Source organism: Scylla paramamosain, chromosome 10 (assembly GCF_035594125.1).
Source record: "Scylla paramamosain isolate STU-SP2022 chromosome 10, ASM3559412v1, whole genome shotgun sequence".
Taxonomy (NCBI): domain Eukaryota; kingdom Metazoa; phylum Arthropoda; class Malacostraca; order Decapoda; family Portunidae; genus Scylla; species Scylla paramamosain.
This window is the reverse complement of record NC_087160.1, coordinates 24,201,195-24,273,283: the sequence shown is the minus strand read 5'-3', so window position 1 is coordinate 24,273,283 and position 72,089 is coordinate 24,201,195. Positions and strand designations below refer to the sequence as shown.

The following is a 72,089-nucleotide window of genomic DNA, read 5'->3' as shown; positions in this document are numbered from 1 at the left end:
ACACAATAATGGCTATTCTACAGTACTTGAATAGATATGATAGCTTAAAAGAAGGCAATCCTAACCTAACCTGACCTAACAACCTATACCAACCTAACTTAATCTAAACTAACCTAACTGACCTTACAAGCAAGGGTTAATCTGGACATCAGGTCTGTTGTATATACACACATGAAACTCGCATGTCATGCAGAAGACTAAATGACCTTGCTGTAAACATAACAAAAAATTAAGGGGCACATCCTAGTATGACTGTAATAGCACTTGGGTGTGGAGAAATTCAACATTTTCTAAGTCCAGTGAGCTCTGCACCAGTCCAGTAAGCATAGAAATGATTTTCCTTTGTCCATAACTGGGATTTGTGGGTAGCAGCATATTAGGATTTCATGCTATCTATAGAGACAATCCCTCCTGTCATGTGCTGCCATTTGTGAGGCCACCAATTACGACTTTCCACGGTAGGTCCAGTTACACTCATTTGTTTTAGGGACACATCAGGCATTATGATAGAGGCTCACTGTCATTTGTTAATTTAGCACTTCTGTTTCAAATTCCAGTGCCAGTGTTCAGCAGGAAAAAATGTCACTGTGGGATATTTAGCACAGCAATGTTTAAGATGCAATATACAGATATAAAGAAGAGGTTCCATGTGTTTATTAAGGAAGCTGTTAAACTGTACTCACCTCCATCATCCTGATAATCTCTACACCACACTGGTAAGGCATAACAGTATAATTTTTGAGGTCCCTTACTAGGTTGGGTTAACATCCTAGCAAGGGGAGGTCCAGATGGGGTGCAGGCCCCCGGGCTAGGTTAGGTTGGGTTATGCTGTTAGGTTAACATGCAGAGGGGGCGGGCCATGCTAGGATAGTTTAGGAAAATTTCCTTAGATTTTTTAACAACCATATTTCGCTTATTTTTCATTTTCCCCAAAACCCTCGATTCCCCACAGGCCCCCAAGCTTGTTTGAAAGGTTAGTGGGTGTTGAGGGGGGGAAACGGGAGGCGGACTTCTTATCAAGAAATATCTAACTCTTGAGAAATGTGTCCTCTTACACCATTCCTCACTGACACCTCACTGACACCTATAAGTATTTCATTCAAAACTCATAACTGGAGGTTAAATCACCCTATCACGGTCACATTATATAAATTCAATAGCACATAAAATTGAGATAGAGGAAGAGGCCATCCTATATCGTCTCCCTTCATAACTGTTACTGTGCCACTGTGAATACTTACAAGAACATGACAAGCCCCATACAGTGCCTGGCAAACATCACGTAGGTTTCCTCACCCAGCCTGCCGAGGTTATTGGGTCCTTTGTCCCCCCGCTGTTGTGCTGCGGGAACCACGTCCTTGGCTGCTTCACTGCACCACCTGGCACCCCCATACATAAGGGGCTGCCACTTCTGCAACACCTGTCGCTGCATACCCACGCTCCGGTAAAGGTGGGAGAGGTGCAACAAAGCCATCTTGGCAGGTTACACTTCTTTCTCCAGCCTGCTTCTCGTCCCGACTCCCTCACGGTACTGTCAACACTCTTGCTGTTGCTGTTCTTTCTGACCGGCCTAGCTGACTGCCTCTTCCTCTTCTTCACTCTCGTCTGTCCTGTGTTCCACTGCCTACCTTTTTCAACCTGTGTCTGTTACATAAAGTGCATATCAATGGGTTCCATTTCCATTTGGATGTATATTTTTTGTCAATATATTCCTTTAGCAATATCTTTACCCATTTCCTAGTCCGTTAAGTCAATGTCACATGCACTTTGTCTCCCGTGGTAGTCTCTCAAGTCGCTCCCGCGCATTCGCACAGGCAGCGGAGGACGTGACTGCACTGTGAGCTTGTGAAGGATCGGAAATTAGTAGTTGTAGCCCAACAAGCTTTTCAAGATGATTAACTAACTGTGAAAAAAAAGAGAACTTCACAATACTTGACAATGACAAAATATAGCGTTTGCACTATACATACGTATATACGTAGATGTTCTGCCAACTGAAGAAAACATTAAATTATATATAATAGTTCTCCATCATCATTCTGATTACTTTTTTTTCTTTTTTTTATGGAGAGACGAGTTTGTGAAGTTATATGAAATGCACTTATGTATACATTACACAAAAAAGAGGACCATAAGTGCGCAACGAGATGATGAGTGAGATTACCAGTTACCCACTGGTTCAACAATTGTACGTTGGAGCTTGCGCGTACGACGTACGCAGTGTATTAATAAGGCTGCAGTTCATCTCCAAACCTCACTGCAAATTCTGTCACGCACAAGGAACTTAACAAAGAATTCACTTTTCCTCTAATGAGCTTGTTAGACTGTTAGACCACTCCGTGCTGAAAATGTCATAATCATCTACAAAGGTACAAAACTTGATATTTTTGTAAGATTTCCACGTGATACGGTGATATGTCACAAAACACTAGTATAAGTTTGCCGGAGAACACCGAGTACTCCATCACGCAATAAAGCGGCAAACAAGCACATGCACACCCACATTACATCAATTGCCTGCAAGGACAGCTTTGTGTGACGAGAGAGAGAGAGAGAGAGAGAGAGAGAGAGAGAGAGAGAGAGAGAGAGAGAGAGAGAGAGAGAGAGAGAGTATATGCTTTTAAATAAATTAAGAAAATTTACTTGGAAACTCCGGCCTGCCATCAAATTTTCCGTTCTGTCATTTTGATATTTTAAGGCGCAATTCCAGGTAACTGAATAATGACAACAATACTTTATAACTTAATTAAGAGGTTGTTGCTCTTGCTCCCCGTTCTTCCTTCCCCCGTCTCTCTCTCTCTCTCTCTCTCTCTCTCTCTCTCTCTCTCTCTCTCTCTCTCTCTCTGATGCCACTGAGCCTCATGAATACTAAACTCCCCTCACAGTTGGCCCGTGACAGAGTGTTCCTGACTCCCTCGACGTAAACCCTTCCTCCCCCATCGTAAACTAGGACTTGGCTTAGTTTCTAGGATTATAAAGTAACTGCTCCAGCCAACCTGCTTCTCCCTCACGTCTCCTTCTGAGCGATCGAGTTCGGAGGTGAATCAAGGAAGGTATTGCTGAATTAATTAAAACGAGGTTTTATTTATACTGTTAATGCAAGATTTCTTTTTCTCAGTACTGGTGTTACTGCCGTGTCTATTCCAATCACATTACATGTGTCTTGTGGGGATGATTTTTTGCTCTGACGATTGAGACTGAAAAAAAAAAAAAACTCGCAGGTGTATTTCATGATGAGGCAGAAAGGCCCACTTCCTCTAAAATGTAACCGAAATCCGTTGAGAACTTTCTGAGTTACATTACGGACGGGTAATAATAGACAGATATCAAGACGGACAGACCTAGAATAATCTCACTGGAGGAGGCAATAAGAAGAGTAAAGGTGATGGTCCTTTTTGCGAAAAGAAACCAGATTCGAGAACAGGGAAACATTCAGTTAAGAAAATGGGATGGAGTAGCACGATAAGCTCCCACGCGATGCACACCACCAGTCACAGATGAGCCTCCGTCCTGTAAATTCTTCGTCCACGGCTAACGTCACTTCACTCCGCCGCGAATTGTGACACGATGCCAGTTACCAGTGAAATTTATGAGACAGAAAGTTAAGTTAGTATATCAATGAAATACCTGAAAACTAAACATGAAAAAAAAATAATAATAATAACAGCAAATTAATGAAATAATTTATATTCACTTATTATCTTTTCATCTTCACATGATTCCCTCCTTCTCAAGCTCGGCGTCTTTTATCAGTTATCTTGCTTCTGTCGCCTTCTGTTTCCGTGACACGTAATTTTTTTTTCAACAGTTCAGTTAACCATGAGACTTATCCGCTTTCATTTCCGTAGCTAACCGTTATCAGCCACATGAGTCTTTTTTAATCAGTGCTGTTATCTTCATTGCCTTAACATTCATCCATTTCTTTTATCTTATGATTCTCTGAGCTGCGTCACGAATTCATATAATGTTCCTATCTCCAGGGCGGCTTTTACCACACTCAGTTACCCGAATATGTAACGCCACTTTTTTTTCCCCTTCTGAGTCAAAATTTCTTTCTACACCTTTTCACCTTTGCAAAATTTTAGCCAGAATTGATGTTAATGTTCCTTCACGTCTTTTCTTGCTGCTTGGATATTTAATTCATCTATCTGTTTCTGTATGTATTTCCCTATTCATATACTTTTTCGCTGGTGTAGTGCTTTACCATGCGCATCCCGTGGTCAATTCTCTTTCCCGTGTAGATAAAGTATCTTCACTAGATTCTTAAACTCCTTCACGGCTCCTCATTGTATATGAATAGCACACACCAAGAGCCCATTTCTCTTTATCTCTACCATAACTCTCCTTTTCGTTCCTCTCTCCTTTCCCACTCTTCCTTTTTAACTCTAGTCTACCGTACCCCTCCTCCATCTCCTCCCCACCACTCCACTACTCGCAACCACGCCCATCTTTATAATGTGCCCTTGAGCCTTTGTGAGCGCATACATGCACGAAAAATTTAAAACTATCTGCCACACACACACACACACACACACAACAGGTCCAGAATAGATGAAGGTAAGTACACGTTCTCCCTTTCAGCAGTACATTCCACTTCGTCTCTTCATTCCCTACCATTTCTACTCCCATTTTTATCTTGACTGACTGAAATAAAGAAAAATATATAATGTTCCCCGATGTGATACTGTTGTGGTGAGTGTGATCCATTCCAGCATCGTTAGAGGAAATAAGTCATCCTTATCAGTGGCGGCGGGGCGCGAGGGTGATGGATTGTTCCCATGTAAATACGCGAGAAAGTCTTCCTCCCCACTTATGCGGCGAGGGACTGCACCACCACCACCACCATGACTCCGGGAGGTGGCCAGGCGGAAGGGGGTGTCTTGAAGTTACTGAGTGTTATCTTATCTGAGCTTCATGAAACGTTTGTTTTAAAAGCACTCGTTAGTTATTGTGTGTGTGTGTGTGTGTGTGTGTGTGTGTGTGTGTGTGTGTGTGTGTGTGTGTGTGTGTGTGTGTGTGTGTGTGTGTGCTCGCGCGCGCGCTCGTGTTTCTACCTCTCTCAGCGGTGTGACTTACTTTCTCGCAAGTCGAGTATCAAGGAAGATGAATTTTGACACACCTACACACACACACACAGCAAAAATCTACTTTCCGTTGTTATGATTAATTAATAAATTTATTTATATAATTCATTATTGCTGATTAATTTATCCATGTATGTATTTTTTTTTCTTTTCAGTTGGGATTCTCCTTTTATGTGTAAGGAGCGGTATGAGGAGGGCATGCCATTCTCTATCCCTGAGTCCTTGGCCTGTGTCTTGTTTGTTCAAGTGATAGGCAGTTCTTTAGGAGCCTCAGACATGCACAGATGATTCTAAAGTTTTATTCATCACTTTCAAATAATCTTGTTCCTAAAACGTTTACAACATTACAAGTTCTTTTGTTAAACATTACCCTCGCGTGCCACTTCATTATTCTCCTCCATGTGCCTGAGCTAAAAGATTTTCCAGCAAGACACTGCAGTGCAGTAATGCAACTTGGCAAGTTCATGGAAGACTCTACTTCATAAACCTGAAAGTCATTCTTGAAAACCTGTCATATCTGTGGCAACGAAACACTCACGAACCCCGCGCCTCGTGCACTGCGGGAGGGAGGCAGAGACAAGGCTTTTGCATTAAGCAGGGCCAAGGGAGTGCGTCGGCCGGCATGTCTAGAACACTCCTTGGGGAGGCACAATGCACGCCACGCGGGAAAAAGGGCAACATTTCATGATGTGAAAATGGTGTGCGGGAAGGAATGTTGTTTTTCTGTGTATGTGGTCGCAGCATTATTTTGTGCATACACAGGTAGGCTGCCTGTGTCCCTGTGTTTTGTACCAGTTTTGTTCTAAGAAGAGAGAGAGAGAGAGAGAGAGAGAGAGAGAGAGAGAGAGAGAGAGAGAGAGAGAGAGAGAGCGGTGTGTGTGTGTGTGTTGGCATCACATCCTAAACACTAAGACAAGAAGAACAGATGTCACGATGACGGGACAAGAGGGACACTCAGACGGCGGCTCGGGAGCAGCTTGGTGGCGGCTTGGATAAGGTTACAGCCCACGTCACGGCAGTTCCCGCCTCCAGGCACTACCTCTACACCACGTATACATAATTAGCACGTGGCCTGGAGTGGGGGCTTGCAGCTGCGTGACTATTGTTGGCAGTGGAGGAAAATTTCTCCAACATAAACCAGCACTCCACGAGGCCTGAAAAGTGGACCATTCTTTCTCCTGAAGCGTCACCAGTGAATGAAGCGCCTCAGGCCTCGTCACGTCCCCGCCACGCCCGCTGCACGCGCTTACCTGCACACCTTTCCTCAGCCTGCAAGCTTTTCACCGAACTTTTGTTTCTTTCACCGTAAGGACGTCCTCTTGAGAGACTAAACCAAGTTACCAATAAACGAGGACAACTGCTGCTCGATGAGATACATGCAGCTCCAGATTTGCTAAGCCTAAGACTGGAATGAGCGGCATAACAGCGGGAATCTTCGCATACAGCAAAGAATAAGACTTTAGAGAGCAGATGAGTGCCCGTAAGAACAACAACAACAACAACAACAACAATAATAATGATAATAATAATAATAATAATAATAATAATAATAATAATAATAATAACAATAATAAAAATAATAATAATAATAATAATAATAATAATAATAATAATAATAATAATAATAATAATAATAATAATAATAATAATAATAATATTATTATTATTATTATTATTATTATTATTATTATTATTATTATTATTATTATTATTATTATTATTATTATTATTATCATTATTATAATCATTATTATTATTAGTTTTAAAAATTATAATAATGAGGGGAAAGCAACGTTTTGTCATGCAGTACAGTCAGGCAGTCCCGTCCCCAACACAGTACGTGGGAAGCAGCCAGTTGATCAGGTGCCAACAACCGGTTATGGTGGTAAAACAAGAGCCTGTGACTGCTGGGCTCGTCTGCCTATGACTGGGAGTGGAACCTCGAGGAAAGCAAACACACACACACACACACACACACATACACACACGTCATCAGGGTTGCAATTGCGATTAAGTTATTGAGTCGGCAATAATGTCTCACTTATTCAATGTATCTCCTGTTTAATGTAATTCTTATCCACACTAATACTGTCAGGCTTGCACGGAGCTGTGAAATAAATATAATGAAATAAAGCTTGCTCATAGATCTTCACAAAACTCGAGGATGAGATCGCATTTCTTAAACTAAAGTTGGCATCGCCGTGTAAAGTTATACCTGCTGAGTAACGAAGGTAATGAAGAAGGTGTTAGTCTTATTTTCTTCTTTTCCTTTTTCTTTTTTTTTCTTTTCTTTCTTTATTTATTTATTTTATTTTAATTTATTAATCTATTTTATTTATTTATTTATTTTATTTATTTATATATTTATTCTTTTTTGTTCGGTGGGGAGGATGGGGGAGGGGGCAGGAGGTGGAGAAGAGATAGAAACGACGTCCGGAGCATGTAATAGTGTGTGTGTGTGTGTGTGTGTGTGTGTGTGTGTGTGTGTGTGTGTGTGTGTGTATGACGAAATCTCTCCCATAATTTTTCTCATTCCCGCACATCACCACTACCACCATCTCCTGAACATGCTTTTATCTATAACACCCAGGTCCTGCTCAAGAAGTCATCATAAATAACAGCTGTGTGTATGTGTGTGTGTGTGTGTGTGTGTGTGTGTGTGTGTGTGTGTGTGCGTGTGTGTATGTGTGTGTGTGTGTGTGTGTGTGTGTGTGTGTGTGTAATAATAATAATAATAATAATAAACGGTTTATTCTTTAGGCAGTTAACAAACTGAAAATGTACAGAGGGGGTGGGGAAATATTTAACATTTATCCTAAAGCTAAGTCTAATCTAGGAGGGAAATACTATTGATTGATGGCTCGCACCATGGTGGGAATCGCGCTGAGTCTGTACCGGTCCGTGCGCGGCGCCTTTAGGGGCGTTATCTTGTTGTGGTGTCTGGTGGCACGGACCGGGCGAGGTGCGTCAGGCGGCAGCATGTGTCTGAGACGTGGATGATGCAGCAGTCCCCTTGCAAACTTTTCCAGAGCCTCTCGGTACCTGGTGGATATAGTCTGGACAGACTCAGGGTGGTCAGGGCTTCATCATAGGTGGTGTAGGCAGGGCCAAGGATGACCCTGCACGCCCTGTTCTGCACACTCTCCAGCTATAGCTGTTGAGTGTGTGTGAGGGAGGAGGACCACGCTGGGGAGGCATACATGAGTTTGGGGAGGATGAAAGTGAGGTACACTCCCCTTAACTCGTCTGTCGGCGTCCCCAGCGACCTGAGTCTGCGCAGCATGTACAACCTGTAGGTAGCGGATCTTACAGTGCTGGCGACATGCTGTTTCCAGGTCAGCTGGTCGTCCACGTTGACTCCGAGAAGCTTGGCACATCGGACCACCTGGAGGGTGTGTGTGTGTGTGTGTGTGTGTGTGTGTGTGTGTGTGTGTGTGTGTGTGTGTGTGTGTGTGTGTGTGTGAGTGCGTATGTGTGTATCATTGTCCCGTCCCCTACTGCAGCAAACATAGCGAGGAGAGAGAGGGTCGCGGTATTGTTCTCGCCTACCACGTGAGATCAGATTTATGGCGACACGAGCTGTCCCTATGACGAACACTGCTAATGGCGGGATTCGTGAAGACGGAGTAGGAAAGGCAAGGACGCGGGCGGTTCTCTCCCTCTGAGCTCGTAACCCGAGAGAACCTTTTAGTGCGGCTCTGAGAAAGTCACAGATTTACGGCACTAACTCGACAGCTGGAGCGTTCCCAGACTTTATCTTAATGCATTTATGGGGACTTGTCTTCAAAAAAAAAGCTAGTTACTATGATTAAGGAATATAACATCTCATTTCTGGTGTCCAAAATACTATCACTATGAGTAGCCATCAAGGAGGGAGCGACAACTAATACATGTAATACCTTGTAATTAGTACTAATGAATGTACAGGTGTAATCTTACTCCACCGCTGCTTCCGCGCATGACTGCAGTGCGCACACACACATCTAAGGCTCACCCTCTGCCTCCACCTCAATTATTATTAAACTTGCCCCTTCGCCCGCCGCTGCAGTGGGGCGCGGCGCCCCCCCTTCCCACGGAGCACCACCGACCAGAAGTTTTGATGAAATTTGCAGATTAATAATGTAAAATTCAATGTGTGTGGTGATAAAACTCGCCGTGATTTTTGTTGAGTAAGTTGCACAATAACATTAAGGTGTGCTTGTTCGTAAGTGTTATTTCCTGTTGTTTGATATATCAACTTAAGAAAATTTGTGACCCTTTCATAATATAATTTTCTACAACATGAATTAACATAATTAGCACTGAGCGTAAGTAACCCTTATGACGCATGTGGTAAAAGGGAAGGGGAACGATAAGGAACTTCATAATAATCTTAAGGTAACGCGAGAAGGGAAGACGCCAGGCAGTAAGGAGACAGCAAGGATCGTGTTGGTCTCACAGGGTGCAAGGGAGGGAAAGGGACAAACTTAGAGAAGGCTGACGCTGAAGAAAGTGGAACGAGAGGAGGAGGAAAGAACATTGAGAAAAAGTGTAGGTAGATGAAAAAAAATAGAAGAAGAAGAGGAGAAGAAAAATGAAAAAGAATATACAAAGAAATTTACAAAGAAAAGGCCAAATAATGGCAGACCTGTTGACTTTAACGAAATTGTCTGTGAGAACCACCTGAGCTCCGTGATCTAATCTGCAAATAAGGAAGCAGGAAGACTCTCAAGATTTTTATCACTGACGGTGCAACATGACAGAAAAACAATACTAAGACTTATTATCTCCGCCCTCCTATTTCATTGAAACATTGGTATATACCTAAGCAGGGAAGAGAAACGTACACATTGCGACGAACCGACATGAAATTAGAAATAGGATAGAAAAAAAATTGCAATACAAGTTTGAAAGAGAAGTTAATTTTACGTACAAAAGTAGTGAAAGATAAGCAGACTCGAGATGGAAGGTTTGAAATCGGTGAAACAACAAACATCAGTAGGTTGTGGCTCAGCACTATGGGGACTTAAGAGTATCATGAGTATGTCAGGCAGCCAGTGTGTGTTTGTGTTCTTGTGATGGTAGTGATGAAATAAATGATAAGCCCTATGACGACAACTGCCTCGAGGTCTTTATCTGTCTTCACACCTGGGGCTTCCATTACTGCGGTTGGGACTCCTGTAGGCGAGGAGAGTTTTTTCCACTGAGAACGTGATTAAAAAAAAATAAATAGATAAATAAAAAAGTTAAATAAATAAATAAATAAATAAACAAACAAAAAGGTAAATAAATAAAATCCATTTCATTATTTGTGTTCTATTTTATTAGCATCCAAGTGTTTCGTGTCGTCTCACTGCCGCGGAGTGAGTAGTCGTACAAAAGTGATCGAGAACTTGTCCACCATTGATATCAGGCTCAAGGATTGGCAGCTTAACATTACTTCGCTATCACTTCATTCCAATACGTGAGTTATGTCTGCTTACGCATGTCCAAACTTCACAAATGCGGTCATGCTGAATAACTGAAGGCAAGGCGCGTTAGGATGATCGATGTGGTGTTCTCGACCCCGAAATTAATAAAAAAAAATCGTTTAGTACACACACACACACACACACACACACACACTCAGGCAACAAGAAAAGCAAAACCACACTCTTTTCCTCCCATCAACCCCCAGAAATAACAGCAACTTAAACTACTCCCCCACCTTAAAAAGAAAAAAATATATATGTAGGTTAAAAATAAACATGAAAAAAAAAAAAATAAAGAAAAATCAAAATAAAGAATTGCAAATCCTCACGAACAACAATAATTAGAAGGGATAGAGAGGAGGACGCACTGTGCCTTAGATACGTAGATGTCCAGCCACCCCCTCTCCCCCTCCCTCAGACACGCACTCATTGCATAGGAGGATAAAAGGTTTCCTCCAAGGACACCGCCGCTCGGCCTGTACAGCTCCGCTCCTTTGTTAGCAACGTGCTGTTGAAGAATTTTCGTGATTCTATCCTCCTTGATTTAAACGAGAGAGAGAGAGAGAGAGAGAGAGAGAGAGAGAGAGAGAGAGAGAGAGAGAGAGAGAGAGAGAGAGAGAGAGAGAGAGAGAGAGAGAGTGTTTTACTAATCTTCACCTCTTACTCTATTATTTTATTTTTATTTTTTTTCCTATTAAGTTTGAACTGGTGCTTGGTGATGATGGTGGTGGCGGTGGTGGTAGTAGTGGTCACAGTACGTATATATTTCTGTAAGTCTGGTATCAAGGCAAAGGTTAATCCAGTACTGACGCATTTGTTTCCTTTCCTTTCCCTATAGGATTACTCTCCATCCATAAAGGCGTCGCGTTATAGTTAACGAGAGTGTTTTGTTGGTCATGTGCGTGGAAGTACAGGCGCAAATTGTTATTAACATATAATATATCAGTGGTTCTCAACCTTTTTCAATCTCACTTTCAACGTCGTCGTGCCCCCCTTCATTATTTTTCTCTCAATACACCTTCCCCCTAATTAAAGCCGAAAAATAAATCAAAGATAAAGAGATTAACATTCTTTTTATTTAATGGTTGACAATCATCATAATCGTATATTTTGATATATCTGCATGGATTACATAACTGATGTCACTAGATTTGAGTAAATATCATACTAACAACACTAGTCTCACATCAAACGTGACTTATGACTGTTAGGAAGAATGACCTTTGCATTATTTTGTGACATCTCAATGTGATGCCTGACACTGTTTCTTTCGAGCCAGGTGACTGATTCGAGGTTCTGTCACTGACAGCGCACATCTCATGTCCGGATCAAAGTTCAGTCAGTTATGACTGATGCACTGAGCACCAGAATATACTCAGGGATGCTTCTTCATACAAATCTTTGTTAGCAGAATCATTCTTGAGGTCAAAAAATTAATCTTGAACATCATTAGGAATAGTAGCAATATCAAGGATGCAAGAGAAGGGATTTCTCACCCATTTCGCCTCTTCCTCCTTGAATTCTGGGAAATACTTTTTGACCTCACTTTCCAGGTGCTGAATGATTTCAGTTTTGACTGATAGGGCTACAGTTGTGGCCCCCTTAAATTCTTGCTATGGCCCCCAAGAGGTCCATGGCTCCCTTGTTGAAATCCACTGCACTAGATCCCTATCTGCTTTTTTCTTTATTCTTTATCCTCTCTCTCTCTCTCTCTCTCTCTCTCTCTCTCTCTCTCTCTCTCTCTCTCTCTCTCTCTCTCTCTCTCTCTCTCTCTCTCTCTCTCTCTCTCGTGTCTGTATGTTGAGTGGTATCACTTCTCATATTTCACAATGCAGGACACACCCCATAAAATCCTTCCATCATGTTCTTCCTACTTCTCTTATCCTTTTCTCCACCTCCCTCCCCCCCACTCTCTCTCTCTCTCTCTCTCTCTCTCTCTCTCTCTCTCTCTCTCTCTCTCTCTCTCTCTCTCTCTCTCTCTCTCTCTCTCTTTCTCTCTCTTCTTGTCCTCGCCCATTAGTCACTCAAGCTTTCCCTCTCTCACAGTCTCACTCCCTCTTCTACTCGCAGCTTCTCTACAATTACAGCCCTCCCTCCTCCTCCTCTTCCTCCTCCTTCTCTACGTCACTCCAAGAAGTCACCCTCGCAATGCTCCACTTCAGCTCGTCTCAGAAAAGTTTAGCAAGTACGTATTTCCATATTCATGAGTGCTCGTTCTGGGAGCAGGAAATTATATACGTGATTTTATTATTATTATTTTTTTCCTACACATTTAACGTTCCCGGTGCATTTCTTTCCGTCTTCCTCTTCCCGTCGATGAAAGGGTTTGGAAATGTGACGGATTAATTTGGGTATATTTTTCAGCCCTGGTTCTTATGATCTGTCCCTCCGTTTGTCATCTATCAGTTCCTTCCCACCTTTCTCCGTCCCTCTGTCTGTGTCTGTCTGTTCGTCTGTCCTTTCTTCTCCGCACATCTCCCTTCACTCCTTCCGAACATATTAAGGATGCAATTTTGACAACACAGTCTCACGTGCGTCTTCCTCCGCGGATCAACTTGCAAGGAAGATTCGAATACGGGTCTCGGCGGCTCCCTGATGTCACTCAGCTGTAGACGAGACGCACGGGAGGCGAGGATCCGTGAATATCTGAAGCTGACACTCCTGCCGCCAGAGGTCACTAAGCGCAGTCACAGCCGCATCCTGCACCCTCCCGACACAGCAGAGATGAGGGAGCGGTGGCAGGGCGCCTGGGAATGGAAGCGAAGCCGGAGGCGGAAGAGGAAGAGACGGAAGAGGATGAGAGAATGAGGAGGGGAGGCACTCGAAATGTTGCTGGTAATTACGAGGTGAAGGCTAAATTATATCCGTTGTGCTTAGGACGAGGCCAGACTCCAAACACACACCTGCGACTCAACACCATACTCTGATGCACGCACGAAGAAAGGAAGGACGAGATGAAGGTAGATTATCAGACTTTTCTATTTTCTAAGGGAGCAAGTAAGCTTCGTGTGAATGACAAATATGCCCCTCTCGATCCGTTCATAAGTAATGTGCAATATTAAAATTAAGACACGAGTGCGAGTATTACGAAGCGTGTGAGTATTAATGCGTGCGAACCTAAGCCTCACAAACGCCTCAGCGGTAATTCCCTCCTGAGCGCGTGGCGAGCCGGCTGCTGATGGCTCAGCATTCTCCTCAGCACTGCGCCAGGCAGGTGTGCATGCTGGTAGATAAATGATGCGCGCCTGACCGAGGCACCAAGGACCATCAGCACGACTATGACCCGCCTACACCTTACTGCTTCTTCAGAAGTACAAAATATGACACGTAATAATAGAGAACAATACTTAGAATTTCTAACACGCTGCGGGTCATGTATTATCTGACATATTAATCGTTGTAAGAATAAACAAGGTGGATTCCACAAATGTTTCTCACTTTAGAACTCAGTAACTTTCCTCATAACAGCCACACTCATGCCCTTGATACTCAGCATGGAAGGAGTCCATGGGGGTGCTCAGCAGTGATATATCAAGGAACTCGTCAGCAGAGATCGGCGCCTGTGTTTATGGATATATGGTGGAGAAGGAGGTGTGTGTGTGTGTGTGTGTGTGTGTGTGTGTGTGTGTGTGTGTGTGTGTGTGTGTGTGTGTGTGTGTCCTTACATGCAACAGGAAATATTCATATGTAGCCACTACAGATTACGATGTTACTCTCAAGACTCCTGAATTTCTGATAGAGGCAACTGAAACTCTTGAACTGCACGCCGGATCCATTAATGTAAACCAGCGTGTTCATCTTGGGAATATTCACGCAGGAAAACAGGTGATTTTTTTCACCCGGATATGTCTAAGGGTCGCTTCACTCAATTCAGGGACTTAAAGATCATGTCTCCATTTGAAACCCAAGGATCAAGTTTCCTGAGGAACATCCACATTTCAGAACACCTCGCAGGAGTTGTGTCTTCGCGGCTCGCCCTTTGAACCTTTGATGGAGTTGACAGAGTTTGGTGATGACCTCAAAGTTATGCAGGAGGACCAGTTGGCGATGCGCGGCTGGCAACGGCTGTGCCTGTGGTAGTGAGCGTCTCTCCGCGGATCAGGCGATGTCTCTATGCAGCCACGATGAGGGGAGTTTATGCATGACGAGTGTGGAGAACACCGCAGGAAACTCCTGGCCATCATACCTACATTTCCTGGCTTAAGTTGACTTTTAAAAGATTATAGTTGATATTTGCACAGCCAATCAATGGTTCTATTTAATCTACTGGGGCAGGGTATAACACAAACCCGGATCAGTCGCAAAGCAAGGGGGGGGCGGTTGTCGCAGTGGAGGGTGATAAGCACCAGTGGTTGAATGGTTTCTTGCTCATACAACTGTCTATTCAAGTGAATTTCTGGGCGATGCTAATGCCATTGTCCCTGTTGTGGAGAAAATGTGCAGACTCAAGACCTAAGTAACGGAGATGAGTATCACGGTTAAACGCGTCACTTCTCTCCATTACATTAATATGAGTATACGTTTTACACTATACCTGTGCGTTCCATATGACCATCACCTTGGTTTACATCTTGAAACATTTTGTGTTCTCATAGGAACGATTTTCACAAGCTACATAAATCATTAGTCGGGTTCTCATGGGTGTTTTCCCATTGATGACTTAGAATTCTTGTTAAACTACAACTAGAATCATAAAAATACCTTAGAAAACCTCGGTCACTTCTGCTACAACCATTAAAATCAATCGAGATCAGGACCGAGCAATCGAGACTCAAGACCATAACTCCTTAACAAAGCACATCCGGAGACAGACAGGACCAAACCTCGAGTCAGAAATCACTGTTCAGGAGAATATTTCGTTAGCATCAGGTAAAAATTTAACGAACTTTAGCAAAATTGTCTCCAAATATCCACTGCAAAATATAGGCTTTTTCCCTACTTCTCTTATACTTGTAGTTATGGGGATCATTAATCACGTGTCCTTCTTCGCCCTAAAAGCTGTAACGGAACTTTATGATTTACCGGTGACAAATTACTCCCTGATTACCTGCTGCGAAATTTTATGACCACAAGAAAACGATGATTTCTCTGCATCATTTCTCACTCTCATTGCCGCGCTCGGGAGTCACGGCGAGGGTCGTGCTTCACGGGTCTTTCTTCAGTCCCACGGAGTACTTGGGGCAAGACTGTAGAAGAGCTCGTGAAAGGAGAGTTGCAGGTCTCCACAACAACAAAGTTTAGAAAATAAAACATCACACTTTACTGATTGATATAAACTTAATATATCGATACTTTTCCTCTACTTTTCATGTTTTAAATTTTTGTAACTATCAATGAGATTTTTTAATCCGAAATTTATTTTTTCCAGGTCCAGACCTTAAAAATGTGAAAGAAATTCTATTTAAAAAAGATATCAGATACTAGACATTTTCCTTCCTTAAAGGCGAGATATTATGCACTTTTCCTATGGACTCAAAAGAAAATTTTACTTACGCACAATTTTTTTTAAAGGTCAGAAACTGAAAAAAAGCAAAGATTTTCGAATTATTGTTTTTTTTCAAAGTTACGGAATTTTAAAATGTTAGAAATAGAAGAAATATATTGATATAGAAAATTTATATCAATCAATAAAACATGTCTTTATTTCATAAAAGTTTTTAAGAATGGAAATTGGTTAAAGATAAATATTATCTAAGCACAATTCCTCTGAACTCAAAAGAATCTTTTATATACGTATCATGTATCTCCTCTAAGTAAGGAACATGTCTCTATTATCAGATAAAAAATTTGAGATTGAAAATTTTTCATAAGGCTCAATACTGAGAAAAGATTAAGCACAGGAAAAGCGAGGGGGTGGGCATGTTACCTGTATGTGTATGTTGCTTGTATGTGGTTGTGATGGTGTTGATGAGGGGTGGTGCTGGTGATGGCAGTGGTTGTGGTGTTGGCGAGTGATGGTGGTGGTGATGGTGGTGATGGTGGGAATTCATGGGTGGTGGAGACGCAGTTTGTTGAATGTGATGTTAGTGGTGGTGAGGTTTGGAAGGTGGTACTGTAAAGTGAGATAATGTATCAGTTGTCAGGTGTTGTAAGGATTATGTCAGCAAATCAGGGAGGCCAAGATATAAGGAAAACACTGAGAAGAGTGGAAATCAGTGTAAAAGGTTATTAGAGTATAAGAACATAAGTGAAGCTGCAAAAAGCTATCAGCCTTACACGTGGCAGTTCCTTCTTAAGACGTAGTACATACCTATATCCATCCACAATAACCATGTATGAAATCGATCTAATCTTCTTTTAAAGCTCCCCATTGATTCAGTTCTAACATCATCTAACTGTAAATCTATCTATTCTTCTTTAAAGCTCCCTATTGACTCAGCACTAACACCCTAACTATAAAATCTATTCCACTTGCCAGCCACTCTGTTTCTGAACCAATTTCTTCTTATCTCCCCACTGAAACCTGACTTTATCAAGCTTAAGTCCTCCAACCTTCTGACCACCTCTGTACGTCCTACAACACCTAGGCACATATCGTAAACCTTGAGTCTTTTTTCTGCGTTCAGGTAATTAGGGCAGGTTAATACGGGATTCATCAATAAGTTTTACCGCGTCACCTGAGTAATGAGCGGCGGGGCGTCAGGTTTGCCGTGTCGCCTCGCCAGTCACCCCTGAGCCTCTCCCGGCGCATAATCAAGTCCCATTGCAGGTTACGGTATTAAAGTAATGGAGATAATTCACGCTACTGGAGACAAATCAGGTAGCGGATGAAGGAATTTTTTTTTTTTTTTCAGAATTGTTATGCGAGTGTCTATATTTGAATAATGAGATAAAGATAGAATTGTAGGATAAAAAAAAAAAAAGGTAATTGTGTATAGACGTACGTACCTGTTTGTATGGCTGTATGTGTCTACCTATCTTTGTTTATCTGTTCATCTATTTGTCTCTCTGCCTCTGTTTTTCTGTTGGTTTCCGCCTTTATTTGTCTGTCTGTCTCAATTTGTCGGCCTGTCTGTCTGGTTCGGTATGTTTGTTTGTCTGTTCCTGCTTCTCTCTCTCTCTCTCTCTCTCTCTCTCTCTCTCTCTCTCTCTCTCTCTCTCTCTCTCTCTCTCTCTCTCTCTCTCTCTCTCTCTCTCTCCCCTTACCACTGTCTCTCAACCCCTCCCCCTCTCAACCTTACCCCTTTCTCACCCTTAACCCTTTCTCACACCCTCACCCTCTCTCTCAACCCCTCCCCCTCTCTGTCCTGCGAATCTCAGTTTATACAAATTAATGACCCTGAGTCGGATTTCCTGCTGTCACTCGTCTTGTTAACGTCCACGCAGTTGTCAGGAATGACTGACGCTCAGTCGCCTTGATTTGTAACATCAATTAATGTCCCGACAATATTGACTACATTAGTAAGTAAATCTGGAGTGAACTTAACAATATTCCTTGGTGCAAATATGGTGGTACTGTGATCGAGAAAACAAGATTCAGTAACAATTATTATTTTCGATTTGAACAGCAGGAGAAAAGAGGAGGAAATGAGAGAGGAGAGAAGAGAAGAGAAGAGAAGATAAGAGGAGAGGAGAGGAGAGGGGAGGGGAGGGGAGGAGAGGAGAGGAGGGGAGAGGAGAGGAGAGGAGAGGAGAGAAGGGGAGAGGAGAGGAGAGGAGAGGAGAGGAGAGGAGAGGAGAGAAGAGGAGAGGAGAGGAGAGGAAAGGAAAGAAAAGGAAAGGAAAGGAGAAAAAGAAAGACAAGAGGAGTTGGAATGGGAAAAGGAAGGAAGGAATGAAGGAGAAAGGAGAGGAGAGGAGAAGAGAGGAGAGGAGAGGAGAGGAAGGGAAAGGAAGTGAGAAGATAACATAATAGAACAATATAAAAAATAAAATAAATCAGAACAGATAAAATAAAAGAAAAAAAAAAGATTAGAGCATAGCATGATAAAATAAAAGAGGAAAATAGAACAGAATAGAATAAAAAAAAAAGTAAAAGAACACGAAAAGAAAACAGAACGTAATGCAATAATATAAAAGAGACAAAATACAAAAGATTGACAGAAGTAAATGAAGAAGAAAGCAGAAATGAAAAATAAAGAAAGAAAAAGAAAAAAAATAAGAACAGAATAAGATAAAAGGAAAACAAAAAATAAGTAGAGAAAAGGAAAGGAAAGAAAATACAATAGAATATAATAAAATAAAAGGAAAAGGAAATAGAACAGAAAACAATTGAAATAAAAGAACAAGAAATTTGAAAATAATAGCATAAAGTAAAAATTAATATAACAGAATAGAATAAAATAAGAAAATAAAACAGAAGAGAATAAAACACAAGAAAAGCAAAATGGAAGAGATCAGAATAAAGTAAAAAACAGAGATGAGGAGAGGGAAGGGAAGAGGAGAGGAGAGGAGAGGAGAGGAGAGGAGAGGAGAAGAGAGGAGAGAAGAGGACAGAAGAGGAGAGGAGAAGAGAGAGGAGAAGAAAAGAGAAGAGAGAAGAAAAGATAAATAAAGAGAAGAGGAGAGGAGAGAAAAGAAGAGATGAGGAGAGGAGAGGAGAGAAGAGCAGGAAAGAGAAGAGAAGAGAAGAAAAGAGAAGAGAAGAGAAGAGGAGAGGAAAGGAGAGAGGAGAAGCGATGAGAAGAGAGAAGAGGAGAGAAGAGAAAAGAGAAGAGAAGAGGAAAGAAAAGAGAAGAGAGAGGAGAAGGAAAGAGAAAAGAAGAGAAGAAAAAGAGAAGAGAAAAAAAAAGAAGAGAAGAGAAGAGAAGGGAAGAGAAGAAAAGAGAAGAAAAGGGAAGAGAAAAGAAGGAAAAAAAGAGGAGAGGAGAGAAGAGGAGGGAGACACCGCACAAAACCTTATGGGAAAGGACAAAGTTTTAATTTTCTTTTTGTATTTCAGCAATGAAGCAAAGAGTTGGGGCCGCGGCGACGCACATTAATCACAGGCAGGATGAGGAGGAGGGAAGGGAGGACGAAGAGGACGAACAGTTATATTAGTAGTAGTAGTAGTAGTAGTAGTAGTAGTAGTAGTAGGTTTGTTTGTTTGTTTGTATGTTTGTTTATTTATTCCCAATAACAATCACATACGTCAATGAACATATACACATTTATAATGTATTAGTCTGCTGAGTATGAGCTCCCTAGCAGACATGAATTCCATTTACTTGAGAGGTAAAGTGTCACAATGACGGCAACAGGCATACTTAAAAACACATAATAACAAGATTAACACAAATATCTAAGCAAAATATTTGGTCAATATAAATCTATTACATTTAGTTTTAATCATATAAATGCTGTTTAAGTTTAATTTTGAATAGATTAAAATCATTTAAAGTCTTCATATCATCTGGTAATGATTTCCAACATTTCGTCCCAAAACAATGTATAAAAAATCTATATAATGTTGTTCTATGTTGTGGACATATCAGGTTCATGTTTCTTCTGGTGCCTTGGCTGTGGTGAATAACTCTTAAAAAAAATCATTATGACTGTCATCATTTAAATCATTGTATACAGCCAGAAGGCAAAACATATTGAAGCAAAAATTATAACCTCAGTAGTTTCAAATCATGAAATAAAAATGTGTAGAGTCATGCTTCCCTCTAAATGTTACGTCCTGATCAGTTTCCTTTGTGTTACAATGATTTCCTTAACAAATGACGGCCACGCACAACCCTACATGGACAAACGATATATTATTAAGAGGATAACATAGTGAATAATATAAACATCATCAGTTGTTAGTAGCAGCAGCAGTAGTAGTAATAGTAGTAGTAGTAGTAGTAGTAGTAGTAGTAGTTGTAGTAGTAGTAGTAGTAGTAGTAGTAGTAGTAGTAGTAGTAGTAGTAGTAGTAGTAGTAGTAGTAGTAGTAGTAGTAGTAGTAGTAGTAGTTGTTGTTGTTGTTGTTGTTGTTGTTAAGGAGGAGGAGGAGGAGGAGGAGGAGGAGGAGGAGGAGAAGAAAAAAGAAGAAATGAAGAAAAGAAGAAAAAGAAAAAGAAAAGGAAAAGAAAAAAGAAAAGAACAAGAAGAAGCAGAAGCAGAAACAGAAGCAGAAGCAGAAGAAGAAGAAAAGAAGAAAAAGGTAATGAATGAATAAGATAGAAAGCGAGGAAATAGGGGGTGAAGGAGGAAAATGAGAGATGGAAGGAAAAGGGGAAGGAGAGAACATGAAGGAGGACGGACTACAGAGAGAGAGAGAGAGAGAGAGAGAGAGAGAGAGAGAGAGAGAGAGAGAGAGAGAGAGAGAAAGCTCGAGAAGGAGGAAGAAGAAAAAGAGCAGGAGGAAGGGAGGTGCAGTGAGCCTCGGGTCAGTGCACTGGAGGAAGGAAGGAAAGCAACTCAGCCTTACCAGCAGCGACTCATGAAAAGTGGATTCCCGTGGGCTGTGAGTGACGGCCGGGCGGGGGCGGGCGGCGGGGCTCCCTTCCTCCACAGGTTGCGCGGGAGATGAGTTTGCAGTCATCGGGGAAGGAGCGAGGACAAAGATCGGAAGGAAAGAGGAAGGGAGGAGGGAAGTGTGTGGGTCTTCCCTTAGAGAAAGATACGTCATTTCAATTCTCAGTTTTAAGTTTGTCACGATTCATGGACTTATCTTTACTACTATTAGCAACCTCAAATGGAAGTAACTGGGTTTTTTAAGCGTTTTCATGAGTTTGTTGCTAGGATTCCGCATTATGAATAAGAAAATACATGAGAAAGACACCAGTTATCTTTGTGGCCTGTGGAAAGGATCCTTATGGGAGAACAAAATGCCTGAGTCTTTGTTACTAAGCTCCAACAATTTTCAGAGGCAGCCATTACCCGGAAAAAAACGATGCAGCACTCCCTCTGAAACTCACAGTAGTACGCCCATGCAGAAGGGAACACTCACACTCACGCAGAAAGAATCACTGGGGGACAGAAGCTCGCAACCATCACCAGCAGCCGCTACAGTGCTGGTCCAGACATCTACCCGGAGGTTCATGTCCAAGATGCCAGCAGTGGGACTTTCTATTTTCCCGGGCACGACTCTTGGACCCGAGCTGGTGGGCGTCAGGTGGTCGTGATGGACGGGCCGCTGGGTGCTCCTCTTGTGCGGGGAGGCCGGGGCTCGGGGGAAGAGTAGGAGGGACATTTTTTGAATTCAAAGATATGGAATTTTTCAAGTGGATCAGGTCACCGTGGAGGAAGCAGGAATTCTCAAGCGTATTCGAATGCATAAAAGGAGGATATTTATTTTGATATCCCCCGTGTATGATGCGAATGAGACTTGCCAGCGGTAATATCAGGAACAAAACGTGAACTGCCTTAATCAACGGTCTTGCAAACGTCAAGGGTGGAGCAAATATTAAAAGTCACGCGAGAGTTTAACCTTCCTTTCATCGTAATATTAGAATAAAGCCAAAGAAAAATCCAAAAGAAGAAAAATCTCAAATATGCAAACTTCCGTATGGTTTCCTTTTCCTTTCCTAAAAATAATTTTGGTAAGAAGCGTCTCGGGCACGTGAATGAGATAGCTTCATTCACGGGTTGGGGGAGTGAGGGGTGGAAACTCATCCTTGGAATGTAGCTACACCAAACGCCGCTACTACCTCTCTCTCTCTCTCTCTCTCTCTCTCTCTCTCTCTCTCTCTCTTGGTGGCATAGTCTTCTCAGATACAGAGACGAGATACAACAACAACAACAACAACAACAACAACAACAACAACAAGGGGCTAAAGACAGCATTTCGTGCAGTCCCTCATAGGCTTCAGGAAAATCAGTCCATCTTTTCTGTGATACACAAAAGCAAACTTTCCCATGTTCCCTTGGCCCTAAAACACCCTGATGTGCAAGCAGAGGCGGTGTGTGCGGCAGAGTCGGGGTGGAAGTGTAACACAGAGGGAATCTCAGATGCTGCGTGTGTGTGAATTAGAGCTTCTTCCCCTTCTGTGGGTCTCAGCGTGAAAATTAACCTGTCACGATTACGAAAAGGTAAGGCAGGGAGTGTGAGAGGTGTTATTACGCAAACGATCAGGTTAAAGAAGCACCACCACCCCTCTCAGCTCTGACAAGTACCGGCTGGCTGTCAGGAAAATCTATTCTTTTCAGGTGCAACACGAAACAGGATACATCCAGCGTGGCGGGGGACGCATGGCCGAGGTAGATCAATAAAATGGATGCGTGGGAGTTTTCGCTCTTATATCCATAAAGAAGAGAAAACCCCCAAGATCCAGCGAATGGCAGTACGCAATGAATTAATCTCTTAAAATATTTAGATTTCAGATCAGTGTCACGGAGAAAGTTGTTTCCATCCTAACTTAAAACTTATGCTGTGTAAGTTAACCCAAAGAAAGCCCAATATCTCGAAAGCAAACAAAAACCAAGTTCGTGAGGCACTGCGAGGCGAGGCCAGCGGGCGGCGGAGCTCCTCGGCGACCATTAACAGCCTCCCCTGCTGACCCGCGAGCCGCGAGTGCCTGCTCCGAGGTGGGCGGGGAGGGGGGAAGTGGGAAGCTGGAGAGCCTTTCTGCAGATTGCCCTGAGCGCCAGTGTTACCCCATGTCACGGCCCACTGTGCGTCCCATGGTGTATAATAGAAAATTATTACTTTGCCTGTCCAGGCGCCTCTCCTCGCTGCTGCTACTGTTGGTGTTGCTACAAAATGATGATGATGCAATAACTCGCTTCTCTCCACCAAATGGTCCGCAATGAGATGAGTTTTGATGCAAGCAACCAAGAGACTCACCCGAGTACTTGTCTCTTCAGTCACACTTCTTTTAACAGCCTCATAATTCTCATTTTATGCTAATTCCCCATGTTTGGTGGTCTTATGTGGTCTTAAAAGTACGCTGTGGCCCATGAATAATGAGGTCCAAGAAGCTGAGACACTCATGCGTGACTTTCCCGGTCTAAGCCAGTAATCCTGCAGTGAGAAACTTTGTGCATGTAGATTGCGACAAAACATTCTACCTTGGCCTTGTCTTTCGCCCTCTCTTTTCAAAATTCCACTTCTATCATTTCTGTTTTCTCCCTGTCTGATCTTCCTCCTCTGGATATTTACATACGACCAAAAAAGTAACATTTCTTGACTGACAACCCGACCCCAGAAGGATCTTTGAGCAGAGGACACGACGCTTTGGGCAATGCGGGGAAGACGGTGCGTGGCTGGCGGCAGACATGCACTGCACGCGATAAATCATGGCAAGTATTTTGAAAAAAAAAAGATAAATAAATAAATAAACAAATAAATAAATAAATAAATAAATAAATAAATAAATAAATAAATAAATAAATAAATAAATAAATAAATATATATATATATATATATATATATATATATATATATATATATATATATATATATATATATATATATATATATATATATATATATATATATATATATATATATATATATATATATATATATATATATATATATATATATATATATGATTAGTAGGATTCTCGATAATAGTTTAGAACATGGCAAGAATAATGAAAACACCTAAAAATCCTGCATTAACTTCCTTTACAGCCTGTTACAATTAGTCCAGATAAGACACAAACATTTGAGAGAGCCGGTGCAACAGCCCAGGGAGTCGTAGAGTTCACCAGTGAAAGAGATGAAATGCTGAAAATATTTGTTAACTCTTGCATTAGAGAGATGGACAGAATATGGGTTTGAGAAGGTAGAAAGTCTTGTGCAGCGAGACTGCGGGAAGAGGGGAGGCATGTAGTTAGCAAGCATGGGGATGGACATTACACTGTTTGTATGTAATCAAGACGTAACTTTCGGAACCTAAGAGCCACATTTTCATCTACGTAACAACAGTGTGTTTATCTCATCGGTCCACTGTTGATGTGTAAAATGTGAGTGAATAAGTCAATAAGTTGATATTTTTCTCTTCCTGTGCCTTTCTTCTTCATCTTCTTTTCGAATCTCTCACGCACATTTCCTTCTCGTTTCTTGCCTCCTCATCTCAATCGAACCTTCCCAGCTTCTCTTCTTACCTCAAGTCTCCCTTAACCCTCTCCTTGCCTCTCCTGCCTCACTGGCTCGATAAGAAAGTTTACTGTCCTCACACAACCTGCACACCTTACCCGCGGCCTTGAAACTGCTGTAGATTAGCTCTGGGAGGGAGGAGGACCGTTGGAGGGGAAGAGAGCGTTGACAGGAGAGAGTTAGTGCAAAGAACCACACTGCTCATTCTGGTATGATGCCGTTCAGGTTTTTAAGAATAAGTATTTTTCTTTATATTCAAGGTATTTTGGAAAGTTAGTTTGTCCGTGCGCATATGCTTCCTTTTCTTTTCTTTTGTTTTCTTTCTTTTATATCTATTTTTCATAATCTTGCTTTAGTTACGATATAGATTCTTTATAGCACTTGTAGACACTCATAGCTGGAGATCACGTATATCATTAGAGTTCAAGCTTCTGTTGTTCTCTGTGTTATGGATACACAAAGGGAAAATGACACAGAACACATGGGGTGGTCAACAGCAGACTTGTAGCACCCCTTCACCCACCCCTCTCCGTTTATACGTAATACTTCCCTGAAAATTTAGAGGCCTCTCGTCTGTCTCTCTGTCAAATCCATTCGTCTCCAGTTAACTTTCCCGTATATTTCATTATCAGAATTTAAAACAGTAACTGAAACAACGTATGCAGTACACTCATAAAGAAAAAAAAAAAAAACGAATTTCCTGGCTGCTAATGGATAAAATGAAGCGTGTTTATCTTTCATTTTATCTCTTTCCTCACCTGAATGGCCCGAGACTTATTCCAGATTCATATATTCATTGCTTGTCAGCGGCGACTCTTGCTGACCGGTCAAGGTTAGAAGTATTTGCCGTGACAGTTTTAGCGTTCCGGATCTTTTTTTTCCCTTTGAACCAGTGTGAATCAAAGGTAGTGACAGTTCCTCCAATAAATTAATCTAACTGGCAACTGATTATGTGCCGCCTGCTTTACTGGTCTCTCTCTCTCTCCTTCCCTCCCTCCCTCTCTCTCTCTCTCTCTCTCTCTCTCTCTCTCTCTCTCTCTCTCTCTCTAAAAACAAATAACATATATGATGCTTAAGACCAAATATACTATTCCTACAATTCATAAAAAAAGAAAAAGACAAGCCTCAATAACACTCCACTACAAATGCAAACTATAAGACGAAAAGTAGTAAAATAAACTAAAATACAGTAATAATAAGACCATGCATTTCATTCCTCGGGTCCATAAAATAAAATATCCCCCAAAAATTACTCCATCATAACTGTAAGCCACATGACAAAAAAAAAAAAAAAATAATAATAAAGCAAAATAAACTTCCTCTGTTAGCGTTTCCCAGTAATTATCTAACGTCTGTAACGGTAAGATAACGAGAGTCATTGCCGTCTTCCTTTCCACCTTTTTTCTTTTCTTTTCTTCAACGTGGGGAGACTCTTCCTTAAATGGCATCTCGACCATCGCAAAGAAAAAAAACGTGCCCCAACAAAGCTGATTAATTTCTGCCCTCGTAAGATGATTATCATTAGGGTGCTGACCTAGAAATTGGGGGAGTTGTGATATTTTCTCCTAACTATTCCAATCCCTCTTCTTCCTGTCGTACGTGAAGTTATGGTGTGGTGGAGAGGTTATGTTATGGTAGGTTAAGTTAGATGATGGCAGTCCAGGTTAGGTTATGTAAGGTTATGTTATATTATGTTAGATTTAAGTTATGTTCGGTTATATCAGGTTAGGATACGTTTGGTGGTGGTAGGGAGGCGGACAACCAAGAACCCTCGTCAGATTATACACGTTTAGTCTTACCTTACGCATATTTTCACGCAGCGTCAGTAAGAGCACAAAAGTAGTATTACAAGTACGACAATAAAACATACACTCAGATAATCATTACACGTTCTCGAGAATACGCCAGTGTTCTAAAAAGTGGCCAAACGTGAGGCTACTTTAAGTTCTTACGCTTTAAAACAGGACCATTACAACTTGGCTTAGACCATACATAAGACCAAGATTTTGATAGCAAGACGCCACACTAGAGATCACGACTCATCCCTTCGCTTCTTGAACAAAACAGTAAGGTTAGGTGAATGTGCTGCAGAAGCTCAAACCAAGACCAAGACCGAGACCAAGACCAAGAGAGAGAGACCAAGACCAAACCTAATACTATGTTTGTCGAGCCTCTGAGTTATCTGAGTCTTACACACACACACACACACCCTCCTCGCCCGTCAATAGATATCGTGCTGTTTACTTCCCCCCCATCTCTCTCTCTCTCTCTCTCTCTCTCTCTCTCTCTCTCTCTCTCTCTCTCTCTCTCTCTCTCTCTCTCTCTCTCTCCAATTTATTGTTACAAACATTTTCACTGATCCCTTAAACACACACACACACACACACACACCGGTCAACAACGTGAACGAACAATTTTCATTATTCACCAGATTTGATGAACAAGCCTCTCATTTATCTTTACTTTAATATTAACTTGTTACTGGAATAATAACTGATGATTTGTGTTAATATTCACTTCTTGAAAAACGACCTTGTACTGAGCACGTGTCTATTAAATTATGTATGTGATAATATATCATTCTGTTTCCCAGATGTAAAAAGATGGCTCTCAGCTGATTCATGTAATGTATTTGTAGATACAATGAAATACACGTTTCCATTATAATACGACGGATTTCAATTCATTGCTGGGGACTGGTTGTGTGCGTGGGTTAAGCGGCCTGCGCCTTGCCTCTCCGCTGTGAAGTCGCCATAATAAAGAGAGAGACTATGTTCTTTTATTACTGATTGTGCCTTGCCTCTTCGTTGGGATGTCGCCATGATTTAGAGAGACACTGTTGTTTTTTTCACTAATGCAATGAAAACAACACAAGCATATAACGATGTACCAATAATTGCTATGACAAACCTTATGTTGTACAATGTCTAAAAAATCTATCTTTGGACACAAGAACGTAAGAGAACAAGGGATGCTGCAAGAGGCCAAACAAACACACAAACAGACACAAACAAAACACGTTGCATTATTGATATACATACATTTTTTTCTTCCTTTTAGTACTTGCTCGTAACGTAAGACAACAAGAGAAGCTGCAAGAAGTCATCAAACTATAAAACACGTTCTCCTATTTTCACTTATCACCCTCATCCACAACTTTCCAGACACATCCTCACACATTTTCCTTCCGTCCCAAGTAAAAAAATGGTGAACGATAACCTCCAAGTGTAACGTGTGATGCAGCATTGTTACGTCGTGCACTCCTGGAATCAGTGAACCACCACTCTGCCTTGGTATTCATGCTCCAGTAAGTGGTAACTCGACACTTTTTTCCGCCCTTCACTCTCGACTTTTAGCGCTGGTCAACAACAAAGTGCAGCAGTAGTGATTCGCAACTGCTGATACGGAAGACAAACAACTTACTTTATCGCTCGTTGGACACCTGCCAGCCGCTCCTTGCTGGTCCCGCCACATGCTACTCACTCACGGCGACACACGGCGACGCAAACCCGCCAGTATCATTACTTCGTCACGACACCCATTCCTTCAGTAAGCCTTCTTTAGCAGCCACTAGAGTTATCAGATAACATTTAATGGCCCAGAAAACACACACATACACACGTTAGCCTCTCCCTCCTCCTGTTACCAGTGTTGCCAATCTGTAAGACAAGAGGTTGGTGGTAAGCACTAGTTCTGTATAAGGAGGAGCACGGCCTATGAATTAGACATCGTGACCAACTATATATTTAATAAGGTTTGCAGATACATAAAGACAGGTGTGTGTGTGTGTGTGTGTGTGTGTGTGTGTGTGTGTGTGACGAAAGCAACAGAGAAACAAATGTACGAACGTAAAAATAAATAGAAAAGTAGAAAGGCACTTTTAAGCCTTTTTAGCACCGTGAAACAAGCCCCAGTTGACTAACTCTGCCAGGCATTCATCAAACGCCCAACAGCCAATAAAACACCGACACAAAAGCACAAACAACACTGCAAATGGTTTAGGCTTTTATAAACCGGACATTACACGCAACTCATGGCTGACATTGCATATAAACACTCCACTTGCGTTCAATATTTCGACGAATGGCGCAAACGGACACAAACAAAACACGTTGCATTATTGATATACATACTTTTTCCCTTTTAGTACTTATTCGTGTGTGTGTGTGTGTGTGTGTGTGTGTGTGTGTGTGATTCCTCCATTGTTCCTTTAGCACTTTTCCTAATGTTTGGCATGTTTTCCCCTTATTACTAACCACTTAGGTATTTCCTCTTACTCTATAGCCACCTTTAAGCGTTATATTGGCTAGAAATTGCTGAATCTCTTCTTTTATTTATTTATTTATTTATTTATTTACTCTTTTTTTATCCTTCTTGTCGAGTGTTACAAAGGTTTCACTGGTTTTAGTGTTGGAAAGTGTTGCATGTCGCAGTGAAAGGGTTAGATGAAAAACGACAGAAGTTTACGATAAGTCTCGTAGGATTTCTTTGCGGACCGAAGCACGACTCCACACACCTTACTATTCCGAGGATTCGTGACGCTAGGGTTAAATTTACGTTACTATGTACCGTGTGCCAAGAATGTAATCTACACAGCTCAAGATAAGAGGATGAAGGGAAAGAGGAGAGGAAAGAAAACACTTGCAAACAACATTAATTAATCATTCATCGCACGCAATAATGACATTTGAAGCATCCAATTGACAAGCGGGTGAAACAATGTTTGATGATTATGACTTTACGGCCATCCGCAGTCACCTTAGAGGGAATGACAAATAGAAGACAGAGAGAAAGAAGGAGAGAAAGAAAGACGGGAAGGAGAAAACAAAGAAATAAGATACAATGCATTTTAACTCGCACGTATGAGTAAACACTAGGTGCTTCTCATAACAGGTAATAATGAAATCAGACAACCGACGAATGAATCAATTAACAAATAATATAATTGTTTGTACGACTTACATTTTTTCTAACATCTTTTCCTCTTGGGTGAATGTATTCGATGTGGTGCGTCGTGTGGAAGGCGCAGCTTGGTGACAACGCCGCTGATCAGCCTGTGGAGGAAAAGAGGGACATAAAAATACTGAAGTGGATGAACTGGAGTGGCGTGTCTTAAGTTATCAAAAGGAGTAATGGTCATAAAACAGGTGCTCATGAAATGTTTCGTAACATGCAGCGCAACAGTTGTTTGATATATAATGAAGGAAGACAGAAGCTCGTGTGTAGTCTGTGGGTGAATGCGCTGTTACATGAGTTGTCCCTTTCCCAGTCTGCGTTGCCTATTTGTTATTTATTTTGTTCTTCCTGCATGTGTTCTGCCTGTCTGTCTGTGTCACCTTGTTTTCTTTGTTTTCCTGTTTCCCTTTCTGATCTCCATATTGCTGTTTGCTTATTTGTGTGCTCTCTTCCGCATGTATTCTGCCTGTATGTATATTCTCTTGCGCTCTCTGCTTTCATTACCTGTCTATCCATTTATGATTTTCCTGTTTTTCCCTCAAGTTCTGTCTTTCAATCTCTACTTACCCTCGCTTTCTCCGCTTTCATGTTTCACTGTCTGTTCCACATTACCAACCTATCCATTGCACTGTTTCCATGCGAATATCAACCTCCGAACAAGTGTTATCTTTCCATTGCCTTGTCTTCCAGCACCTTATTCCGTCCTGTCACCGCTTCCTTGACCAACAATCACTACCTGTCGCCAATCACGAATCCAAACGTTACCTTACAACCTTAAACACCACCACCAAGTGTTATCCTCCTATAACCCAGCCTTCCAGCACCCTATTCCTTCCTATCACCACTTCCTTGACCAATACGAACTACCTGTCACCAATCACAACCCCAAACGTTACCTCACAATCTTAAACACCACCATCCACACTCACTATAACGGGACAAAGTGACGGAACAAAACATAAGTCGATATCCAGAACGTTTTCCAGCGGAAGACCCATGCAGTCTCTAACTCACTCGCTGATATGGAGGTCCAGGTGTCCATTATTGGAGGGGCTGGACACTGTGGGGCTCAGAGGGGCTTTTACGCTTACTGCTCCAGAGGTGTTACGGGCGCGAGCTAAGAGGCGTGAGAAGGGATGGCGAGGAGGCGGTAAGTAGGTGGTGGGGGCTAAGGAACGAGGGGAGAGACGGTGAGAGAGCGCTGATGGGGTGTTAGGGAAGAGTAGTAAGAGGAGGAGGAGGAGGGGCAGGGACAGTGTGACCGATGGAAGGCACGTAGTGAGTCAGGAGCAATTTAGATTGAGAGGAACTTTTCTTGACGTAATCACCTCCTAGTACGCTCTCTCTCTCTCTCTCTCTCTCTCTCTCTCTCTCTCTCTCTCTCTCTCTCTCTCTCTCTCTCTCTCTCTCGCACACAAACACATAACACACACACACACACACACTAGCTTGCACGCTTGTCTTAGAGTGTTGAGGAGCAGCCTTAAAGAAAAGTAAGTAAATATTTTCGTAAAAAGCAACCATTTAAAGCGAAAAAAAAATATTTTGGGTTCTCTGTCACAATTCATTAACTCTCCACACGGAGAGAGAGAGAGAGAGAGAGAGAGAGAGAGAGAGAGAGAGAGAGAGAGAGAGAGAGAGAGAGAGAGAGAGAGAGGAGAAAGCACGCGGTTTCGAGGTTCAGTAATAAAAACTTAATATATTTTAATGTATCGTTCTGCATTTTGCATACCAATCCATGCAACTTTATCATGCAACCACCGCCACCACCACACCACCACCACCTTAGGAAGAGAGAGAGAGAGAGAGAGAGAGAGAGAGAGAGAGAGAGAGAGAGAGAGAGAGAGAGAGAGAGAGAGAGAGAGAGAGAGAGGGAGGGAGGAATTCACGCAGTTTCGAGGTTCAGTAATAAAACCTTAATATATTTTAACGTATCGTTCTGCATTTTGCATACCAATCCATGCAACTTTATCATGCAACCACCGCTACCACCACCACTACCTCCACTACCACCACACCACCACCATCTCCACCACCATCACCACCACCACCATTACGGGCGGACAGATGGAGATGCAGAGGGGGCGTCGTAAGGTAGTTTTTCATAGGATGTTCTTTTGCTTAGTAGTTTAGAGAAGCGATTCTACTAGACGGTTAATGTATCAAATAGTAAGGTGGTGGTGGTGGTGGTGGTGGTGGTGGTGGAGAAGGAGGAGGAGGAGGAAGTATTGGAAGATAAATGAGAAACTGGTATAGAAGTGTGGGTAATTTTTGGACACATTTAATACTTCCAGGAGGAGGAGAAGGAGGAGGAGGAGGAGGAGGAGGAGGAGGAGGAGGAGGAGGAGGAGGAGGAGGAAGAGGAGAACAGGAAAAGAAGAGAAAGAAGAATAAGAAGTAGATGCAAGTTAATGAGGCGGACGAATACTAAAATAAGGAGGAAGAAGAAGAAGAAGAAGAAGAAGAAGAAGAAGAAGAAGAAGAAGAAGAAGAAGAAGAAGAAGAAGAAGAAGAAGAAGAAGAAGAAGGAGAGAGAGAGAGAGAGAGAGAGAGAGAGAGAGAGAGAGAGAGAGAGAGAGAGAGAGAGAGAGAGAGAGAGAGAGAGAGAGTGCAGGAGGAGGAGGTGGTGGTGGTGGTGGTCTGAAGATCTTGAGGCTGTTGTGTTTTGTTATATTCGATCGATCAACTATAAAATAATCAATCATATTAATGTTATGACATCTATATATCTTCGCGATTTACATATCTATATATTAGATCGCATCGCATCCTTCCTTTCAAAAGAAGGAATAAATATAGTTCATTAACCCTTTCTTCACAAGCCAACATGTCATTTTAGTTCTTTTACGATCTACTCTTCCTAAGCCCTCAATATTTTTTCCTCTTTTTTATGGAAGCTGGAACTGCACGCAATACTCAAGATGCGATCAAACCAACGAACCACAGTTTCAATATAACTTTCTGATTTGTTTTCGAAGACGACTTCATTGCGGGTGAGGGAAAGGCTCTTGGACTCGTAACAGTAAGTGACCAGAAGCCCAGGTAACATTCCTGTGAGGTCGTTAAAGCTGTTGACAAATTGATTGACTATATTAGAAGTACTTACCTAACATTACATACGGCGCGGTTTGGTGCGGCTGGCAACACAAACCGCGGCAGATCACATTTAAAACTAAGTCTAACAACATTCATTTTATCCAGCATGCGTACATACTAATAACATACACAGACATCATACCATTGTAAATCAAGTGTGCACACTCCACACCACTTAAACGCAACAGAACTGTAGATCTTTATGAAGCTTTGTTGTGAAACTGTCCTTGTGTCAAGTCAGTTGATGCATTCTTCTTCCTGGAAATGCGTGATAAGGCAACAACACTCACAGAGGATGGATGGAAGCCAGAGAATGAGTTTACTTTTCATTTACAGTAAAATGCCTGAGACAAAGAAAAGTACACACGACGTTTATGTTATTTAATCTGATACACCTACGGCTTGCACTTGCGTTTTGCAGTCAGGCACAACCATGGAAGCTTAAGGATGCGTCCACACTAGTGATGTACCGGATATTACATTTTAGGCCTTGTGGATGCTGAGGCAGAGCCCTATATGTGCTTTACATAAAATGCGGTCGTAAACGAAAAATGCGGATATTAAACAATCAGTACTGCTGCGGATTTCTTTTACTTCCATATCCGCGGTTTTTGCACGTCACAGTCAAGGCCAATAGAATAGACTCTATTGGCCTTGGTCACAGTATTACAGAGTGCGACACGAAGCTCCAGAGAGAGAGAGAGAGAGAGAGAACGGTGGCGTGTGTAAAAATTAGCGAAAGATAAAGTGGTAGGAACGATCTTGAAGATTACTAAATACAATGAGACTGAGAATGAGAATGGGATTATACGAGAGTGAGATAGAGTGAGGAAAGATGGAGAGTGAATGCTATTATATAAGTGATGGGAAGAGAGCGAGGTATCATTCCCTTGTTAGGTAAGGGGAGGGAGGGTGACAGGAAGAGATTTTTGAGGCAAGACGAAGGAAGAAGGGAAAGCAAATAAACATACAGTATTGTAGAGTTGAGGGAAGAAGGTAAAAGAATGGAGTTCGTGATGGGGATAGGAGAGTAGCTACATAGGGCAAGAAAAGAAATGGTGAAATAGTGAAAGAGGAAGATGGGAGTACGGGGATAAAGTCGAGAGAATAAATAAAAGCAGGAAAGGCGAGGAGGCAGTTAAAAATTAGAGGGAGAGAGGAAGTTGTGGGGAATAAGTATTCCCTTTTCCTGTCCCCTACTCCTTTATTGCTCTTCCACCATCCACCTCCTTCCCGCCTATACTCCCTCCATCTCAATGTCCCTTGTACTCCCCTTCCCCAATTACATTTGCTTCTATGTTCTTGAAATATATATATATATATATATATATATATATATATATATATATATATATATATATATATATATATATATATATATATATATATATATATATATAAAGATCCACATCCTCCGTATTTCTTCGGCGTAGAGGTGGAACTTTTGTTATCTGAAAATGTGGTTGCGGATATTGATGCGGATCTTTTGTAGTTCTAAAACATGGATGCAAATAGTAATGCGGATAGTATTTTCGGTGCGGATGCTCCACGGATGCGGATGCGGAGGCTGATATCCGATACATCACTAGTCCACAAGGTCGAACACTGTTCGTCGGACAAACACTTATCAGTTAACAAAGGGGAGAGGAGAGGAGCGCTAATGATGTCAGAAGCGAGCACCACGGAATAACAATCACTGGCCGTGTTCGTCTTTTCATTCGGAACTTCGGACACTGTCTCGCAGGACAGACGCGAGGAACTACGACATTGCCAGGCACACGATTCAAAAAGTTAAGTGGTCATCGCATGATCTGAGACTATTACTTAGTTTGACCTCACACAGAATGACTCAAGATATAAATATCTAAAGCTTAAGATCTTGATATGATACATTTGAAATCGCACGAACACGGAAATGCACGGAGTTTCCAAAGTACAGGAGACAAATCTTAAGAAAGAAATGGACGTCCTATCTCCTTCCTTTCGCTAGATGGCTGAGAAGCTGCAGGGAGAAGAATTCTGAGGAGAAAACGGGAGATTTTGGCGCATCAGTGCAGCAAGGTGGGGACTGGGAGGAGTGGGAGGAGGGGGCTGATTGAGGCAAGAGTGCAGTAGGGAGCGGCAACCGGGGGAAGGGGGGGGTGAGACAGGGACCCCAGGCAGTAAGTGTTAATTGGCTTTGTGTTTGCTCTCGTCACTAAGGCATAATGACTCCAGGAATGACATTTAAAGGTTTCTGTTTGCGGGGCAACTTTAATGCTGTATTCTTTTCCCCCCACCATGCTGACTGCGGTGGTAGTAGTAGTAGTAGTAGTAGTAGTAGTAGTAGTAGTAGTAGTAGTTGTTGTTGTTGTTGTTGTTGTGGTTGCGGGGGTGGTGATAGTAGTAGCAGTAGTAGTAGTAGTAGTAGTAGTAGTGGCGGTGGTGGTGGTGGTGGTTGCGGTAACCAAAAGAAGCCAAACCGGTTTCTTGGTGGTAACATTCGGAGATGTGGCTTCAAACGAGTAGGTTGGTTTTTCGCGTCATCATTACTGGGATCTGGCATTGGAAGTCTTCGAGTCATATGCACCGCGAAAAAAAAATAAATAAAATAAAAATAAAAAAGCAATTAAATAAATAAAAAGCAAACCTCTGCTATACAAGAAATAGGAGTCGTACAAAAAATACATATAAATAATGAGAATCATAAAAAAAATAAATAAATAAATGCATGTAAATGCATAAATGAACAAATCACAATAGCAAAAAAAGAAAAAGTAAAATAAGTATCTAAATGTATAAACATGTCAAGACAACTGACTTCGCTTTCAATGCATAGCAAGGTGGTGAAACGTGGCGTCCTCTCATGTCACCAGCAATATCACCAGGCTTCACCGCGCGCTGCTCTCCTGACAGCCAGCAGCAGCATTAATAACCCGTTCGCTTCTACGCTCACTTCCTCAGAATTTCAGTTCACACGTGTAACAATGAACGCATTTACTACTCCCGCTGTCAGGAGTGTGAACACGAATAATATGAATAACGGAGGTGATATATTTTACCGACAGGAGTGGAAATATTAGTAGTAGTTGTTGAAAGTAGTTGTAATAGTACTGGTGGTAGTGGTATTATAATATTCTATAAACAATAATGTATCTACAACTGACGTTCTCAGCAATAGAGTTCTTAGCAATTTAATTAATGTGGACAGCTAACACAATTTCAAAGTTCATATGTACTACATGGTAAAACCAATCCGCATCAGTAAGACGAAAACATTCGCCCGGCCTCAAACAACCGGCCAAGGTATGCGATAATACGTAAGGTCCTTTACTAGTCCATGCTGCAGGTTTCAATGGCGCAATGCGTCGTGTCCAGCCCAAGGAAACACGAGTCTAGCTCCTTTGGTTCAGTCCTAGGGAGCAGTCATAACCATTTAGTAATTTAAGTTATTAATGGAATTAAGTTCTTGTATATTCATTCACCGTAGGAACTTAAACCAGATTTATTCACAGCACCGATAGGCTCTATACTACGATGTGGTATACCGTGCAACATGTGGCAGTGCAGGTTGTGGTTAGTCAAGAACTGCATTATCGTGCACTTTACGATAAGTACATGCTTCCGCAGCATCTCTATCATTCCGCAAGACCTATCAATATCAATCATAAAATGGTAACCTCCTACCGATTGCGCAGGATGTATCCGTAGTTTTCATCCAAGCACCCCATGTATGGCTTTATGTAATAACAGATCTAGACTCAACGAAGTCTTACGACTATTCGGAGGAGACTTCTAGGACAACACAAATAGGATAAAATCGTACTTTTACTGGGCAACTCAGTCACATGTATGTCACACACATGTATATCACACGTACATTAACAAGCCATTCATTGAAATACATGCTTTAGCAAATCTAAATATGCTTTAGCAAGTCTGGCAACACCACACTACAAATGGCAACACCACACTACAAAGATAACTTTAAAACGGTAAAATGCACTATGATAGTCATTATGATTGTTGCTATGGTAGTCGATAGTCAACAGTCATTATGATCGTTGCTATGGTAGTCGATAGTCAACATAGTCAACACAGAACAGCTCAATACTAGCTGTAATGGCTAAGTAGAGCAATGATAGTTAGCAATGATAGAAATTGCCTTAAAACTTCTACAAAACTTCTACAAAGTCTTAAAACCAAAAGTATGATAAAAATCAGCAGCGGTCCTTGTGTTGTGTTGCATGCAGTCTCGTGTTCTTGCTGCCACCTCAGACCAGCGTCCACAGACGACTAGCGGTACGTTTTCGGCCCCAAGATAGGCACGTAATCAAAGATGGCGTCTTCATCTGGATCTTCAAAAGGTTCGGCGCCCGAGCCCTGACTTGGCGTGCTTGCACTCCCTTGGTTCGGGTCGTTGAAAGCAAAGGTCATCTTGTTACCGTCCATGAGTTGTCCACCATACCACACCATGCCGGGGGACTGCTGGAGCGTCACCGTGAACTTGTTACCAATAGCCGTGGGGGCATTCAGCTGACGGTGCCTGTTGGGACACAGCGTTACGTCCTCGTCTTCATCGTCATAATAATCAGAAGATGAAGTGGATGAAGAGAGTGGAGGAGGGGAATCTTCTGCAGCTGCCCGTATTTGTTCAAGGGGTGTCAGTGGAGTTGGAAGTAGCGGGCCCCTAGGAGGCAGGGGGGGACCACGCCCATGGGGTCCTCCTCCCCTCGCCCGTCCGACAGGCCACTCCGTAACTACACCCCCCCGCCCATGGGGAGCCACGAGAGGAGGAGGAGCACCCCCAGGGAGGGCTGGTCCATGGCCAGGAACAACGGAACCGAAACCCTGCAGGCCTCCACGAGTGCCAGGCACCACCATAACACCAGCACCTCTTCCTTGCATGGCGGTGCTTCCCCTAACGTGGGCAAACATTATATCAAGTAGTGCGAAGTTGTATGGGACTTGCAAAGGACTCACGACTAGAGCGTAGTGAGGCAGTTTGCACACAACACAAACAAGGGTGCCTCCTGTTGAGTGGATCAGCATCAGCTTCACGCATTGAGCACAAGCCGTGTGCCCACACGACAGTACGCGAGGCACTTTCGAATCCGCATTGAAGTCATCCTGGCAAACCACACACTCCATCTGAAAAGACGATTACAAACATCAACAAATCTTTACGACTAGGCTTCCAACACATTCAAGAATGAAAGTACTAATACATCAGGACAGGATTCCTACGTAATCACTACGTCTTTATAATACTATACACCACAACACTAGACTCCTTGACACTTACATTAAGGAAGATGACCACTTATACTGGTGCCGCTGCTGTATCCTGCCTTCTCCAAGCGAGGAAGACAACTGACTGTGGCTGCCTCGTGCCGCACCACCTCGATTCCACACAAATGAATCTGCTTCGTTCGGCTATTTGAATTCCGGAATGGGTAATTTTGAATGAATAAACCGCCTCGAAGGAATAAAGTAAATTAATTCAACATGCAGAACAGGTATTTCCATCTTTCCATTATGTGTGTGTGTGTGTGTGTGTGTGTGTGTTTTGGTAATCTGTGACTGCCCTCCAGGCTCTTTCCTCCAGTAAACCTAGTGATAATATTTTAGTACAAAGAATTCTGTCGTTTTTGGCCCAGGTCCGCCAACGGGCATTAGTAAAAAAAAAAATTCTATGGATTCCCTCTCATACAGGCATCACACACAGTGACATAATAGACTGCTTGGCTAAAGCCGGCTACAGCCTGCCTCCTCGTGGCGTCGGTCCCTCGCCTTCACTTTCTTGTTACTTGTCCAAGGTTCGAGCTAACGCTTTCCCCCTCACTAGTCATCACAGGGACCATCAGAGGCCCAACAGCGTCTTCATACAGCACCACGATGCATTTCGCCACCACCGTCACAAGTACCGTAGGCGGAGTCATCGGGTCAGGAGACATAATGCGATGGCTGCCAAGCTACGTTTAAGCTACAGACCAGTGTGGCAAATCCCTGGGTTGGAAGACGTGCATCATATCTCTTCTTGCCTTCATTGTGACTCCCCCAACAACACACTGGAGCATTTCTGCCTGCACTGCTTGAAGTCAGATACGTGCTGCCTCAGGGACTGACGCTCGTACAGGTGTGTCATCATCTCCTGAACAGAGACAACTTAGATGAAGTCCTCTTCCGGTACCCAAGTCTTGGTGGCTGTTAATGGACTGCCCTACGCGGCACAGTTTCTTTTATCTAGTTATATATTTATTTTTTTGTCCCTAATGTACTGCTGACTGCTGTGTATTCTGTTGTCCACCTCTTAGAATATGTTTAGTATCATGGTTACTTTTTGTTTTGGAATGACGCCGTAATGAGGCGTAATAAATTTATCAAAAACAAACTTTCTCTCTCTCTCTCTCTCTCTCTCTCTCTCTCTCTCTCTCTCTCTCTCTCTCTCTCTCTCTCTCTCTCTGTGTGTGTGTGTGTGTGTGTGTGTGTGTGTGTGTGTGTGACCAAAAGCCCCATTTCTGCCTCAGCAACACACGACATCGGAAAGCTCGCGTCAGCTGAACTCTCATACAACATAATAAAAAAAAAAAAAATCATAGGAAGACGCGAAGCTACCAGACCGTGAAATTATGCCTGACGATCCGCCGCCTGCCTCCCCGCCGCCTCGCCGCCCCGATACCACACCACCACACCAATTCCTCACTGTGTTTTATTTATATTTTTTTCACTTCAAAGTAGTTAATTCATGTCCATGTGTACTTGAAATATAAAAGTAGGAAGGGAAATTAACTGGATTACACGAGAAATCAGACACGTTAGCTATTTTTGATAGGAGTGAACTTAGGTTAAATTTGATTGTTACGATAGGTTAGGTTACATGAAAAAGTTATACAACATAGCCATACCTAACGCAACCTTGACCTCTAACCTAATCTCTCTTATTCTATCATAACTTAACCTAACGTAATCTAACACGTCTCATAACTATCCGTCATTGTTCATCTTCATGTGACCTAATTATATTGTTGGTAATTTTTTTCTCTTTCTCTAAACTTCTGAATTCGTGTCTTGGTTCACTTAAAACACAAAAACAGAGAGGGAAATTAACTGGATTGCTTGAAAAATCAGACACACTTGCTACTCTTGAGGCAGGTGAACTTAAATTAAGTTGAATTAAGGTGTTACGATAGGTTAGGTTACATTAGACAGTTAACCTTTGTTATTCAACGTAACCATATATAACACTTCAACGAAAATTACAGGAGTTTTCAACGGAGTTCAAGATTCTGAGGAATAATTTAACAAGGATTCTGCACATTCAGTAGTCGTTAGTGAAAGTTATTAAGTTCGCATTGGTGTTTTAAATTATTTTAACGTTAATTCAGCAAGGATTTTACACTTTTTAACAGAGTTTAGAGGAAGTTATCGGGGTTTTCGAGGGTGCTTTCACGACAGAATTAATAGTTTAGCAAGGATTCTGCATCATCAATGAAAAAAATAAGTATAAGAAATAATAACCTACGTTACCTTTGAAACTAGTCATTATGAGAAAACCTTAGAGATTTTCTTCCCACTATATTTTATTCATTCAGAGTGACAGCTGTTCTCTCTCTCTCTCTCTCTCTCTCTCTCTCTCTCTCTCTCTCTCTCTCTCTCTCTCTCTCTCTCTCTCTCTGAAAAAGAAAAAAATACTTATAACGCTATCTTAACCTCAACAAGTGAATATCTGCCCATCTTGCCCACCCCTGCCCACCCTGCCAACAAGCGCCGTGAAGAGGTATTAGAGGGTTAGCTCCAGGGGGGAGAAAGGGTAAGGAGGGGTAGGAAGTAAAGAGTAGGGGAAGAGAGGGCGGGAGGGAGAGAGGGTGGAGGGAGGGTATGGCGATCTTCCCTCCTACAGCCGATTGTCATTTGCATACATCAGGTCTTCCTTCGCCAGGTTTTCCCTCCAAGTCTGGCTTTCATCAATATTGGAGTCTCTCTCTCTCTCTCTCTCTCTCTCTCTCTCTCTCTCTCTCTCTCTCTCTCTCTCTCTCTCTCTCTCTCTCTCTCTCTGAAAATTTTACTGAACCATTCAAGAGTTAGGATTACTGTAATATTTTCTTTCCCTTTCTTCATGTGTGTGTGTGTGTGTGTGTGTGTGTGTGTCACTAATTATAATTTTTTTATTACCCACTGCACACTACCTACAGGCTCACCCACCCATCTACCCATCCGTCTAGTACCCAGTAACCCACATGACAGCTATCGAGACTCACCCACCCATCATCCCATTTCTATCCAGTTTAAAGTTTAAATGTGGCTATAGATCAAGTAAAGATGTTTCATTTTGATTGATAATTAGGGAAAAGTGTACCAAGTGTACCAAGTATACCAGTTATAGAGTTTTGTGACTCGTCTCTGATCGGCGCCATAGACACACACACACACTCACACACACACACAGACACGCACTTACACACAGGGCAGTGAAATGGGTGGGAGTGCATTGTTATCACCACCACACCACACCATCATAATACCACACCAGTATATCTTTGGCTCCCTGTCTCGTCCTGCCGAGTCCCGCCAAGCCCTTCCACGCCCCACTGCTGCTAAGGTAAGAAGTTCCCGTTTTTCCGTCAACATTAAGGATAATTTCCAGGGTTTTACAAGTGTTTCCAGGTGATATTTAGATTCGGGTGTATAGGAGTAATGGAAGAGGAGGTGGAGGAGGGAAGAGAGGAAGAGTGTGAGAGGGAGGGAAGAGGTAGAGACGTACGGAGTGGCGAAAAAAAAAAAAAAAAATTCGGCCCAAAGTCGACATCCTTTTCTTTTTTGTTAATATAATTGGCATTGTTTTGATATTTGATCTATTATTATAAAACTATAACAAGCTATAATATGCAATAAAATCTGCAGTAGCTGTTGTTGTTGTGTTGTGGATAAAGATAACACTTTCGGCATTGTATTATTTTTAATTTTTCTTATTAGCACGCCTAGGATTGTTTTCGTATTTAAGACTTAAAAAATATAAGAAACATATCTGTAGCAATGTCCAATAAAACCTAGTCTAACAGTTCGTATTATCAAATTTGATGAGTATGAGCCTGCGGATTTAAAAAAAAATTATTTATTTTATATGGTTAGAAGTGTGTGTTATCTTTACTTATCTGTAAAGTAAATTTTTTTTTTTTTTGTATTCAGAATATATAACAATCTAGTCTGGCTGTTATCCTTTTCGAAATAATCTTTTTTTTTTTTGTGGCCCCGTTTGGAAAAGTTAGGGATAGTTTTCTGGAGTTTCGTTATTATTATTGAGTTCGGTAATCTTTTTATATTTTGGGTATTTGTTAAAGTATACGGCAATTCAGAATATGTAGTGTATTCCAGTCTAGGTGTCTTTTTTTCTCCTCGCGACTTTCAAAATGAATTACGTAACGTAAATATGAGGGCCGAGATGCACATTTTCTCTGCCTTCTTCCCTGTCTGTGCAGCAATATTTAACTGAACTTTCGAATGTTTTCAAAGTGAAGCGTTAAGAAAAGACAGAATTCACCAGAAAAATAGGTAAACAACTCCAAAAAATGCTTTAAATGAGGCTTAAGTAAATTTAAGGTTTTAGCCCCATTGAGGGCGCTCACCATGAAAGCACAGTCCTTCCCTCCTCCCTCCTCACGTCTCTTAGTCAATATTTCCCTCAATTTCCAGGGTTCTTCAAGAATTTCCAGGTCTTTTTTTTTAGAGTGAAATGGTAAAGTGTAATAGAAAAAAATGAGGAATGGAAGTGTGGCAGTAGATAAAGTAAAGATGTCTCACAGTGAGCGGTAAATGGGGTAGGGAAAGGTGTACCAAGTGGCAGTCAAAGGCCTAAACACCAGTTATACAATTTTGTGACTTGTCTTTGATCGGCGCCACAGGCACACAAACGCACACACACACACACACACACACACACACACAGGGCAGTGAATTGAGTGGGAGTGCATTGTTGTTATCATTACACATCACCACCATAATACCATACCACGATACCCTTGGATCTCCGTTTGTTTATCACCCACCACACACCACCTATAGGCCCAACGCCCCGTCTATCCACCCGTCTCCTACCCACTAACTCATCCATTCTTTACTCAAACACATCCATTCATCCATTCAATCACTCAGTCATATCCACCCACTCACATCCACCTACCCACAGCTGTAATTCCAACCATCTCTCCACCAACTCACACACTTACCCACTTGTAGAGTCCCACTACAATCCTGGTTGAGTGCGGACGCTCCTATCCTCCCTCTGCTTAGTGTTCGTTATTGTCTCGACTGTCTCGGGGCTGTCTCGAGCACTTTGCTGGCAGTTGTTGCTGTATTGCTGGTTGTTGAGGGTGGGTGTTGGTGGGCTGGCAAGCACCGCTTGCTAACACCACCGAGCACTACTGTCTAGCGTGCCTCACTGTTCGGCACCTCCTACCCCAAGGTCTGCCGCTGGATGCTGTCTGTCGACATATTCTGGTGTCTGATTTTCTCGATGAGGTTCTTGTACGTTACCCTAGATTTGGTGGCTTTTCCTGATACCCTGTGCCCTGCGTGGCATCGGTTGCTTTTGCGTGGATTGGTGGGTGGGGTGCGCGAATGGGTGAATGTGTGAGTGTACCATTTGCTTTAGCTGACAACTGTAATTAAGTTTCTCTATCTTACGGTGTCTGACTCTATTTGCGTAATAAATTAATCAAATCAAATCTCTCTCTCTCTCTCTCTCTCTCTCTCTCTCTCTCTCTCTCTCTCTCTCTCTCTCCCCTTTTTCTTCTTCTTCCCTTCCTATATATTCATTCTCTCTCTCTCTCTCTCTCTCTCTCTCTCTCTCTCTCTCTCTCTCTCTCTCTCTCTCTCTCTATGTATTGATAAATCAGCGGCGGCAGCACCAGCATATAAAGTAGAAAGGAAAGTGTTTAGAATATATTCTTTCTCTACTTTCGCTTTTTCCTTTTTATCCTTTCGCTTTTCCTCCCTCCCTGGTCACGGTGGATTTCTCCTCCTTATGTTTATTTAAAAAAAAATATTTTCATTTTCATTAACATCTCCAAAAAAAGTAGTAATAAAAAATATAAAAAAAAAACAGTATAGTAGTAATTAAGTTAAGAATTTTTCACAGTTTTTTTCTAATCTAAGGAAATAATCCGTGAAATAAACTTGCCTTTTTACCACATTTTTTTTTTCTTTTTTCAGTCTTTTAATGTTGCCTGTAACAGCGCTTTTACTCAGTCTGAAAAGGGAACACAAAAAAGGTTGGGGTGGGGGTGGGGATGGGAAAAGGGCTTTTGCATTAGACACGGAAAAAGAGAGAAAAACTGAAAACGAGAGAGAGAAAAAAAAGAGAAGATAAATTGCATCAAAGGAGTCCCATGCATTTTCCAGGGAATTATGGGATTAGAGTCATGAAGAAATGTGGGCGAGTGAAAGTCAGTCATGAGTGGACTGTTGCTGGTGCAGGGAAGGAGACAGAGGCAGGGAGAGGTAGGACAGGAGGGACAGAGGGTAAGGGAAGGAAAGCGAGGGAGGCACGAAAGACAAGGAGAGAAACAAAGGAAGAGAGGATAGAGGGATAGATAGAGAGAGAGAGATAAACGAAGGACAGGGAGAAAGAGGAACGAAGGGAGAAAGGGTGGGGGAGGAGAGAGAGGGAGGCACGAGGGACAGGGAGGGAGGAATGAAGGGGGAGAGAGAGAGAGAGAGAGAGAGAGAGAGAGAGAGAGAGAGAGAGAGAGAGAGAGAGAGAGAGAGAGAGAGAGAGAGAGAGAGAGAGAGAGAGAGAGAGAGAGAGAGAAACGAAGAAAAAAGGCTGGGGGAGGAGAGAGAGGGAGAAACGGTCAGGGAGAGAGAGAAACGAAGGAAGAGAGCACACAAAACCAAAGTTAGTCGTGCTGACTAACTTTTCTTAGTAAAACCCATGGGGTCTAGAACGAGTAGCAGCATTAGTCACAGTGACTAACATAATGTTAGCCAATTTGTGACTAACTGAGCACTCAACCTGAGTATGGTCTTACTCAAATATATCTGACTAATGCCTTCATACTGTTCACTGCTTCTACTAAACACATTAGTAAAGTGGATCATAGGTTAGTCAATTAAATGACTAATTAGTTAGTCTTTCTTAGGCAGATGATGAATCATTAGTACCTTTAATACTAGCAGCTAGCTACTGCTGTCTCAAGGTTAGGGAAAGAATAGGTAATAAATTCAATATATTCATATACAATTAAATGTTCCCTCCATTTCATTGCATTAAAAAAAAAATAAATAAAAAAAAATAAACACTATAATTTTTATCATCTATAGTATAATATGCTTTTCACTTGAACATTTAACAGAAAGCTCTCCTCAAAACTGTAATGATATATAAAACAGATGTAAAAAATAAACTCCATTAGTAACACTTCATCCTAGCATGAGAAAAAAAAAGCAACACAAAAACAACCTGTTTTGACAAGTCATTAAGTAAATAATACACATTTGTGAGTATTAATCACTAAAACTTGCAATGTGGAAAAGAAAGTAAGCATCTCTTAAGATATGAATATTAAACCTTCCTCCCATTCATAAACTAAAGGAAAAAATATGTAAGTAAAGTTAACATAAATTAAATGTAAGGAGTTACAGACCCTGTAAAGAATAATTAATTAGTCCACTGCTAATCATTATATCACAGTACTTTTAAGAAACTTAGGGAAACAACCAGTGCAAAAATAGACATTTAACCTTATTTGTACAAGCTTTTAACCCAGATCATATCCATATGTCACCATTAATCCTTCAAAGCCACACAAAAAAAGAAAATGAGTATTTCTATGGGATATACTAACTAAACAAATCTACAGAAATGCTCAGAACAGTAATAAAGAAGCTTCACGTATCACATGCAATAACATAGAGAAATAAAAAAATAAAAAAAGGTAAAAAATGCATATATATATATATATATATATATATATATATATATATATATATATATATATATATATATATGCATCATATGGTACATGAAGAATACTTCCCAATTTGGAGAGAGAGAGAGAGAGAGAACATTTGAACATTTGAACATTTATTTATAGCCATTACATACATTGTATATTTATATTCCATAAATTTTTTATTATGGCTAGCCTTTTTTTAAGCGTAAGCTTTTCAGGCAAAACTAAAACTATAATATAACTAAACCTAAGCTAACAAAACTGGACTTAATATAAGGTACAATACACAGTAAGTACTTAAATGTTGTACAGAATAATTTTAAATGTTGCATAGGATTCTAAGGGTATTTATAAGATTAAATAGATATCAACATACATTTTCTTATACAGCAGTGAGTAAATTTAGTGATACATACATCTGCATAAACGATCATACACCTGTGTATGTAAACAATAATAAAAGAAATTAAAGAAAAGTAACATATATATATATATATATATATATATATATATATATATATATATATATATATATATATATATATATATATATATATATATATATATATATATAAAAAAAAAGTAATACATACATTGGGGTCTGCATATAGATATTGATCTATTGGCATAAAGAATGGAACAAGTAATAGAGTACAAAATTTAATATAATGAAAAAATAATTTAGATAATTATTATGAATTTAATACATGATGCATAGTGCGTATACAATAATGATAAATATAATAAGTTATAATTTATAGACATGGCCACATACAAGGAGTTGGGTACAGTGATGGGAGTCAACATTAATTAGTATTTATTAGTAGTTACTTATTATGTGTTGTTTTAGTTTGTTTTTGAAGGTAGCTACAGATGGTGAATTTCTAATGTTAGGAGGGATATCGTTCCAGTAAACAGGTCCTAAGTATAATGTAGATTGACAGTACTTTGAGATGCGATGGGGAGGAGGACGTAGTTGGCCACAGTGACATGTATCATGATTATGGATGGGGGCATCGTTTTGCATAGAATACATTTTTTTATACATTTGAATGGATATAGCCATTTTTGTTATGTCCTCTAGTCTTAGCAACTGAGTTTGTTTAAATAGGAGTTGTGTATGTTCTAAGTACGTGCTATTTGTGATTATTCTAACAATTTTTTTAAGTTGGAGTTGAAGTGGTATCAGATAGGTAGGATAAGTGGTGCACCATATTGGATTGCAATAGGCAAGTAGTGGGTAGATGTGAGCATAATAAATACACTTCAGTACGTATGGAGGCATTAAGTCTTTACTCTGATGGAGTAAGGCAATATGTCTGGATATTCGTAGGGTGAGATTTTCAATGTGAAGTTTAAAGGTCATGGAATCGTCATAGGTTACACCAAGGAATTTAATGTGTGAGGATCTTGAGATATTATTATTATTGATCTGGAGTGGAGGTAGATGGTGATATTTTTTTAATGAAAACAACATAAAGTATGTTTTATCGGTATTAATGGTAAGTCTATTGGATATGCACCATCGGTATAACTGATGTAGTTCTGTATTTACTGTTGTAATCAATTGTTCTGGGTGAGGACCGGGTAAGTAAAGTGTCATGTCGTCAGCAAATAAGATGGTTTTGGAGTGTGTAAATATATCAGATATGTCATTTATGTAAAGCAAAAAAAGAATTGGGCCTAGGATACTGCCTTGAGGAACTCCAAGGTGATTGTTTTTTAATGTGGAAAATTCACCTTCAAATACAGTTTGTTGGGTTCTGTTGGTTAGGTAATCTGTAAACCATGAGTGGATGGGGCCACGAATGCCATAATGATATAATTTGTCTAAAAGAATTTTATGATTTACAGTATCAAAAGCCTTGGAAAAGTCAATGAATACAGACAGGACTGATAGCTTGTTGTTGAGAGCTGAGTAAATGTCTGAAGAAAAGAGATTTAGTGCTTGGAAAGTGTTATGATTGCGTCTAAATCCAAATTGTGTTTGATTTAGGATCTTATTTTTTTCTAGATAGCTTATCAGGAAATTTTTCATCAGGGATTCAAAGATTTTTGAGAAAATACTGAGGTTTGAGATTGGGCGGAAGTTTTTAGGATAATTACTCGGGCCAGTTTTCGGGATAGGAATGACTCTAGCTTTTTTTAATATATAAGGGAAAGTCCCTGTTGAGATAGAGTGGTTAAAGAGGGTGGTCAACGGTATGGAAAATATATCAGAATTATGTTTTAGTACTTTAACTGAAATCTCATTTACACTAGAGTTTTTATTTTTTTGTGATTTTATAATATTTATGGTATCATAAGTAGATATTGCAGGCAACAGCATAGAATTTTGAAAATTAGCTTTTAGATAATGGGTTGGGTTTATGTGAGAGTTAGGTAGTTTATCACTTAGTTGAGAGAGAGAGAGAGAGAGAGAGAGAGAGAGAGAGAGAGAGAGAGAGAGAGAGAGAGAGAGGGAGAGAGGGAGTGTCTACTCTCCATTCATTATATATATATATATATATATATATATATATATATATATATATATATATATATATATATATATATATATATATATATATATATATATATATATATATATATATATACGCATAATTTTTCAGTGGCTATCCACCAGTACCATTGAAATTGCTTACATAAGAGCAGGTATTTTTAAACAACACCAGTAAAGAAGTCTCTGAAATATAAAAAAGATAAATCAAGCGTACAAATATCACATACCTTATCTAACTCGGGATCTTTCTTCATCCAATGTAGAGCAAGCCACTGTCTATGTCTCTCTAATGACTCATCATCTTCTGAATGGGGCCTTGGTGGAAGGTAAGCCTTTACTCCATACATCAGTGGACACGTAGTCTCTTTTGGCGCTATGCAAGGGATCTTCTTTTTCCTTGACGTCACCTCAGTCACTGAGGAATCCTGCCTCTTTCTTGAATTCTGAAACTTGCGCTGGATGCGCAATTTCCATTGCAGCTGCAATTCATGCTCCTCGAGATCACTGTTTCTCAGGATGGCAGGAAATGATGTCAAAACAGCATTTGCCATATTCATATACTGTTCTGATGTTGGATAGCTGAAATATGATAATGATAATAATAATAACAATAATAATAATAATAATAATAATAATAATAATAATAATAATAATAATAATAATAATAATAATAACATATTATTAATAATAATGTCACAATACCTTGATATGTAATAATGATGATAACAATAATAATGATAATATCAATCTAGCTAACTATATAGATGGCTTAACTCCTTTTATTATATTACTATTATTATTATTATTATTATTATTATTATTATTATTATTATCATTATTGTTCTTCTTCTTAACAATCAGCTAATTGTGCTTTTGTCCCAGTGAAATTGGCAGATAGTGGGTACACTATCTGAATAGTACACTCAAAGGTGGTTTCACACCTATCAGTGATGTATTAGTATCGTATAGTGTCAGTGATATCCATGTCGCTTTCGTGACGTCTATGCACACATATCCTTTCAGACGTGGAGTTGGCTATGATTGTCATAATTTTTGATGAAGAGCAAGATGCTTGCTTAACAAAAAATAAAGAAAAGAAAAGTGGGTACATGAAACGTGGAAGAAAAAGAGAAACTGAAGGAGATTTTGCTACTCTGTACGAGGAATTAATTAATGATGAAACAAAAATTTTCCAGTACTTAAGAATGTCCAAAAACTGTTTGATGACATTGCTCAGTGATGTGTGGTGTGGTGTGGTATGGTGTGGTGTGTTATGATGTGGTGTGGTGTGATGTGGTGTGTTCTGGTAAGTATAATGTACAATGTGATTAATTACATCAATTAAAAAGAGTATTTGTCACCATTTCAATTTCTTCTATTTTATTTCAAACACTTGTCCGACATCCGTGAAAATTTTTTAAATACCAGTGACGACGATATTCCATTTCACGCAACAGAGACGTAACAATCACTTCAGTCAAAACACGGTACTTCACCGGACGTGTGTAAATGCTTCCGCTGAATTCCAAAATGATTAGTTTTTTCTTTTACTGACAATGAAGCACTGAACAGCACGGAACAAATACGCCTCTGATGTGTGTGAAGCAACCTTAACCCATATCCCTCTGGAGGCATATTCCCGAAGTCTGGTAATGTTTCGGCCCATTTACTCTTGTAGCGGTTAGGTTAGGTTAGATTAAGTTACGTTTAGGTAATTTTGTGCGAGAATCTCAATGAGACTATTTTAGAGAGAATCCTACAGTTAGTTTTGGAGCTACAGCCTAGTGTCCATACAGGCTGGCGGACGACTCCTTCCAGACTTCAGGAATATGCATTCTGGCCCTTCACAAGAACTGACATCAGATCCCGGTATGAACTCAGGCGGTGCAACCCATGTTCTTTTGTCCCTCTTCTCATTGCCTTCCCATTATATTATATATATATATATATATATATATATATATATATATATATATATATATATATATATATATATATATTTTTTTTTTTTTTTTTTTTTTTTTTTATGTAGGAAGGATACTGGCCAAGGGCAACAAAAATCTAATAAAAAAAATGCCCACTGAAATGCCAGTCCCTAAAAGGGTCAAAGCAGTGGTCAAAAATTGGTGGATAAGTGTCTTGAAACCTCCCTCTTGAAGGAATTCAAGTCATAGGAAGGTGGAAATACAGAAGCAGGCAAGGAGTTCCAGAGTTTACCAGAGAAAGGGATGAATGATTGAGAATACTGGTTAACTCTTGCGTTAGAGAGGTGGACAGAATAGGAGTGAGAGAAAGAAGAAAGTCTTGTGCAGCGAGGCCGCGGAAGGAGGGGAGGCATGCAGTTAGCAAGATCAGAAGAGCAGTTAGCATGAAAATAGCGGTAGAAGACAGCTAGAGATGCAACATTGCGGCGGTGAGAGAGAGGCTGAAGACAGTCAGTTAGAGGAGAGGAGTTGATGAGACGAAAAGCTTTTGATTCCACCCTGTCTAGAACAGCAGTATGAGTGGAACCCCCCCAGACATGTGAAGCATACTCCATACATGGACGGATAAGGCCCTTGTACAGAGTTAGCAGCTGCGGGGGTGAGAAAAACTGGCGGAGACGTCTCAGAACACCTAACTTCATGGAAGCTGTTTTAGCTAGAGATGAGATGTGAAGTTTCCAGTTCAGATTATAAGTAAAGGACAGACCGAGGATGTTCAGTGTAGAAGAGGGGGATAGTTGAGTGTCATTGAAGAAGAGGGGATAGTTGTCTGGAAGATTGTGTCGAGTTGATAGATGGAGGAATTGAGTTTTTGAGGCATTGAACAATACCAAGTTTGCTCTGCCCCAATCAGAAATTTTAGAAAGATCAGAAGTCAGGCGTTCTGTGGCTTCCCTGCGTGATATGTTTACCTCCTGAAGGGTTGGACGTCTATGAAAAGACGTGGAAAAGTGCAGGGTGGTATCATCAGCATAGGAGTGGATAGGACAAGAAGTTTGTTTTAGAAGATCATTAATGAATAATAAGAAGAGAGTGGGTGACAGGACAGAACCCTGAGGAACACCACTGTTAATAGATTTAGGAGAAGAACAGTGACCGTCTACCACAGCAGCAATAGAACGGTCAGAAAGGAAACTTGAGATGAAGTTACAGAGAGAAGGATAGAAACCGTAGGAGGGTAGTTTGGAAATCAAAGCTTTGTGCCAGACTCTATCAAAGGCTTTTGATATGTCCAAGGCAACAGCAAAAGTTTCACCAAAGTCTCTAAAAGAGGATGACCAAGACTCAGTAAGGAAAGCCAGAAGATCACCAGTCGAGCGGCCTTGACGGAACCCATACTGGCGATCAGATAGAAGGTTGTGAAGTGATAGATGTTTAAGAATCTTCCTGTTGAGGATAGATTCAAAAACTTTAGATAAGCAGGAAATTAAAGCAATAGGACGGTAGTTTGAGGGATTAGAGCGGTCACCCTTTTTAGGAACAGGTTGAATGTAGGCAAACTTCCAGCAAGAAGGAAAGGTAGATGTTGACAGACAGAGCTGAAAGAGTTTGACTAGGCAAGGTGCAAGCACGGAGGCACAGTTTCGGAGAACAATAGGAGGGACCCCATCAGGTCCATAAGCCTTCTGAGGGTTTAGGCCAGCGAGGGCATGGAAAACATCATTACGAAGAATTTTAATACGAGGCATGAAGTAGTCAGAGGGTGGAGGAGAGGGAGGAACAAGCCCAGAATCGTCCAAGGTAGAGTTTTTAGCAAAGGTTTGAGCAAAGAGTTCAGCTTTAGAAATAGATGTGATAGCAGTGGTGCCATCTGGTTGAAGTAGAGGAGGGAAAGAAGAAGAAGCAAAGTTATTGGAGATATTTTTGGCTAGATGCCAGAAATCACGAGGGGAGTTAGATCTTGAAAGGTTTTGACATTTTCTGTTAATGAAGGAGTTTTTGGCTAGTTGGAGAACAGACTTGGCATGGTTCCGGGCAGAAATATAAAGTGCATGAGATTCTGGTGAAGGAAGGCTTAAGTACCTTTTGTGGGCCACCTCTCTATCATGTATAGCACGAGAACAAGCTGTGTTAAACCAAGGTTTAGAAGGTTTAGGACGAGAAAAAGAGTGAGGAATGTACGCCTCCATGCCAGACACTATCACCTCTGTTATGCGCTCAGCACACAAAGACGGGTCTCTGACACGGAAGCAGTAGTCATTCCAAGGAAAATCAGAAAAATACCGCCTCAGGTCCCCCCAACTAGCAGAGGCAAAACGCCAGAGGCACCTTCGCTTAGGGGGATCCTGAGGAGGGATTGGAGTGATAGGACAAGATAAAGATATGAGATTGTGATCGGAGGAGCCCAACGGAGAAGAAAGGGTGACAGCATAAGCAGAAGGATTAGAGGTCAGGAAAAGGTCAAGAATGTTGGGCGTATCTCCAAGACGGTCAGGAATACGAGTAGGGTGTTGCACCAATTGCTCTAGGTCATGGAGGATAGCAAAGTTGTAGGCTAGTTCACCAGGATGGTCAGTGAAGGGAGAGGAAAGCCAAAGCTGGTGGTGAACATTGAAGTCTCCAAGAATGGAGATCTCTGCAAAAGGGAAGAGGGTCAGAATGTGCTCCACTTTGGAAGTTAAGTAGTCAAAGAATTTCTTATAGTCAGAGGAGTTAGGAGAGAGGTATACAGCACAGATAAATTTAGTATGAGAATGACTCTGTAGTCTTAGCCAGATGGTGGAAAACTCGGAAGATTCAAGAGCGTGGGCACGAGAGCAGGTTAAGTCATTGCGCACATAAACGCAGCATCCAGCTTTGGATCGAAAATGAGGATAGAGAAAGTAGGAGGGAACAGAAAAGGGGCTACTGTCAGTTGCCTCAGACACCTGAGTTTCAGTGAGGAAAAGAAGATGAGGTTTAGAAGAGGAGAGGTGGTGTTCTACAGATTGAAAATTAGATCTTAGACCGCGAATGTTGCAGAAGTTAATGAAGAAAAAGTTGAGGGGGGTGTCAAGACACTTAGGGTCGTCGACGGAAAGGCAGTCCGACCTGGGGACATTTATGGTCCCCTCCCCAGATGGGGACTCCGAGGCTGGTGTAGGAGTCGCCATGATTTTAAAATTTTTGGAGTGAAGGGTGTGTGTGTTATTAGGTGCTTGTAGTTTTGTGTGGAGGAAGAGAGTTGTCTTTAGAGGGCAGGCTGTGACTACCCCCTTGTGTTGTGAGACACAAAGGGAAACGTTCAGTGAGGTCACAGCTGGGTTTAATGATAAGTTCACAGCACCCCCTGAACAGTGCTTTAGACCTCACTGGGAGTAATTATCGTTTCGGCAGGTGTCTATATATATAACACTCAACATCCCTACATGCAACAAAACTTACCAAAACTTACTCAAAATACACTCAAAACATCCAAAACACAACCAAAACACATCACAACACCCCAAAATACCCACTACACTCACCTAAACACAACCAAATATTGAATATTCACTCAAAACACCCCGTAACATCTAAAAATATCCAAATAACCCACCCCAACCATGCTAAATTTATCCAACACACATTCAAAGCACCCCAATATACCTAAAACTCATCCAAATACACTCAAAAGATTTAAAACACCCAAAATACACTACAACACCCCAAAACTCATCAAACACACCCAAAACACATCAAAACATCCAAAACACACTTAAAGCACCACTCAAAACCACAAACACGCCACAAACACACCCTTAAAGACCCAAAACTACTTGCACACAATCAAATACACCTCAAAAGACCCGACGCACACACCCAAGCTCACCGAAACACTTAAAACAGAAAATAAACCCAAAACAAACTCATTACACCTCAATATACCCCCAAACACACCCATAACACACAAAAACATCCCACAATATACTCAAAACACCCCACACGACTCAAACCACTTACAATATAACTAAAAACATCCTAAACCACATTTAAAACACCCAAAATTCACCCAAAACACAATGATAACAGCAAATATACACCCAAAACACACCTAAACACCACCAAAACACACTCTAAACACCCCACAATATTCCTACATACATCCTAAACACGTAAAACACCCAAAACACACCAAATATTACAGAGAACTGCAGCGCAGCAAGGGAAACTAAGCTAAATATTGTTTACCTGTTTTGCCTCCTCCTCCATTTCTTTTTATTTCTTCCTTCTCCTCTTTCATTTCTCTTATTTTCTTCTTTCTACTACAACTATCTACACGCCTGACTTTAGAAACAGCTAGAAACACTTGGAAAACACTGGAAATTACGGTAAATATTGAGGAGACACTGGAGCAGACCGAGTCCCGAATCCTTGATGACGTCACAGGCGAGGTGCCGGCGCCCCGCTGCCATACGTACGTAACGTATTTCATTTTGAAATTGACCCATAGAAAAAATGAAGCTAGGCTCGAATGCATTATATATTCTGACTTGACAATTACTTTAATTAATATTCACAATATCAAAACACCTCCAGTCTCAGTAGTTATAAAGAAATATTATGTGAAATATGGAAAAAGTGTTGGAAATTTTCACACTATTAAAAACACTGAAAAGTCCACCTATTCCACTTTACACTGGTAAAAAAACATTTTAAAAAATCTGAACTATTTTTTAAAATAATGCACACTTAGTTACAAGCTACAATAAAAAAATAAAGAAGCTAAAAAATGACAAAATCACCACTTTCAACGGGACAATAAGCCTATTCAAATTCCACATACTTAACTCAACAGGAACGCAACATACTTTAAAAATCATAAACGATTTTTTGAAGCAATAAAATCTTCATTAAAGCCTCAAATAAAAAAGCCAAAAACCAGGCTGGGTAAATTTCACCGTACAAACTGCCCCTTATTTACATAAAAAACAACACCAAATTCAGCACATTTACTTAACTGAAGCAAGAAAAACACTTCAAAAGCAACGAAATATTTTTAGAAACCATAAAATCTTACTATACAAGCCAAATAAATTAATTCAGAAAATTTTAAAAAAATATTGGAACCAACAAGCCGGAACAGGTGCCAGTCCATCATGGCGGCCCTCGGGGGCGACCTCAGTGGGGGAGCCGGCGGCCATGTTGCCTTATTTATTCCTATATAACACCAAAACCAGGCAATGACGGATATATCTGACCAGCGGATATGAAGGCTAGACATGTGGATCCATCTTGTGATATGTTAGGCTTACAATAAGTGAGAGACGAGGCAAATAATGGCTAATAACACAGCTGACGGCTTGTTTACATATTGGCGAACATTAAATATTTGAATAAATTTCCAACTCTTTCCAGACTCAGACGTAAACAAAACCTAAATATAAATAATTAACCCCTAAAAAAACTAAATAACGAATAATGAATCCTAAATAAACGAATACAAGACACTACAGGGAGGATTAGGGTGTTGTGAAGGCAGTAAGGCTGACTGAGGAGAGACTGGCCCCGCTAGACTCACCTTACGTACTCGTGCCTCTCTGGTGATGCTTGACAGTGCTTGGTGCAGGAAGAAGGTGTCGGGAAGACGGAAACACTGGTTAATAGAGCGTGTAGGGCAAGATTGACCGGTGCTGACCAAAACACTGCAGCCAGCCAGCCGCTCGCCGTGGTAACTCCCCAGCGCCACCTGTCACTGATCCAACACCCACCCACAAACACACACACACACACACACACACACACAAAAGTTGACATGCTATCAAATAATATGTCAAATAATATAAATATCCTCACTTCCTGACTCTCCTTTCCCCACTCCACCCCCGATAAGTGATTAAGAACGCAATCTTCACTCAGTGCGGCACCGTGTCACCGCAGCAAACACGAACCAGGGCAGAATAGGCTCAACTGAAATGCTCCTACTCTCTCTCTCTCTCTCTCTCTCTCTCTCTCTCTCTCTCCTCACGACTGTTTTTCAAAGCTATAAAGATGATTATCAGGGTTTTCAACGGTGTTTCTCCTGTTATTAATGTAGAAATGTTGTTAATCTGTCACTAAAACCGTAAAAATACCCTTGAAGACCTGTGCAACTACTGACAGAGAGAGAGAGAGAGAGAGAGAGAGAGAGATAACTAGCAATAACACTCACACACACATACACACACCAGTGCATTTATACGAAGGACTCTCCTGAACTAGACGAGGTCATACTTTGATGTATAATTTGGAAATCAGCTATTTTTTCTATTAAGACACACGCAATTAAACGCTGATTTCCGGACGTGTCACTTGCGATCATACCACGTACTCTCGTGGCCTTGCAATGCGCGGCTGCTTAACGGGATGCACGTTCTCTACTTATGATACAAGTTATTTCCGAAACGTGTCATTTTTTTTTTTTTTTTCCCCTACGTCCACTCAGAGGTCAAGCATACGCAGCTCACTGGCCCTTCCTTCCGCTTCCATCTTTCACTTTGTCCTCCAAAACCGTGGGGAGGGTAGTGTCGCCCCACACACTCGCCACTCACTTTTCCTGCCTTTCTTACACTCTCGGGCGCCAGCAAGGTCTAGTACCTTTATATATAGAGTGAGGGAGGAGAAACAGGTGAAACGAAGAACAGGGAGAGAAAGGAACGAAAGGGAAGATGATAGAGGAGAGAGAGGGAGAAACGAAGGATAGGAAGAGAGAGTAACGGAAAGAATATAAAGGATGAGAGAGAAAGAAGGAGAAACGAGGGACAAGGAGAAGAAGGAATGAAAGGAAAGATGAGAGGGAGAAACGAAGAATAGGGAGGGGGAAGGAACGGAAGAAGGGCGGGTGTGAAAAGGAGAGGAAGAAACGAAAGAAGTGGTGAGAATGAGGCCTGAATTCTCAAAGGCTTCGGTGTCTTATCTCGAGTACTTTTAACAGGCTCTTGTCGAAGTTACCGGGAACTTTTCCAAGGATGTTTTCATGATGCTGGTGATAGTTTATTAGTGTTTCTGCACCATTAATGGGAAGAAATATCATCCAAGAGATCCTTCCCTCTACCACTACCACCACAATCACAACCACCATATTACCGTCAATCGCCTCCCCAGCAACAACTCGCCACTACTGACACAAACTTACCACTAACCACCGCACCGCCACCACCACCACCATTACCACATCACCACATTACCAAACTATGCATAACATTCCCCCACCACCACACCCTCACCACCACTAACTCGCTGAAGTTGGTGTAGTTTAGTTGCTGCTTGGCTCTTGATGAATGACTTGTTAGCTGGGACGGCCACGGATTTTTATAACCAATGCGAGAATGCCGTTTAACTATGCCAGGTCTTCTCTCTAACGGCCCGTCCCTAGACAAAAGGCCCATGTTCTTGCGAGAGTAATCTACAACCGATATAATAACTTTACGTGTCCCCACCACCACCACCACGACTATTACCACTACCACTGCAACACCCATCATTCAAGCCCTTCCCCCTCACGCACACACCACCACTGACACTTGGGTGCTACACGTAAAACACACCCCCAGATAGCACGTAAACCATCCAGCCACCACCACTATCACCACCACCACACCTGGGATTATTGCATGTGTGATTCTAAGCCCTCCCACATCACCCCCTTCATTACGTAGTTCACCACCATTACAGAACTTAGTGTCCAAGAGCGCACCACCCCATTAGAAGCAACACAGGCATGACAGCCATTTACTCACTCTAATGGGTCGCTTTCATGAGTTCCTTGATACTTCCCTTCCCAGCGACCAAAGCGACTCATAGGAATAAAAGATAAAAATAAAGTTGGAGGGATATTTAGTTTGTTTAACTGCTGTAACTGCGATGAAAATTGAAGTCATTTTACTGGTTGCAATTAAGGTAACGGAAATTCGTCTAATTTATTTGTTGCTTTTGATATTGTTATTGTTGTTGTTGTTATCATTAACAATAATAATAATAATAATAATAATAATAATAATAATAATAATAATAATAATAACAATAATAATGATATTATTATTGTTATTATTATTATTATTATTATTATTATTATTATTATTATTATTATTATCATTATTACTACTACTGCTACTATCATTATTATTATTGTTGCTGTTGTTGTTGTTGTTGTTGATACTACTACTACTACTACTACTACTACTACTGCCACTACTGATTCTACTACTACTGCTGCTTCTGCTACTACTACTACTACTACTACTACTACTACTACTACTACTACTACTACTACTACTACTACTACTACTACTACTACTACTACCACCATTACTACTACTACTACTATTACTACTACTACTACTACTACTACTACTAATGCTACTACTACTGCTGCTGCTGCTACTACTATTTCTTCTTATATTCATCATAATCATCACCACTACTACTCTTACCACTATTTTGCAGGTTTTCTTTCTATGTATTTAGTAAAAACATCTTGCAGCGTTGCTTTCTATGTATTTCACCCTAATATTTCAGCCTCCCCCCCTGCAAGGACTAAACAGGAGCCAACTGGACAGGTAATAATCCTTAAAACATGGACTAAATGCACCCACTAATACCAGTAGATAACCTCACTCCACACGTCTCATTCGCCCTCATGATAAAGGTAACATCATCATCAGCACACACACACAGACACACACACATACAGGTAAATTTACGCGAACACCTGGCTGACAGCGGAAGCGTTAGTCTGTCATCAGCGGGGTGGTAATGCTCTCTCTCGCTCATCGTGCTAATGGAACCGTGAATATTACAGGTGTATAAGGCCATCAAGCCGATTCCCAGAAGGCTAAGGTAGTGGCGGTGATGGTAGTGGTGTTGGCGGCGGTGGTGGTGGTGGTGGTGGTGAAGCTTGAAGTCTGTGAGAAGCATAACATTCTGCAGGGTTTTGTGATAAGGCGTCGTAATAATCGGGTGGTAAGTGATGCTTTGTGGGGGAAGGTATCAATTTGGCAAGGGTCTTTTGGAGGTTATTATGCGCAGGTGTTAGGTATCCGTGTGTGAGCTCCTGCCATGCTTCATTTGGATGTGAAGCAGTGAGGCGAACCGCTTCATTTTGGGGATATGGTCGTTGATGAGAGGGTACTGTATGTATGTAGAAGCACCGTGTGTGTGTGTGTGTGTGTGTGTGTGTGTGTGTGTGTGTTAATTATTAAACAAAGTGCCTTATTACTGTGTCGTGAAAAGCGTGAATCTACTGAATTGTATACACAGAAGCAGAAATTAAAAGTTTATCAATACATTAGTAGCAATTAGTGGCCAGTGGTAGCAGTAGTAGTAGTAGTAGTAGTAGTAGTAGTAGTAGTGGTAGTAGTAGTAGTAGTAGCAGTAGTAGTAGTAGTAGTAGTAGTAATGATAATAATGATAATAATAATAATAATAATAATAATAATAATAATAATAATAATAATAATAATAATAATAATAATAACAATAATAATAAAACAACAGCAATACAAGCACTAATTATCAAATACCAAGCAGTGAGGAGCAAATAGCAACAACAACGCTAAGTTACGAGTGAATATATGTCAAAAACAGACGAGCGGTAGCAAACACATGAGCAGCAACGTTGAGTGGCAGTATTATGGCCTCGCACGATCATGACCCTCCTTGCATTACCGCGCCGAAGAGAGAGAGAGAGAGAGAGAGAGAGAGAGTGTGTGTATGTGTGTGTGTGTGTGTGTGTGTGTGTGCTCAGTGACCTTATAAATGTCCCCCTGCAGGAGCTTACATCTTACACTCTATCTTTCTTTAAGTCTTCATGATGTCCTCCGTGCACCGTTGCTACCCCCATCACTGTTATGTCTTCCTCCTCCTCCTCCTCCTCCTCCTCCTCCTCCTCCTCCTCCTCCTCCTTCCCTTTTCATCCTCCTTATCTTTTATTTATTTTTTTCATCCTTCTCATCCTTCCTTTTATCAGTCTTGCAGCCTTTCAATTCTCTCGCCCACTTTTTATTTCTTCTTCCCCTTCCTCCTTCTCCTCCTCCTCCTTTCTTACTTATCCGCACTCCCATAATACTCATATCCTCACACTTCCCAGCTCCTTCCTCCTCTTCCTCCTGCTTCTCCTCCTCTTCCTTCTTCGTCTTCTAGTCCATCACCTACTACCCATCTCTTCTCTCCTCTTCCCTCTTACTTGCTCTCTCACACTCTCTAATCCCTTTTCCAATACCCCCAATACCATTCCACCATCCCTTCCCTCCTTCATAAACTTTTCCCAGTTATCTATCACGTTTCCTCCTCCTCCCTCTCTCTCTCTCCCTCCGTCTCCCTCCACCTCCCTCGTTCCTCTCCGCCTGCGTTGTTTCCTCTTAATCATCACCACCCTCTCCTACACACTCATCCATCACCTCACTGCTCCTTCCTTCCTTCGTTCCTTACCCTCCAAAACCCCCATTTCCTTGCTTCCTTCCTTCCTTCCTCTTCCACATCCTTAGCAACACTCCTTCACCTTTTCCTGCTTCGCTCTACGTGTCTCGTATTTTTCGCCTCCTTGCTGGCCCACACGTTCCCTCGCCCCTTCATGCAGCCTCAGGGATACGTATGGTGCGTAAACTGACCTCGCTGCTGCTTTATGATCGACTGCACGAGGTTTTTCTCTCTCCTACGTGACGCACTCGTAAGGATAAACTGCCAAGGAAAGGTTTCTTCCGTCAGGCTCCGCGTACTTTCGCTCAGCCACACAAGTACTGGTGCGTATGTTTGGGTGAGTTTGTACTTTTGTTTTTCGTAACCCCGACACGTAAGCACACATAAGTGCAGACATACATACAAACATACACAAGCACTCTCTCTCTCTCTCTCTCTCTCTCTCTCTCTCTCTCTCTCTCTCTCTCTCTCTCTGTATATATATATATATATATATATATATATATATATATATATATATATATATATATATATATATATATATATATATATATATATATATATATATATATATATATATATATATATATATATATATATATATATATATATATATATATATATATTAATCATTACTTTCTCGTTTGTTTTTCCCTCTAGCTATTGTTGCCGTAGTCGTCGTCGTCGTCGTCGTCGTCGTCGTCGTTGTTGTTGTTGTTGTTGTTGTTGTTGTTGTTGTTGTTATCGTTCATGAAAAGAACTAGTGCAACAATATTAACAGCAAAATGAAAAAAAGAAAATATGACTTTTTGCACGCGAGGTCAAGACCAACAACAACAACAACAACAACAACAACAACAACAACAACAACATGAAAGTAAAACAACAAGAAGTTCAAATAATTACGTACTCAGCAATTCTTTTGGTCCTGAGTGTGTGTGTGTGTGTGTGTGTGTGTGTGTCCCCGAGCGTGTGTAGCTTTTGCCCTGACAATCACTCCAGCACTTCCTCACCACGCATGCGCAGTTCGAACCTCCCAGTCTATTAATACCGCCAACTATTATATTTCACATGGATTTTTTTTTTTTTTTTACCACCTGTCACGTATTAATTTCTAAAAGGCGCAGTTCATTATGGCATTAGTTCATTATTAATTATTAAAAATGCACTGTTCCTTGGACCTTGAAACTCGATTAATCAGTATAATATCTTAGTTTTGAAGAGAAAGGAGGAGGAGGAGGAGGAGGAAGAGGAGGAGGAGGAAGAGGGGGGAGGGAGGGAGGAAGAGGCAATGAAGGGCTTCACCTAAATTAGTGTCCTCTCTCTCTCTCTCTCTCTCTCTCTCTCTCTCTCTCTCTCTCTCTCTCTCTCTCTCTCTCTCTCTCTCTCTCTCTCTTCAATTAACGCCACGTACCAGTAACTATTCTCTGGTAATTAATTAACTCTTTACAAGGTATCCAACAGCGACAGGTGAGCCCAAGGTCTTGCACTCCTGTCTGGCGAGGAGAAGGACGAGGAGGAGGAGGAGGAGGAGGAGGAGGAGGAGGAGGAGGAGTAATACAAAAAACTGTGGAATATCTTTGTCTCCGGGTGGTAGTGTGTGGAGTGTTGGAGAATCCTGTTAAAAATACTGTTTTTCGATTCGTGGATAAAATATAGACAAGTTTCCCGTTAGCTGCCGCGGTGCAGAGGAGAGAGGACAATACGAAGTAATTTGAGTGTTGTGTCTCAGACGTAAACTTCAACTTATTTTCAAGCTCAGAATCTCTCTCTCTCTCTCTCTCTCTCTCTCTCTCTCTCTCTCTCTCTCTCTCTCTCTCTCGCCATATCCTTGTCTGTCTGCCCTTTCCTCTCCCTTTCCCATCTTCCTCTTCCTTCTGCCTTTCATTACCTCTCTCTAGCCACTTTACATTCAATTCTTCCTTTTTCAGTCTCCATCTCCTTCTTTTCAATTCATCCATCTCCCAATTTCATCTCTCTCCTTTCCCGTCTTCTCTTGTCCGTCCTCTTCCTCACGTCCTCCAGTCCTTCAGAGGCCCCAGACACACACACACACACACACACACAAGCACGAACAGTATCACAATATCAATAAACAAAAACAAATTCATTAATCATTGTGACGTTGGTGTGGAGGGAACATTCATTACCACACACCTGCAGGAGCACGCACCTAAGTCCCGCCTCGACACACCTGCCAGCCCGCCAGCCGCGCCAGGTATAATAATGTGATTGTCTGATGAAATTTCGTCCGTAATGAGATCCTCGAGGCTGGCAACGACTCTCGACTATGATTTATAACGAGGAAGGAACGAGTGATATGTGTGGTGAGAATTTGTAAGAATAAGTACGTATATTTACTAGTATTTGTCATGAAAGGAAAAATTGAGTTACAGTAGAAGGACCCTGAATTCTTTCTCTGTAAATGAAATCTTTTGCATTACATGTACTAATCTGAGTGTACTGTAACTCACCTACCCTTAACCCCCCCACCCCCTCTGTTTTCTGACTTTTTTAACCTCTTTTTCTTTGGTTTTTACGTTCGGTTGTCCTAGGCTTTTACAGGTAGAACGGTGCCTCCTCTATCAGGGAAGTACGCTGCTGGAGGAAAAAGAAAGCAATTGATGAATAAAAAAAAATCAGTTTCTCTTTCGGTAACTCTTCCTGTGGTGGGAATGCGTTCGTGTTTCCGCCGCAGTTCGTAAGTTTTTTTCAGAATGACAACGACCAGTGAAGTCCAGGGCGTGTGTCGAGCCAGAGAGTAAGCATGTCTTCCGCTTGTTGGGAAGGAATGAGAATTTACCTAGCTTTATATTTCCGTGGCCTGTGGGGTGACTTAACTATTTGCAAAGCGTATTTCAGATTTTCAGGGACTCTCTCTCTCTCTCTCTCTCTCTCTCTCTCTCTCTCTCTCTCTCTCTCTCTCTCTCTCTCTCTCTCTCTCTCTCCTTTATCCTCTCTGCTGAGAAGTACCAGAACAATCTGTCTCTTCCTCTCCCTTTCACTCTCCCTTTACTCTTCCTCGCCCTCCCTCAGGCTTTCGGAAATTAGAAGTTTGGAAATCACTTTGTCCTCTGAAAATTGCTGCTGGAACGTAATTTTCGGCAGATTTGGTTTTGGTCTTATGTTACGTAGATGTTGGTGGTAGTGATAGTCGTGGTGGTGGTGGTGGTGGTGGTGGCGGTGAGGTAGTAAAAGTAGGAGTGGTAGAAGTAGTAGTAGTAGTAGTAGTAGTAGTAGTAGTAGTAGTAGTAGTAGTAGTAGTAGTAGTAGTAGTAGTAGTAGCAGCAGTAGTAGTAGTATGAAATAAGACATATGGTTGTCCACACACACACACACACACACACACACACACACAGACCAAACAGACAGGTCATCCATCCACGGGTGTCTCTCTTTCCCTTTTACTCTTCCTCCCTCACTCTCTACTGCCACAGACACTCTTAAAACTTTTTAATGGGGAAACTTTTTTTCTACAGTTTTTCTGCACACCCTCCCTCCCCACTTGGACTAGAATGGGAGCAACCAATTTGTATTTGCGTTGTAAGAATGACACCATAATGAAGTTCTTCTGACTGGGTTGGGAAGGTTCATGTTTTGCCCTTAAATGCGTCCTGCAAACCCCACTGTCCCTTATTTCAGCCACTCTCTTATGCAAAAAAATAAAATGAAACAAATAAATAAATAGATAAATAATTAAAAAATGAATAAATAAATGAAAATAAAATAAATAAATAACAAAATTAATAAATTGTTAGTGTCTCAATTTTAATGGGTTTTAGCGCATTCAATCCGGTGAGAGGAAGAAGAGAAAGGAAAGAAGGAGCGTTGCATGAGATTATAAACAGGATAGGGAATTACATGCAGGATTACAGTAGATCTTTAGGTTCTTGCATGCCGATCTCTCTCTCTCTCTCTCTCTCTCTCTCTCTCTCTCTCTCTCTCTCTCTCTCTCTCTCTCTCTCTCTCTCTCTCTCTCAACGAAAAGCAAAATGGGAATCCTTTATTTGCAGAATGTAGAGAGAAACGAGAGTAAATGTCCTAAAAATATGGAAAGAATAGCAAAGAATACATGTCAAAATAGTAGTAGTAGTAGTAGTAGTAGTAGTAGCAGTATTAATAGTAGTAGTAGTAGTAGTAGTAGCAGTTATTGTTCCATCTGCCGTGGTGTGATGTCAGGATGTCAGCAGATACAAGTAAGCTCCTGAAGTGCTTGATATCAACAGAAATATCGGGCTTACCACTCGCTTTCCTTCCTGTCCTCCCTTCTCGCCGTCAGTTCTGCACACCATCTCGCAATCTCACTAGCGCGAAGGAGGCGACCTTCACCGCCCTCCCCCACCACCACCACCACCACCATCACCACACACGGGAGAAAGTACATTACCATATAATGGATTTCTTAATGGTGTGTCCCATTTCTGATCCACTGTATGACTGTGTGTGGATGGATGGGTGGGTGGGTTGGTGCTTTCATTTCAGCGCTTCCTTTTTTTCCTCCTCATCGTCATAATGTGTAGAAAGAAATCCTCTCGGTGAATGGGTGAATGGGAGAAGAGAATATAAACAAAGAACATACCCAGGCTTCCCACAAGAAAGAAAAAAAATGGATAAATAAATAAATAAATAAATAAATAAACAAATAAATAAGTGAAGCCATTCGCTCACCACCAAGTTCCTTCACGCACGGTGCAGAAAAATATTTACGAGCGGTAATAAAAATCAAGTGAAGACGGGAAGGGGTGTCAGTTTCCATCAGGTGGCGCGGTGGACAGGAAGGCAGCGGAGAGGGAAATGTGAGGCGCCAGAAAGGAGTGGAAATGGAGCGTGGATGGTGTTTGGGACCCCATCACCACCATGACGGCTACTGCGCTGCGTCAAAGATGTGTGTGTGTGTGTGTGTGTGTGTGTGTGTGCTTTAGTGAGAGTATTTATATCAGTTACTCTCTATTAAAAGTTTCGTTATTTTGTTTGTATTTTGTTGTTTCATTTTATGTATTTTAATGTTTATTGTGTATTATCCATTTTGTATTATGTATTATTTTGTATTTTGTTGATATATCACTTTAGTTCTCCTATTTCAATAAACTATGTGTGTATATATGTGTGTGTGTGTGTGTGTGTGTGTGTGTGTGTGTGTGTGTGTGTGTGTGTGTTGTTGTTGTTGTTGTTGTTGTTGTGATGGGAAGCAGCACTAGTAAGACTTCTCCTATAGGGCACAGATGGTGAGAGGCCCATTAACACTATTGCATTGGTGGGCGTCGCCTTGGGGTGAGGCCATTGAGCAAAGTGTGAGGGGCTGGAGGCTGCGGCGTGGCAGGACAAAGTGGTGCCCGGGGATACACTCTGCCGCGCCGCCTCTTCAATCAGTCTGTTATCGAGTTACCTGACGGACCCGAGAATGCCTGGCGCGTCCTTACCTCTGATGTTTCACTGAGCCTCAAAACTTCAGTATTTCCTGCCGCCTCTCCTCGACCTGGTATTGTGTAGTATTGCAGTGTTCATGTCACCGCGATACCTTTGTTCCATGCAAGGGAAATAATGTACGTAGGTGCCCAGAAGTAATGTAAATATAAATCGGTAGCAATCCTCCGAGGGTCAGAGATCATGACAGCTGCGATCCTGTCCTGGAAGTAAGTAATTCCATTGCTCTTCACGCGAAAAGCTTCCGTGCAAATACCGGATCTTACTGTTTCAAATATTGTTGTAGATAATCTACTACAAATTAAATATGTGCTTGACCCTCTGGCAAAATATGAGTCTTGGAAAAAGTTTGAAGCTTATAAAATAGAGGAGTTATAGAAGTTAAATAAGTTTTCATCTCAACAAAACGGCATGAGGCAACAGTCATTTATACGTCAGTGTAGCTAAATATATTCAGATTACCTGTGTGTTCAAAGTGAGGTTGAGTGTGCCGTGTTTAATATCTGAGGAACGGCAGCGCGTCACGACTTAGTTACATATATTGAAGTCACTCATTGTACCTCGCACAGGTGAGGCGAGAGTGAGGCTCCGTCCCCCTCATATCACCCCAACCTCCACGCACTCTAATGAATAACTATATACCACAACACAACATCAGCGTATTCTTGAGTAGCTCTGTATAAATCAACGTATTCTGTGGCTCACCTTAGTCATCAAGTATATGCAAATGAATAAATCAGTACGTGAACCTCGCCTTACCCTCCATAACCAACCGTGTCCAGCGATCAAGACACACACACGTGACTCGGGGACGCCGTTATGCAGGGGAAGGATTTATAGTTTATATAGTCATGCCACACAAGTATACCCTGTGTGTGCTGTAATGACCTTGCCTTCTCAATTATATATAGTATATACGCAGTGGAAGATTATTATGAAGTGTGGGCGTCACACCGCAGGACACAAGAGGGCGCGCTGATTTATACGGTGTAAACAAAGATAGACCCAAGACTGCCAAGACGGACAGTGTGGCGCAACTCAATGGCCAGGCCGTTACGGAGAACAATGAGAGCCTGGTGACGTGATCCATGGATGCGGCGCCTCTCCACATGAACCAGCCGGCGCAATGGCTCGGCTCCCGCTGATATGGACTCCCTTTACACCAGTGCGTACGTCGAGCGCCACAGGACAAAGATCTGCGTCTGTCATGCTGCTGAGAGACGTGGATATTAAACAGGATTCTTGAGACATGAAACAGGTACGTCTTATTATGAAAAAGAAAACGTCCATAAAAGCCTCCACGTCTTATGCTTAACGCTTTCCCTGCTAGACAAAATTTTCCCCTTCATTACCTATAACAATACCTATACCTATAACTATTTTCTGTGCAAGACTCTCGTCAGTATTTCTGTGCGTAAAAAGAGAAAATTATTCTTCTGTTTTCTCACCTTTCTCTCCTGTGTCTCCGTGCGAACCATTTTTACAGTGCAAGGAAGGTTAGCGAAGGATGAGTAAAGCAGTAGAGGAGTTAATCAATGGACGTCTTATTAACAGGGAACGCGAACACCTGCCCGGCAACTCACGGCACATCATCAAACTCGGCTCGATCGGTGAATCCACGGCTGGGTAGCGTGACTTGCTCCTCCGCACGTCAGAGCTGCCCTTTCCCTCAATCGCTTCCCCAAACAGAGTGGTAGAAGAATGGAATGACTCAGTAATCAAGTTGTAAGTGATGAGCCATTAGGGAGCTTTAAAAGAAGATTAGAGAAATTTATAGATAAAGATGATAGTGGAAAAGGTAGTTGTTTCATACAGGGACTGCTATGTGTAGGCCTGATGACTTCTTGTAACTTCCTCTATTTTTTTTTTTTTTATATACATATATATGTTCTTATGCTAAAAACTCCAAATTTCTCAGTTACTGAAGGGAATAAATACGAGGGTCAGTCTTCTCGACATAAAACTACCAAAGTGACTAATGTTTTATAAATTGGACAGGTGGACTAAATGGAAGATAGAATATACACAACTAAAAGACTTATAGATACCTCTTGAACTAAGGGACACCTGTGCATCAAAAGCATGTGAAAGGAACTACAGGTAAGACAGATTTTGAGGAGGGACAGCGATTACCGGTATATGAAAGTTGAGAAGTGCTTGCTGCTTTCCAGATCGTGGTGGCCGGCCCTCACCATCTCCCGCCCCCCCTCTCCGTCCCTCCCTCCCTCCCTCTCTGCCGTGCTGTGAAACTGATGTGATTATGCAGGCGTGCGGCGGTAAATGTCTCGCGTGTCTCGTAAAATTCCACTGTACATAGATAACATTTTTCATACCATATCGCGTTTCTGTCGAGGTCAACCGGAAGCATTCCCGATGTGGTTAGTTAACATTCTTGATTTCTTGTTTTCCGAACCTAAAATAAATTACTTCCTACTTCTCCTCCTGTTACAACAACAACAACAACAACAACAACAACAACAACAACAACAACAACAACTACTACTACTACTACTACTACTACTACTACTACTACTACTACTACTACTACTACTACTACAAACAGCTATTCCCCATAGTCAGATAATGAATCCAGACCCGCCCACGCACGGCACCCTCTCCACCCACTCAGCATCTCCCCAGCTCTGCATCCCTCCTCGCTACACTCTCCCCAGCACACTAACATCACCGTAATCCCTACGCAGTAACACTCAAAACTTTGTCAGCAGAGAAAGAAAGAACATGAGGATAAAAAAAAAATGTCCTCAAAGTTTGAACGGAAAGGTGCATCTCTTTTTACATTCTTCTTTCCCTCTTTCGTCTGACGCCTAAATTAGTGGCCACGTGCATGTCTTTCCCTCCCGTCAATTCCACGTGAGTTAGGAAGGACTAGTGGCACGCGCTCTCCCTCAAACACCATTCTAATCCCTCAATCGCGGCCTTACTTCACGTTCCATCTAATTTGCAATACAAAGGAACTATAATTTACATTTTTCCTTCCTCTTCGCTTCCCTCCCTTCCGCACGACTCTCTCTCTCTCTCTCTCTCTCTCTCTCTCTCTCTCTCTCTCTCTCTCTCTCTCTCTCTCTCTCTCTCTCTCTCTCTCTCTCTCTCTCTCAATCATTCGCCGTCCAGGTCGCCTCGGCGTTCAATATTGCCACCTCGAGAAATGTATTCTAGCGACCTTGGCCAGCTTCTTTCTGTGCCGTGTTCTAGTTCAAAGCACAAGCTGCACATTCCGGAGTGACGGTATTACGACGCTGTTCTCTTCGTCTTTAGCTCACTGATATTCTAAGTACACTCCAGGAATCCCATAAATTCGAGCATCGGTTCTTTCACAATTCTACAATGTTGTATGCCACTTTTTCACTATTCCGTACACGTCCGCATTACCTGTTAGTCAGCAACCTCGCCCTGGTACCGATGTGACAACTCACTCACTCTTCTGCAATTGTAAGGAGTATGAGTGTTGCAAAATAGGGATTGTATTCAAAGTTTCAATGTTCTGTTTCGACGTCAATGACAAGGGCTCTAACTCATCAAAGGGATAACAATCTTGAAAATCTGAATAATTATCTTTGCGGTCTTTGAAAATAGTGTTTGTAAGAGAGCAAATTATTTCAAAATGCAATTTCTCAAGCGATTACAAGCGATTACAAAACATTATTCTGGCCTCGGTAGGTGTGTGTGTGTGTGTGTGTGTGTGTGTGTGTGTGTGTGTGTCAGGAGGTTAGGCACACCAGCATTTTACATTTCGCGCTGTCCTGAGTTCGTTTATTTTGTGTATGCTTTCATTCAATTTAGCTTTCAGCACATATATATTCTTTTCCTTACACCGTGTCCTCTTCCGCACCATCGCGAGTCTCCGTGTTGCTTTTTGGAACAACTAAATTTCTTCGCATCATTTGAACACGTGGTCCTCCTCATTTTGTATTCATCTCTTCCTGTTCTTGTATTATTCCTCATCAGTAGAGCCTCCCTACTCTCCTGCTCATGTCCCTCCCCGCTTTGAACATTGAGATTAAATTCTCTCTCTCTCTCTCTCTCTCTCTCTCTCTCTCTCTCTCTCTCTCTCTCTCTCTCTCTCTCTCTCTCTCTCTCTCTCATTCGATAACCTTGTATATATTCTTCCAGTGACTCACCATACCTGACATGCAGTTCAGTGATCACAGATGACAAGGTTGTGACAGTGTTCTTACGTTTCAAAATCCAACTTCGCAACTTCGTGCAGCACCCCGTGGCGTGTGGGAGCTGGCTGAACTGTTTCCCTCTCCAACCATCGGCGTGTCGTGCTAGTAAATTTCTAACATGTAGTTATACTGGGCAGCATGAGTGGCAGATGTATGCACTCTATTGACCGTTCTGGTGACAAATTGTTTCGTCCCGTTTGCAATAACATCCTCGGGTTGTGTAAGCACGGCTGCCACATCTAATATTTCATGACGCAAGGATTTCAAAATATGTTCCTTAAGCGGGTTTCATCTTGTATATGATAAACAACTTAACGCCAATCAATAAGCAAGCATCTGATTTTCTTTTTTTTTCTTCAAACTATTGAAGATGTTAGTTTAAATGCAAATCTACGGAACGCGACTGTAAACACACACACACACACACACACACACACACACACACACACACACACACACACACACACACACACACACACACACAAACACACACACACACACACACACACACACACACACAGAGAGAGAGAGAGAGAGAGAGAGAGAGAAAGAGAGAGAGAAAGAGAGAGAGAGAGAGAAGAACAATAACAACTATCATTGAGGTCACCTGCATCTCCTTCCTTAAGTATGAAAAAAAAAAAATACGTACAAGGAAAATACACAAGAAATTCATGCAGGTAAGACAACTTCATGGGAATTATGAAGGGGACATGGCTGTGTGTGTGTGTGTGTGTGTGTGTGTGTGTGTGTGTGTGTGTGTGTGTGTGTAACTATGGAGATCACACACGTAAATCCTAGCAGATATTCAGCTTAAGAGCCACACATCAAGCTTCACGTCTCTTGCAGCCGCCTCCCTCATCTCCCCCCACGCACCCTCCAAGACGACCCTTGACCGCCGCCAGCCCCCACCACGCACTGCACCGTCAGGAAAGTACAGTCCTATAGCATGATCTACACGGTTTCTATATTATTATAATGAAAAGCAGTCTTGCGAATCTGGCTAATCACTTCTTTCAAAATAGCCGTGGTGAAAGAGCAAAGCTTTTCTGAATACGAACCCTGGTAGGTATGGAAAGAGTAATCCGCTGCCGTCACCTTTCCGTCACCACCGCTAGTCGCTACGCTGCCAACGAGTGATCAATTTCATTCAGCAGAAATAGCCCTAATTTCACCTCAATCACCAGCCTTCCCTCTGCTTCCCTCCCCTCCATCAGTATTCTTCAGCGTCAGCAAGATGATGAAAATACACTTCTCTAATATTAAAATGAATGTGGCTTCCGCGGTTCATTTTCATTTGTGCTAAACCGATATTCATTAACTTCAACGGTTCGTCACGTGCTCACGCGGTGCCTCCCGGGCTGGTGGTGGTTGTGGTGGTGGTGGTGGTGGTGGTGTCGAGGGGCGAGGCACGTGGAAAGATTTACCGAAATTATTGTTATTTGCTTCGTCTTCAAGAACAGTACGCGGGAGGAAGTATGGAAAGGCCTGAAGGGAGCAGGAGATTCGTGCTAAAATTTCTAAATGTAGATTGATTGATTGATTGACTGTTTATTGCCCAGAATAACATAATTACATAGAAGTAACATAATATAAATATTAGGGCACTAGCCCGCTGAGCCTAAGCTCCCTAACGGACAGAGAAATAATATACATATAAATACATTTTATACAGAGGGCGGGGCAGAATGTCTAATCCTATAAAATAATTAATGATATCATTTCACCACTTCTTTAAGTATCAACATCCTTATGATAAGTGGTATTCATATGAGTAGACAATTATACATGTACAAGGGAATAATAAAGATTCAGTATTAATCTCTAGATTTTTTAATTAGAATATTAAATAAATACTTTTCAGTCTAATTTTAAAAATATTGAAATTGCAACATTTTTTGATGTAATCAGGTAATACATTCCAAACTTTAGGGCCAACACAGTGTATTAAAAACTTATAAAGAGTTGTTCTTGCTTGTGCACATATCAAATTACGATGATTTCCTCGGGTACCTTGATTATGGTGGAACATAATATTATATTAATGGGATCGTTATCATTAACATTTTTATATATGGTCAACGTTATAAAATACTTCATTAAAAGGTCGAATTTGAGTACATTTAAATCTTTAAACATTTGGTGTGTTGAATATGTTGGTGTGTTGAAT

The 72,089-nt window shown here is 41.4% G+C and overlaps 2 protein-coding genes and 1 long non-coding RNA gene across 3 annotated transcripts in view; all 3 read right to left on the bottom strand.

Annotated features, from left to right (window-relative positions):
- The window catches only part of LOC135104409 (UPF0389 protein CG9231-like), a 10,035-nt gene extending 8,414 nt beyond the window's left edge, over positions 1-1,621 (bottom strand). Inside the window, exon 1 of the mRNA XM_064011810.1 lies at positions 1,297-1,621. Coding sequence (XP_063867880.1) covers positions 1,297-1,474 — 178 coding nt within the window. The 5' untranslated portion in view covers positions 1,475-1,621. The remainder of the gene's footprint in view (positions 1-1,296) is intronic.
- A 25,866-nt stretch (positions 1,622-27,487) lies between these two features.
- On the bottom strand, positions 27,488-43,071 carry LOC135104407 (uncharacterized). Its single transcript, XR_010270424.1, has 3 exons — positions 42,744-43,071; positions 29,449-29,540; positions 27,488-28,145 (listed from the first exon to the last, which is right to left on the bottom strand). It is a non-coding gene; the product is annotated as an uncharacterized LOC135104407 (long non-coding RNA).
- On the bottom strand, positions 36,333-37,972 carry LOC135104406 (uncharacterized). The gene is made up of 2 exons (XM_064011805.1): positions 37,823-37,972; positions 36,333-37,668 (listed from the first exon to the last, which is right to left on the bottom strand). The coding sequence occupies exon 2, from the start codon at positions 37,666-37,668 to the stop codon at positions 36,814-36,816; it is 855 nt and encodes a 284-aa protein (XP_063867875.1). The 5' UTR covers positions 37,823-37,972; the 3' UTR covers positions 36,333-36,813.
- Positions 43,072-72,089: the final 29,018 nt, after the last annotated feature.

Excerpts from the sequence above, each read along its gene's own strand:
- LOC135104406 (XM_064011805.1), bottom strand. The coding sequence starts at position 37,668 with ATGGAGTGTGTGGTTTGCCAGGATGACTTCAATGCGGATTCGAAAGTG.